Genomic DNA, 72,089 nt, shown 5'->3' on the forward strand with positions numbered 1-72,089 from the left:
CATATAACGAAGTGGAAAGCAAAAATCCCAGCGGAAGCGTACTTTTGGCAAAATATCAAAAACGTCCCGTCGAAAAACAGGGATTACGTGAAAAACTTCAGCAAACAAACAAACAAACGCGCAGTACTAAAACGTTAGCCATAAGGCAGCAATCAACAATCAACAATTTGGAAACGCATCGAAAAAAGTTGGTGAATAGGCGCCAACATTGCTAAGAAATTCACGCCGCGATAACAAAAGTTGTTTGTTGAAAATTGTGCGCCTGTTTACCGTGAGCCATTTTGGGTACAGTTGACAGCTAATAGGAGCTGCAAAGCGCTAAAACCAGCAACGAAAGACGAGTAAAATCGACGGTGCGGTGGGAGACAAGTGCATGCAAAATCGTCTCGCAAATAACATTACAACACAACACAAACTACTTTGAGACTGTTAGAGAATGAAGACTTTTGTGTGCAAGCGAATTGCTGCTTAGACTTAAGCGTGTGACCCGAGACCTAGTACCCAAAAGCCAAACAGCCAAACGCGTTAGTTGAAACCTGCTAGAGATCCCCGTAGGAATCGTTGAAACCCAATCAACCAATTAACCAAACCAAAAGAAAAACAAACAAAAAAAAGAAAAAACGATTTGGCACCACGAATCCAATACGTTTATCGAAAATTAGTTCTACCCCAGTCAAGTAGTTACGAAAAATCTCCAAACATAGCACGTCTACTTGAGCGTTTGCGTCGCATCAACAAAAAGAAAATGTTCTACTCGCTCGTGCAGACCATCGTGTGTGTGCTGCTCATACAGGGCGGCCTTTATGCGCTGCACTTGAATGGCCCCAGTGGCGGCAGCAGCAGCATCAGCAGCAGCGGCAATGGCGCGCGCGTTGCTAGTAGCATTGGTGGTGTTGGAGTGAATGCCCCAACGAACCTCGGCGGTAGCGGCGCCGCACAGCTCAATACCGCCGCGAATACCAATCAAATGCTCAATATACTATCCGCATCCCAGTACGCGCAACATCTACATGCCGGCGGCAGCGGCAGCGGTAGTGGCAGCGGTGGCGGAGGTGGTGGTGTTGGCCTTAGCGGCAGTGGCACTGGCAGTGGCAGTCTCTCGCATGCGTTCAGCAAATCCGCCGTCGCGCCTTTAGACAACGCTGGCCGTTTGACGCAGGAGTTGGCCGATATGGCGCAGCACGAGCGCGAGCGACTGATGTTGCTCGGTCTGGCGAAGCAGGGCGCAGAAGCCCATGCGGGCACTGGACATCACGGACGTCCTTTTATTACCGGACGCATACAAATGAGTCCCGTCGAGGATGTGGAGAGCGACTATCCGTCGCTGCTGTTGCAACAACCACGTGGCCCCATGTACGGCAGCGTCGTGAAGCAACCAGCGGTGGTCGAGGACGAGTATGCAGATGAAGAGGGTGCATATGAGAGCGACCGTTTGAATTATGACGCGCACGGACGTCCAGAGCATTATGAGTATGGGCGCATAGTGCAACCGTCCGATCGTGAAGAGTATGGGCAGTTGCAGCGCGCCGATGAGTTGGATGAGCTGGTCGAGGCTGAGCCAGAGATTGACGATATGCTTACCGATTTGGATAGCTACCAGTATTTGGATGAGTTGTTGCCGTTGGAGCATCGCAGGGTGTGGGGTGATGAGCCGCTAGCTTATGGCGTCGCCGGTGGCAACACCAGGCCACATCACTTGAACGATGGCTTCCCGCTGCTGTTGAACCCATACCGCACGCTTGAGGAGCTCGAGGAAAGTCCACCGCACACGCTACAGGAGCTATTCGAAAAGAAACAGCATAGTGGCGGTGCGAAAGAGCATCGCGCGCAAGTGCAGCTGCAGGCAAATGAACAGCAGCAGCACCAACAACATCATCAGACGCAACAGCAGCAGCAGCAGCAACAACACATATTCAACGGCGGCATTAAGCATCGCAATGGCGGGTATGGTGCTGCCGCTAGCGATAGCGCTGCTGGCTATAATACACATCTGCAGCAAAAGTGGCAGCGTAAACGCTCGCAACAACAACAACATCAGCGTCAATTGCAACAATGGCAACGCAACATTTTCGGTCAGCAGTTACACCATTTTGGCGCACAAAACCAACGCCCCATCAAACTATCGCTGGCCAATTCGGAAGCCACCGCCACAAAGCATATTCAACCAAATAGTAGCAACAACAACAAATTGCCAAGCGCTCTAATCGCAATGGCACCGCAGCAACAAAGTTCCTCCACATCACTGCTGTCCCTCAATGGTGCGGTAATTAAAAGTGAACAGCAGCAGCAGCAACAACAGCAAGAACACAAACAACAGTCAAAACAGCAGCAAGCCGCCACGCCAAATGCTGACGATGTTGCTAGTTCAACGGGCGCTTTGGCCAAAGCTGCTGCAAAATTGAAAGCACAGCAACAACACAAACAACTGCAGACGCCGCCACAGAAGCAAGAGTCTTTCTTGCATCCCAATCACAAGCGCTCCGGCAGTGGCAACAGCAAGTCCGCTACAGCTGCAGCGGCGGCGAATAACGGCTACTCGTCCATCGCGAGTCAGCTGATGCTGCGCACGGCGCGAGGGCAGCGGCAGTATGATGTGCCACAAATAGGTGAGTGGGAATTGATTATGCATTTGACGACCTTTTCTATATTACTGGAAAAATATAAATTTATTTACTCTATTCGCTATAGTAAGCCACCTGGAATGAACAATTTTTTTGGGGTTTTTCTTTTTTAAGCTGTCGTTGCAATGTCCACTTATAATAGCACTACAAATATCAAATAGGTATTTTTGATCCGTACTTAAATCTTTTTCACAACAACAATTGGTTTATAATTGACGAAAGAAAGCTTCTCACAATCCTTCAATTTTTTCTCTATTTCACCGTTAAAGCTTTCAGACGTAGAGCCATCAATGTATTCAAACAAATGTCTAAGCGGTAGTTCATTGGCGTGTAATTGGCAGATGAACCATTGTAAGGGTTTTTGAAGACAATCTCCTCCAAAGGTTCAGACTATATCACTGGTATATGTAGGTTCTCAACGAACGCACAAGCACTCGATAGGAAACGGAAATAAGCACCAAAATGTGGGCAGCGTTATTTCTGACTAGAAATTAGCAACCACAAGGAAATATATATAATATTTCCTACAAGTTTGCACCAACAACCAAGCGCTACATGGCAGGCAGTGCTATTTCTCACTGGAAATTAGGAACCACAAGGAAATATATATTTCTTACAAGTTTGCACCAACAAAGTAGCGCCACAAGGTACGCAGTGCTTTTTCTCACTAGAATATAGAAAAAGGGCAATGCGTCACTTCCGTCAGCGTACACTTCCGTCAGCGTACGCCAGTGATTCACACGATTTTACTACTCATATTTTTTTCATACCGTGGGCCTTATATATCGTTTCTTAAGGAGTAAACTCCAAAAATGATTAACTAAGTCAGGATTCATATTAATAAAATCCGGAATTTTTCGGGATCACGGGATTGACATCTCTACCCTAAGCTGTTTTGTTTTGAATCATTGATTGTTACATCTTAACGTACATGCAATGTTTTACTTGAGAAAAGTTAATACATTTTGTCGGTATTCATTTGCACTAATTTTCTGGTGTTTCGGGATCTCGGGATCGGTTGGCTCATCTCAACTCTAATTTAGTGTTCTATACAAAAAAAAAATTATAAATTTTAAAATTTTTTGGGATTAGGGTATTGACATCTCTACCCTTAGTTTTTTTAACTCCTTGTTTGTTTTATCTTAAGTCAAATTTTGTCTTTTGTTTGAGGAAAGTTAATAAATTATATTGGAATTCATATGTATAATTTTTTTTAAAGATGTTTCGGGATCTCAACAGCGATTGATTTACCTCAACTCTAATTTAGTGTTTCACATACAAAAGAAAAAAAAATTTAAATTAAGCCAGGATTCATAATAAAAAATTCCGGAATTTTCCTGGATCACGTGATTGCGGTATCTACCTTAAACTGCTTCTTTTGACTAAATGGCTTTTTTGACTCATTGTTTGTTTCATCTCAAGTCAAATTCAATGTTTTACTTGAAAGAATTTAAATAAATCTGGGATATCCCCACCCTGAGCTGCTGCTGGATGTTAATTCACCCGAGTAGAATCGTTTGATCTCAGCTCAAATTCCGCGTTGACAACTATAAAATCTCTACGTGTCAGTCACAAATAGTTTTTTGCTTACTCCCTCAAACATGATTCTGTGTCAATTTATCTCGTATGCCAAATATTATTATTTAACGTGCAATACAAAAATAGCTGACAGCAAAGCTGATAGGAAAACGCCAAAATTACAAGCGTGCGCCGCGCTTGTCCACTCCCAACCTACCCCAATCGTCAATCCCAATTCGTTTCATGAAAAGTTGTTGCTTTCAAAAAAAAAAAAAAAAAATACTAATAATAAACATTTTTTCTAGCGTCTGTCAATTATGCGCCAAAGTGGCACTGAAACTTTTTCGTATACCAAATTTCCAATTTTATTTACTGTCAACCAAAATCTGACCCTTTTTTTACAGTAGTATTGCGGATTATTGCTTTTCTCGTTGTCACGCAGCCACTGGTTGCTTGCGCGGGATGGGCGATGTTCGACTAAAAGGATAACATTTTTTTATTTTTACTGCTATTGATTTGGGGGCAGCAGCAATTTCATTGAGTTCACTTGAGGTTGCTAGCACTTTGCTGCATTGAGCACAAAATAATAAAAAAGAAAAAAACACACGATAAACAAACAAAAAAATAAAATTATATACAAACATTTTATGTGTATTGTGCGTTTGTGTGTATTGCAGTTGGTATTAAATTATTACTTTCATAGCACATTTCGGGCAAACACAATTTTCCTTCAGTGCATATTCTGTACTTTTTTTTATCCTTTGACATACTCCTTTACTCTCTGCGGACTGCTAATTTAGGTTTGTACTCGTTTGTCTTCATTTTCATTTCCAATTTTATTCATATGCAATTTTGGGGTTGATTGTATTTGACATTTCGGCACGCACGCACACATATACAAATTACTATAGGCATATTTTTATACTTGCGCTTGTGGAATTCAACATATACATACACATGCACTTATTGACACTTAATAAGAACAAGCACAACAACAATGTAGAAGTAACCACATGACATACCAGAAATTTATAAGTAGTAGTGGTTCATTCGAATCGAATGCAAGTGCTCAAATGGTTAAGTGCTTGAGTGCGTACGTGAACATGCTGTACGAGTATAGTACGCATGTATGTGTGTGTATTTGCCCGCACATAGTTGTTCAACACAGTTCACGACACTCTTACATGCGCCCCAAATCAATTCAATTAAATTGCTGGGAAATATTGATTTGCGCCCTTTGAGTATGGCTATGTAGTGTTAGTGTAGATGTATGTGGTTAGGTGTGGGTGGGGTAGGGAATGCGAAGGATCTTTAAAGTTTAACGAACGTCCCAATTTCCAATCGAAATTAGCTGCCGCACGTACACAGCAACAAATTATTGAGGTTTGCGACGAAAAGTGCTTACGAAGTTACGCAATCAAGCTACGTAGAAGAAATTTTGAAAATCTTTGTATAAATTATACTATGTATAAATTAAATTGTTATTAAATTGTTATGTAAATTGTAGTTGATAGTGTAGGAAAAAATGTTGAATATAAAAGGTGGTTAAGTTTCAAGGGCCGGTGTTGATTTTGAATAAAATACAATTTTTTTAGGAAACTATTCTCATTTCTCTTTACTATGATAATATTGGTGTGGAGCAATTACGTATGGAACAAAATATTGGCCAAATGGCCACCGCGGCCTCGGCGGCACACCTTCATCCAATGGTCCAAATTTTCGATGACCCAGAGGCATAATTGAGGTTCTATGCCGTTAATGTGCCGAATTATTTCATTCTTTAGCTTTTGAATTGTTGCTGGCTTATCGACGTACACCTTTTCTTTAAATAACCCTAAAGTAGTCCGGTGTCGTTGACGTTTAGGTGTGGTTCACATTCAACATCGGCCCTTGAAATTTAACCACCCTTTACAATTGCATAGGTGTTTTGTAAATACTCCGAATTACTGAAGAACCTCAACTGCCTAGATTCATAAAAATATTTGAGGAAAATATTTTAATAGTTGTTGTTGTAGCAGCATAAACATTCCCCATACTTACATACGGTGAATGCTGCTGGAGTGACAGTCCTTGGCCGGATATAAATCCGGGTCGTTTTGGTAACGTAGAACCGACTGTCGTGGAAACGGATATTTTAATAGTCTTAGTTGTTGCTTAGTCTAGTTGTTGGCAATGAGATAGCGGATGAGCTAGCAAGAAAAAGGTTCAATATTACATAGACATAGCAGAGGCAGTGGCAGTCTCCACCGCACTCAACAAAATAACAGCATCGATTGCTTCACACTATCATGCTTTAGCCGAACGAAGATGGAAGCAATTAACTACATGTACTACAACAAAAACACATGGCCGTCGTACAAAATCCAAAGGACGAATTACCTATTAAGATACTCTCGACCACACATTTCACGCCTCATTGCAACCCTTACAGGTCAATGGAAAGTAGAGGAGCTTGCAGCCAGACTCAACCTCCCCTTCAATCCCATCTGCAGAAGCTGTCAAGCGGAAGGGGCGAAGGAAAGTCTTTTCCACTATTTATGTGAAGGTCCAGGGCTAGCTAGGGCACGGTTTAGCCTTTTTTACATGCAAATTAATGAGATCTCAGACATCGAGACCTCACTAAATGGATCTGACTTAGAAGAAAAAAAGACATCATTACACGAGAACAGTGGTAGTAAAACGGTGCTAGTCACTAATTAGGATTATTTCAGTGGAAATACTCAACCACTTCAGCAACAACAACAACAATATTTTCGCTATCAACAAATTGGATCGAACAGTTTGAATTTTTCGGTCAAAAATAACAGCGTAAGCATGCCACAACCTACAGTGGACTTGGGTAATTGCGACTTCTTCTTGTTCTCAAAAGTGAAAAGACATATAAAAAGGAAAGATTTGCTCCATTTATGGAGTTCAGGTACATATCGTTGGTAGACCTAAGGCTATACGAAAGCACTTTTTGGTCAGTGGTGGTTCGAAGATTGGAAAAAGCGTTGTCACAAGTATACATATTATATATGGGGAGGATTACATTCAAGCGAAATAGATATTAAAATAGATATTGATGAATAATAAACAGTTATTGCAGAAAAAAATAGTCAAAGTTCAGAGCTTTTTTCTAATTAATAATCTTACTTAATAATCTTAGTGTTTGAGAGAAAGATTCTGCGTAAGATTTTTGGCTCGTTGGCAACGGCGAAATTCGCAGGCGATGGAACGATGAGCTGTATGAGCTTTACAACGACATAGATAAAGCGCAGCGAATAAAGATCCAGCGGCTACGTTGGCTGAGTCATGTCGTCGGAATGGATACAAACGCTCTTGCTCTGAAAGTATTCGATGCTGGTGTTAGCAGAGGAAAGGGAAGGCCTCCTTTGCGTTGGAAAGATCAGGTGGAGAAGGATTTGCCTTCACTTGGTGTGTCCAACTGGCGCCGGTTAGCACGAGAAAGAAACGACTGGTGCGCTTTGTTAAACTTAATTAAGAATAAGAAGAATCTTAGTTTGCAGCTGATTATTGGTGGCAAAACAAAGCTTATAATTTTTAGTTTAACGAAGAAGCAATTGCCAAATGTAGATAATATTTTTCATTCTTCGGATTGTAGAAGGGACTGCCTCAATAGGCACAATCGTCCTTTCAACAAGGTTACTTGCAGTCCCGACCACAAATGTTGTACAAATTGTTTTAATAATCAGATATAGAACATTTTTAGGTACCTTGGTATTCTAACTTTTAAGGACGTACGTCTACATAGAAATGCACCGTTTTTAACTTTGCCGTGGAATGTCATTAAGAAAATATTTAGGGCCAATCTATAAATTTTGGCTCACGTACCTGCCACTAAGAAAATACATTGCTGTAAATTCTATACTTTTGTATAATATTATATAAGTTATTCAGCAGGTTTAAAGGTTTTTGTACCATTCCCTAGTCAAAATGCGGAAGAAGACCATAAAATTGAAAATGTTTTCTCAGTGCAATTTCAAATGGATTTCCCGATTGCACGATTTACTTGAAAAGAGGTAAAACGCACAATTAGCAAAGAACTTAAAACAAAAAAAGTGCGGGAAAACGACTTCATAACGAGTAACGAGTACTTTCTCATTCAGTGGAAAGTTGCTGAAATTTACTGATACTTATTCCAAAGCCCGGGAAATCACCGAACGTTTTTACAACTATAGCCCAATAAGCCTGCTGCCTATTGTTTCTAAACTTTTTAAAAGGTTGCTTCTGAAAAGAGTTAACCCGATAATTGGGCAAAGAAAACTCATTCCAACACGCCAATTTGGATTCCGCAAACATCACTCCTCATAAAACAGGTTGACTGTGTGCACAAACTGACTAGAGAAGCACTCGAAAAAAAGGAAAACTGTGCTGCAGTTTTTTTAGATACTGCGCAAGTCTTTGATAAGGTATGGCACGAAAGCCTGCAATAAAAGCTTAAAATGAGCCTACCGCATAATTGCTGTATGCTGCTAAAATCTTACCTGAATAGTAGACATTTACTTGCTAAAATAAACGATGAAACTACCAATCTCCACGAAATTAAAGCAGATATGGAACAAGGAAGTGCCCAGGACCCGTTTTGTACATTTTGTTGACACTCGACCTACCCTTAACGAAGAGCACATATACAACCATTTATGCCTATAATACGGTTATAGTGTCCAAAAGTAGCCCTGGCTCAATTGCTTCTTATTATTTACAAGAAAATTCCAACAGTGTTAGCTCTAGGTTGAAAACTCGCTATAACTAGCTCAATTTTTACCTGATTAGACTGAAATTTCGGGAGGTTCTTGCAGAAGCGTTAGGCTTTCTAGACATGCAAAAGTTATAAAAATCGGTTGTAAGCCAACAAAGCTGTCAAATGCCGAGTGAATAGGAACACCTCCTAACTCGATGCTGCTTTGAGTTCACCATAACTTTTTAGTAAAACTGCTATAACTCGTTCCACTTTGACCAGATCAGTCTGAAATTTCGGAAGATTGTTGCAAAAGCATTAGGCTTTCTAGGCGTAAAAAAGTATGAAAATCGGATGTAAACAACAAACTTAATCTATGCAGATTACATACATGCTTTACTACGGCTCATGTCCTGTCGTATCTCTAAACATTGCTTTAATACCTCAAACAGATAATGCCAAATATTTAGGTATTCGGCTAGACGGACGTTTCGAATATATCTTGAAAGCGAAAACAACTTGCACTGAAACTCCATTCAGTGTACTGGTTACTTGGGTACAAATCAACATTGTCACTAGACAATAAAATGAAGGAATTGGCAGAATCAGTCAGCTTTACAGCAGTCGGCTTGCCACTCATTCAATTCCTCGAGCAGTTGACCTTTTTAATAACAACTTCACTTCGCGAAGATTAAAAAAATGTATGCATATTGAATTAATGCAAAGATTTATGAGAGATTTTATGTAATAAATGGAGTTTACAACAACAAAATTGAATAGTGTTCCTCCTAATATAACAACCATAAGATATCTGCTACAATTCCTTCAGCAAGAATGGAAGAATTTTTACTGGATTTTAGTCTTTTTACTCTTAAACCAGTCATTTAAAAAATTATTTGGTAACCCTATTGCTTGTCGAATTTATCTATAGGGTGGGCCATATAGCGTTTGCTTTTTGAACCACCTAGTTTTTTGCGAATGGTAACACAAATGACATGTCAAATGTGTTCATAATATAATTTACTTAAAGGTTTAACATTTACGAAATGGGACGCTATACGCTTGAACAAAATTGGGAAAATAGGCAGAAAATCGTTTGATCGAAGATGAGCATTTTTACCGAAAAATCATCTTTTCTGATGAAGCTCATTTTCACATCGGTGGCTACGTCAATAAGCAAAATTGTCGGATTTGGGGCTCAGAAAATCCACACGTTACTGTATAGAAGCAAATGCATCCACAACGAGTCACTGTTTGGTGCAGTTTTTGGTCTGGCGGCATCATCGGGCCATTTTTTTTCGAAAATGAGCGAGGAGCCGCGGTTACAGTACATGGCGAGCGTTACCGCGACATGCTCAACGAGTTGTTTTCAAAAATTGAAGAGGATGACATGGACGACATTTGGTTTTAACAGGACGGTGCAACTTGTCACACTGCCAAAGTTACACTCGAACTTTTGGCTACCGTTTTTGAAAACCGAATAATCAGTCGAAATTCCGATATCAATTGGCTGCTTTTTCTTTAAAACACGAAATCGAAGTTGCCATTCATGAAATTGGAGCCCAAACAATCGAAAATGTGCTTAAAAATTGGGTTGATCGAATGGCCTACTGTAAAGCCAGTCGTGGCAGTCATTTGAACGATATTATTTTTCATTCATAAATGGCAATTTTCAATCTTCAAAATAAAATAAAAAGTTTGAAAAAATATTGATTAGTTTTTTTTTATAGCCGATTCAAAAAGCAAATTTTACATGGCCCACCCTATATTTGGTTGAGCACTAATGATCTGTGATGGACTCATTCATAATTGCAAGTAATAATTGCATTTAAAACAAATGATAAGTTCATCAAATTACTCAAGTTTTTAATTATAAAATACCGACATAAATATATGCCTTTACTTTGTATAAAGAAAAACTACTTTAAATAAAAGAACAACAAAAAAATCAAGTTTTCAGCTCATGGCTGACCTTTTTTGTGATATAAATCCATATGCAATTTTTTTATTCTTCCCACTTTAAATTCAAAGTTCGTGCCCTAACAAAGACTCCTTGGGTACGACTATTACTGTAGAAACGCATATGAGTTGTGAAAATTAACACTTAAAACCAATAAAATCTTAGTGCGCGCATATTTTCTTGTGTTATAACTCAATTCAACTTAACTTAATCCCTTAAGAAATGCAACTACTAATTCTGCTTTACCACCAGATTCAACACTTCAAGTACTTGAAGTATTTTGCTTACATAATCACTGCAATGGAATTACTTTACGCCATCTAATGTCTTCCCCTTTCTCTTTCTTGCGCACTTTCCCAGCATCTAAGTCCTTTACGCCAGAGCATCAACGAGCGTGCAATTAGTGTGTGCACCACAGGATATATACAACTGTAACTTACACATACCCATACATGCACGCGCATACGCACATGAGTACTCCAAAGTAATCTACCGCCACAGCAGGCGATTAGCATTTGCTTGCAGTCACACACTTCGATTAAGTTGCCACTGGCTGTGGCAAGCGAGAAAAGTCTAAAGATATGCCAATGAGCAAATCCTGGTGAAAGTATGTCACTTACTAAAGTGTCAATGATACATACAAACATATGTGTGTGTACGTGTGTATATATGCGTACATGCACATGTGCGATTATAACACTAATTCATTCTTTTCTCAACACTTACTAACTTCTCGTCTTCGCTCGGCACTGAGCTGCTGCTGCTGTTGCTGCTGATTCTGGGAAAGTCACTGTGGGCGGGCATACGGAAGTCCACCTTTGAAGTTGCGACACTCTTCACTTTGTTTGTTTAATTTTTCTGGTTTTTGTCGTTTTTATTCTCATGTCACTGCTGGATTAGTAGCAAGGATATGTGTTATGTCCATGCACTTACATGTGTGCATGTGTATGCATATATTATCAGTATATTTGTTGGTGTGTGAGACCGTTGGCATAATGAGTGCTGCCTATAATTGCATCACTTTTGTTAACATTGGCGGCAATTAGTCTGGGTTTTCGGTGTGGCATAGAAAGAAGTTTTATGGCGTAAATTTTTCGGTTTTTAAGAAAATTGAGCGGGAGTCTTTTTCGCTGTTTTTTCTTTCAGTATTTGCTCAATCAGCGAATTTCAACTATGTGATTTTCGTATTTTTTTTAATTAGAAAAATAATTTGAATTTGCAAAATTGTGTTAATTTCTTATGAAAATGCGCACAAAAATATAGGGTAATGTTACAAAAAGTACTTAAACGGGTCCCAAAGGATAATTAATTGATGTATCTGGAAATGAAAGTGCTTGAAATTTTTGCGGCTTTAAATATTTTTGCTCACGTACAAACTAAAGAAAACCAAAATTTAGTACTATAAATAAATGTGTGTATAAATAACTTAAATGAAACGGTAAATACTTTAATGTCAGAATAAAATTCTTCAAACAAACAAAAACAAAAAAAAATTTAAGATATAGTAAAAGTGAACAAAAGACAAAAAAAAATTTAATATTTTCTATTAAAGCTTCTTCGTAATGGTACTTCAAATAAAATAATTGTAAAAAGTCTGGAACTATTTTTCAAAAAGTAAATAAAATATAAAAATTAAAAATATAGTAAAATTGAAAAAAAAGACAAAAAAGAGTTTAAAATATTTTCTATTAAGGCTGCTTCGTATCGGTACTTGAAATAAGAAAATACATAAAAAACCTGCAACTATTTTTCAACTCATTTGAATAGAATCTTAACATAAAAAAACGCTTAAAAAATGTCTATTAAAGCTGCCTTGTAATGGTACTTTAAATAAAAAAGATATACAAAATCCTGAACAATTTTTCAACTCATATAAATACTTAAATAGAGTCTTAAAATATTTATATTAAAAGCGCAAACGCCTAACAAATGCCTTTCATCTGCTGAAAAGATTATCAGCTTTACGAGTTTCTCTGCTGTTCAAAATGCAGTTTAGTTTAATTTGAAAAAAAAGAACGAATTCAAAAAAAAAATTAAATAAAATGAAAGCAGGTGATTTGAAACACAGGATTGTCAATTTCAAACCTTTTAAATGGTATTCCTTGGCATAAATAGAAAAAAAGAAAATCAAAACCCATTTCTGTGATTTCAAAATTTAATTAAATATAAATTGCTCTGATCGTAGTTTGGCAATTATTGAAGTTGAGTATTTACCCAAATGTTCGTTCTCGAAATGTTCTAACGCGGTTTACACGAAAGGCGAAGTTACAATATAAAGGACCTCAATAGAGAGGTTCAAAGGTGATACTACCATAATCCTTTGAACCAGCAGCATATGTGATGACACTCTTAAGTGTAGTGGAATTTGTATGTGAAAATTGTTATAAAAAAATTAGATCAAAGTACATTAGAGTGTCTTCCACCCAAAGGTAGGGTAGTAAAAACTGCTACACGTGTGTGATACGTTTCTAGTTCCGAAATCTCCCCACGCAATAAAATCACATTGCAAACTTGCTTTTTCATTTTAAGTTAAATTTAACTGCAACGACTAATACTCCAATTATTCCATTACCTTCTAGGAAATTGTACCATAAATATTCACTTTACATTTTCCAAGCTACCTAAGTAACTTCGTTACATTTCTGGTTTATTGGTTGACATCGAATATTTCATGAGTTAACTAGGCGTCTTGAAGTCTTGGGGCTTCTATAATTGTTTGTTTAGTCACATCTGGTTTTTATGCATTTGCGGCCATCAAGTCGAAATTTAGGCAACAAGTGAAATTCGATAGATAAATGAGGATGGCTCTTTCAAAAGTTTAGCCACGACTTGAGGAATTGTGCACAGAGAAGCAGCCCCGACCATATATTGTATCATTTATTGTAATGTTACAATTTCGGATAAATAATAATAGCAAATAGGCGTAGGTATCCTTTTTTAGAAGGCTTCTGTGCGATTCCATATGAAGTTCAAAAAGAAGTAAGCTGAGATATTAAACAAAAAATTTTAATAATTTCGGCATGGAGTTTTTAACTTGAAATATATTTGGCTCTTTATAACATTTTGACTTCTGTTTTTGTTGGATAAACTATCCTCTTTTTTGAAAAAAAATTAAATATTTTGTAAATTTTTTATTTGAAAAATTGAATTGGAAAAAAAATAAATTTTCTGTAATTTTTTTTTTTTGGAAAAAATTAAATTTTTTGTTAATATTTTTTTAAGAAAAAAATTAAAAATTTTGGTAAATTATAATTTTTTTGTAACAAATAAATTTTTTTAAAAAGTTTTCGGAAATAATGTCTTTTTTTAATTAAATAATTTGGGAGAAACACTTGAAAAAAATTAAATTTTTTTGAAAATTTTTTTTTTTATTAAAATTTTTGGTCAAATAAAAAAACTTTAAATCTATAGTAAAATCATAATTTTTTAAATTTTTTTGTAAAATATTAATTTTTGTAAAAAATGTTGTAAAAAAGTTTTGGGAAATGAAGTCTTTTTTTAATAAAATAATTTGGGAGAAACACTTGAAAAAAAATTAATTTTTTGTAAATTTTTTTTTTTTTTAATAAAATTTTTGGTAAAATATTTTTGGAAAAATTAAAATTTTTTAAATTTTTTGTAACGTATTAATTTTTGTAAAAAATGTTGTAAAAAAGTTTTCGGAAATGATGTCTTTGTTTTAATTAAATACAATCGTTTTTCAGATTTCTTACTTTCCTCATTAATAGCTGCTACTTTGCTCAGTAATCCATGAAAACCACATAGTGGAATTCTTAAAATTTTTCGGTTTATACTCAAATAGGCACAGCGAACCAGTAAACCAGCCTTGTGTCAAAAAGCATGTCTAATTATCTTTGTTAGCTACTTGTTTTAATTCATAGTTATTTTCATCAAAATAGATTTTTGTATATGAAATCGACTTGGCTTACCAAGACCGATAAAATAAAGTTCAATCGCAAAATAGATTAGGTTGCTTAAATTAAGCGGAGGATCAAAGGAAAAATTGCTAGGGTAAGGCAATATTTTGCTTTTTACATCGAATGGAGCACCAAAAGAAACTTGAAGATTTGCCACCCAGTAATCCAGTTAAAATATTTATAAAAACCAAGTATGCATAGTGAAAAAAAAAACGTTTACCTGAAATTAAAATAAAAACTAAAACAGAAAAAAAACAACAAACAACAAAAACCCTACCTCTACAAACGCTTATGAAATGAAAAGGCTGAGAAAATCAATTTAAATAAAAATAAATTTTTATTTGGTACGGAAAATCATTAAATAAAGTGCTTTAAAGCTAAATTTTAACCACGCCTTTTAGTAGTACTTCAACATCGAAAAAACAACAACAAAAAAATATAGAAAAATTATCCGATTTTAAATTGAATGCTCCAAAATTGCATATTTGTCAATATTTTGCACCAAAACACTTCAAACAATTTTTTAAATTTTATTTAAAAACTACCAAAAAAAAAGTAAAAAAAAATAAAAAAAAATAAAAATTAAAAAATATGCAAGTTACTTACTTGCACATTTTAGTAATACTTTGCATCAAAATAGTGAAAGTTAGTTCAACAAAAACAAAAAAAAAATATTTCTAGAAAAGAAAAAAAATCATTAAATTAAAAACAAGTGCTCCGAAACTGCATATTTGCCACTATTTTCCACCAAAAGAGTTGAAATTAATTTTTTTATGACATTTAATGTCAGTAAAAAATAAAAATTAAAAAAAATATTCAAACTACTTTACATCACCTTTTGGCAGTACTTTTCACAAAAATACTGAAAGTTACCATACTTCAATGAAAAAAAATAAAAAAAAAATGTTTCTAGAAAACAAAAAAATTTAAGCTTCAAATAAAATACTCCAAAATCACATTTGTTGTTGCTAGTTTGCAACAAAATATTTCAAAAACATTTTTTAATATAATTTTAAATTTAAATCTAACTTTTTTTCAATATTCAAATAATTTCTACCACCGATACTATACTCAGCAAAGTTTGGATCGTTCTAATGAGAAAAAACCTGTTAATTTTCAAAAAAAAAGTGATTTAAAACTACTCTACATATCCGCAGAAAAAATTTAAACAAAAAATATTAAAATATCCCGCCGTTCAATAATTTTGCGAAAACTCTTTCTATGTGCCAAGAAATTGCCAAAAGAAGAATTTTCAAATTACCATTTCGCTACACAAACTCGCTGCAAATACATCCCTCCAGGCTTTAGCAAATATGTTCACTTTTAACTCCGCCCCTCGTAGTGTCCTGCTGCTTTTGCTGCTGGTAATCACTGATGGCCACTATGCATTGCATCAAATGGGCGGACAGAATCCACAAGCGCCACCACAAGGCTTACACCAATCGGATCTATCAACGCATGACCTCTTGCCACCGTCAGATTATCCAACTGGTGAAGAAGAAATCGGCTCTGAGGAATGGAATTATCTGCAGACGGCAGATCTGCCATATGGTAGTTTAAGTGAAGCCTTCCGATTGGAGGCAGATTTGTTACGCTTACAAAAGTGGCGTCAAATCAAGCAACAAAAAAAGCAACGACAACAATTGTGGTTGGAGAATATGTTAGAACTGCTGGAAAAACAGCAGCATAACTTAGATGGCCAACAGCAGCAGCAAAAATCAGAACAAAATGCTAGAAATCAACACTTGCCAATGAAGAAGCAAATGGAACAAACGAAGCAGCAGCAACAGCAACAGCAGCAGCAACAGCAACAGCAGCAGCAGCAACAACAACAGCAGCAACAACAGCAACAACAACAGCAGCAGCTACAGAAACAGAAACAACAAAAACACCAGCAGCAGCAATCAGCACAACCGCAGATGTCCTCGACGCAGCAGGCCCAACCGCATCAGCAGCAGCCAAACCCTGACCTGACTGAGCATTACGAAGTGGATCAAGAAATGTTCGTTGGCAAGCCGGATACATTTTACACTATTCCACAAATCAGTGAGTTCATATTTCTTTTCGATATCGTTAGATTACTAACAGTGCGGGCAATGCGGTTGTCTAATTTGAGAGGGAACTAACTAATCGCTATTTGAGTTACTCCCTACCTAGGCGGTATGCTGCCAAACGGTATTTTAGTGCCAGCTTTTGACAAAATTTAACTTGAGGAGGGGACAAAGTAATCGATTGCTTAAGAGAGCATGCGATATTCTGTCAATCAAAAACGTACTAATAACGGTGCAAATGTGCGCTAATTAAAAACTGATTATCCTAATAAGTAAGAAATTTATTGTTAAAATTTATTAAATGTAAACTTTATAGTTAAATTATATTTATAAAAAAAATTTAAAATTAAATGGTATCAAAATTTGTCCTAAATGTCTTGGCTTGAAGTAGGGCTCCGGAATTTCTTCGTTTGATACACGAATAGTAAGCTTAACCTTTTACTCAAAATTAATAATAATTAAGCAAAATTAATCGACCCATCGGATGATTTATAATTTTTGCAAATGGTGTCGTACGTTAATCAAAATCAAAACTTTTCATCACTCAACAATGGGCGTCAAAGCCATTGAATACGGATTTGTGCTATGAATCGCAATTTGCTTCATGATAAGCCAGGAGTTGCCATTTCGGATTCGGTTCATCTTCGTCAGGTTACACGAGGCCTTCGAACTGCACATCTTACTTGTTGGAACGCGTTCCACCGTAACGAATGTTTAGCTACGTGGTACTTCTTTCGGAGTATGTCATTTCATTGTCATTGTCATTTCCTTTTCAGCACTTCACAGGCAATATCGATCTGATGGATTACTCTAAGCAACTCAGAGTTGCTTCTTTTTCTGGACCCAAAGATTCATAGTATGCATCAGAGGTAACGATTCGTGAAAGTTTGGAGGTGTTTTGTGATTATCCCTGTAACTTTCCAAGTGGTACACCCATACACATAGCAAGACAGATTTAACGCACACTTTGAATATTCTTAATTTGGTAGAATATCCTTAGAATACCGAATGCAGACTTCGCTTTGTATGCTTTTTGCTCAACATCTATATCGAGCCTCCTTTAGCGTCGACAATGCTTCATAGGTAGTGCGGCAGGCACGCAAACTACTGCCAGTCAACATCCAATGACTCCGAGGTGGTACTGTTGAATTGCGGGGTTTTTGTTTTAGCGGCATTGATTTTTAGTCCAATTGAATGAAGTTGCTGATGCGGGGTCGTTGTCATAGGCTTAAAGTGAGATAGTTTGGGTGATATCTCATGAGGTTTTAAAGTTTCCATTGAATGCCATGGCAATCTCCAACAGAAAAAGTGGGGTCATGATATCTTCGAAAAAGAAAAGTAAAACATATTAAAATTAATAGAACAAACCATGTTAAAACTACCAAAATGCAAATTAACGTAGATTTTTAGTTATAATCTGAAAGAAAAGCAGAAATATTAGTTTATATTTTACGTAGTTGACTAATTTCACTGTTTTCTCAAGAATTTTGTTTTCATACTAAAATTTATTTTAATCACTTTCCACATCATATCACTCCATTACATAAAATATTATTTAAACAAAATTTTGTTTCTGTTTTTCTATGATAAATCCGGGTGGTAAGGTTGCTTGAAGTTATCCCCATTTCAAAATGGTTGACTTGAGATATCAAGTTTGGAGGATCTGAAACGAAAACCAAAAGAATATTTTTTACTAAAGAGTAGACTTGTCGCTTTAACATGGAATCCGAAAAAAAATCAAAATGGCGAACTTGAAAATTTTGAAATTGAAAATTTTGCCTTAAATTGTGTAAAAAAGGATTAAATATTAATTAATAATTATGCTTGTTGTTGTTTAATCCGCCAAATGCGCATTCTGAGCGCTTGAGGCGCTTACATTGATTCGCGTTTTTCAATTTGTGCTCGATGTTTCTTTACCTTCTTCTTTATTTGCTATTCGTATTCGAATGTAAGAGATTACACAATTTAAAAATATGTATTATATTGTTAAAAATTTGGTTTTTGGCGTTTCAATATAAATTTTAAACTATTTTGAAAATAATTCGCGGTCTCCTGCTGGTGACTCACAAGTTGTGTACCGGATCACTGACTTCTGTTACTCAGCGAAGAAAAGTGGATACGCACGATACCTCTGCTTCCTTCGATCTTTCCCTGCTGTATGAGCTGTAGAAGCTCATACTTCGGATTTTGCGTAGTAATTGTCTGTCACTGTGAACTCTTCGCGGCACTTCTTCATACGAAATGTGTTCGATCCCGGGTACTTTAAGTAATCTGCGATGAAGTCGCATTTCAAATGCTTCCTTCCAGTCTGTTCATGTCTGAAAATTTTACGGTCTGGTCCGTATTTTTATGCCATATAACAGAACTGGCCATTCATAACATTTTATGAAGCTATTTTTATTGGCAGATTGAAGTCTTTATACAGGAGCATTGTTGACAGTTAAATAAATATTGTTGTATGCATCACTTTTTCGAAAATCCATTTTTTCCTAATGAAGAAATTTGAGTACTTGAAAAATTTTTGGCTTTATAAATATTTTCATCTTTTATTTATATTTCTGCAGTCCGAAAAGAATAGTCTTCAATTATTAATATCTAACTTATCGCTTGATAGCAGTATCTTCATGATGTTTTAGTTTTCGAGGCTTGTTCGTGTGACTTTAAATGGCCGCTGAATTGGTTCACTACGTTTTCTTCCGAGGAAATCAGTCATAAATGTTATTAAATAAGTGTCATATTATATTAATTAATTTGCCAAGTTTACTGACCTTCACATTTTTGCTGCTTATCAAATGCTGACCATCACCAGCAAGTCCTTTTGTTATGCTATGCTCCCACATCAAATAGAACCACTCATCGTTTAATTGCAAACACATGTTTAATATACATACGTATTTATCCTCTAAATACGTAACTGCATATCGGCAAGTATGTGTGTGTATACATATACGTATGGATGTGCCGATGGAGTTGTATGGTATGTGTGCCTGTACGAAGGTATGTAAGTGCGGCTGGCGTCCTTCCGGGAATCCGTTAAATACGCCCACACGCAGAGACAACAATCGCGGGCACATACGCACATACCAACGCCCAACTGCAGCCTTGCTGGGCTCGGTAGTTGACTTAGGCTGCGTTGAGTATTTTTAGCACTTACGACAGGATACGCTACAGACAACTGAGAGTAAGCGAGCACAAGTGGTTGTGACAAACAAACAAACAAATAAGCAAATTGACAGGAAACTTGACAATACTTATGTATGTATGTATGTATGCATTGTTATACGTATGTGTGGTTATGTACGACTAGGGATGAGTCAAATTGTGGGAATTTTCCGTGAGTCCTGTCTTTCGTGCTTTGAAATTTTTCCGCTGATCGCCATTCGGCACAAAGGCACACACGCCGCTCACAATGAATGGGGATTTCCTTTGAAGTGTGAAATTATTAGAATTGAAAAATATGTGCATGTGTGTGTGTGTGCTTTGGCACTGCACTGTATTCTTTTGCTAGTTTTGGTTGGCGCTTCCGGGCGTTCTCATAGCCGGTTATTCATTGCTTTGTAAAATTAGCTATGCGGTTCATTTCAAGCTGATTTGGGGTTTAATTAGAGTTTACAGTTATTAGTTTAATTTGAAGCAAAAGTGTAATAATTTCCTACTTGATTTTTATGAATTTTATTTTTATGGGGAAACACATAGGTACAATTTTTTTGTTTTGGATTTTTGAGCTGCTTTCAAACTACTTTGGTTGCAATTTGTGTTCAGCAAATTATATTTTGACTGAAGAGTGGCCAAATGACCCAATGGAAAATGGAGTAAAACTGGAACATCGAATCTTCCTTCACTAATATCGCAAGGTACGAGCTATAAAAACATATGTGGCAGCCATCGCGGCAAATAAATTGAATTGGAGGGAAACCATTAAGATACTTAAGGGGTAACACCACTGTAGAAATTTCAAAAAATTGATTTTTTTTTTATAAGCTTAAAAAATTCTTTGAACCTTTTAAAATACAGAACAAAAAGTTTTATACGTTACCGAAGTCTATTTCATAAATATTTTAAGCTTTTAACCAAGCGTTAGTTACTGCTACCTAACGACTTCTCCAAATTTCCAAACTTTAAACGCCTTTTTCTCAAATCACGTTTTCTAAAATTGGCACGCAGCATAACTCAAACACTTTTAAATATTTTTAATCAGGTTTTTCACTACGTCTGTATAATAACCTTCTTAAGAGAAGAGCGTAGGGGATTTTCGATAGATTAATTTAAACGATTGTTATAATTATTTAAGTGCCGTTTTTTAGTCCAAAATAGAGTTTTTTCCTTCAAATGCTTGCTAATTCCACAAAAATAAATATTTTTTAAATCCCCTACGTGTTTCTCTAGCTATTCTTATCTAGATTAAGAAAAAAAATGTTTCTTTGTTACAGATTAAAATTTGCACCCTCTGTGCTGCGTGCCGCGGAGCTCCTTCAAGAGAAACCACATTACAAAAATGTTTCCAATGCCGCCATTTTGTAAAATTTTTCGATCAAACTTTGTAGTTTTGTATTTTAGTATATAAGTAATAACTTCCCAAATCAGAGTGATTGTTTCCCCTTTCCTTCTATACAAAAAAATTCTTTAAAAATCGTGTTTATTTTACGCGTGTACAGTGGTGTTACCCCTTAAGTAAGCTGTAAAGGCTGTCTTGCGTTATCGTAACATTTGATACGGCAATCTGTTTGGCAGTGTCTGTCAAAGTGCTTTTGAAACTAACACCTCCACACTTTAGAATTCCTAAATTGTACAACTACGTTTTCCTGCTTTCATCTGAAGTTAGGTAACTTGGAGCTATACTGACCTCAAAACTGCACTGAAAATCGGCTAAAGAAGGCCAGTATAGCTTTCTACTTCTGAAAATCTATGTCATCAAATGAACTTTGTTATCTAAAACAGGTGGAGAGGCAGGTCTATATGTATCTGCAGCGACAGCAAAGCTGTGCTCATGGCCTTAGACATCCCCCAACCACTTCAAGGGTAGTTGAATCCTGTAAATCCAGGTTGAATTATGTCGGTAGACATAACCTGATGCTAGCATGGGTCCTGGGACACATGGAGCTCTGAGGCCAACTTCTCTGGCCCGGTTAGCAAACCTGATACTTCAACCCACAAGCGAGCTTGGCAGGTTCAGAGAGACTGCAGATCCTCCTGCCATTAAGCAGAATGGACTGTAGGGAGCTGGTTGAGCTATGGACAAAGCACATGGACAAGGAAGGCATCTCAGACAGTGCACTCTGACCAGCATGGGGTGATGAGGATGAGATGGCGGATCACTCTTTATGCATTTGCCCGGACTTCGCTCAAATCAGGCTTGAGGTCCTTGGCACTGATGTGTTCAGAAGCGACTGCCTTGGCACCTTGGCACCACAAGATCTACTCGGATTTCTTCGGAGGTCGGGTAGATTTAAAGAAAATTAAAGGAAACCCGAGTGCAGCGGAATAGCTTTGATGTTGCCTGACTGCTGTTCTTGCTAGTTGTCCCGACAAAAACAAAAAACGGTCGACGGCAGATACAGCTATGAAGCGGCCATATTTTGAGGTAATCGAAAGTCGGATATCACTGAAATATTTGGTGAAAGTATTTTTTTGATTTACTAAAAAGAAAACAGCATTAAAAGGAATATTTGCTGATATAAGAACCTTAATGTCGTTAGAGGTTAGCAACAGAAATCCCACCTTTATTTATTAAATGGACTCTGGAGTGTTTCACTAAAATGTCTTTTAATATCAAAAAAAGGCATACTTAATAAATAGCGGTAACACCCATAACAGCTTTCCCTTTTAATAGGTATCCACCCACACACACCCGCACACCCGCACACACACCAAGGGCGACTAAATAAAATACGTATGCGTTTGTATTCCCACTGCACATTCGGCGGAACATTCTCAGCTCTCGCTAACCAACGCCTACCTACAAAAACCCAACTCTTACCTTTTCTTGCTGACGCTACGAGTAGATAACTGACGCACTTACCATTTGTTTAATCGTTTCAATTTACACATTTCACTCAACACTTTCGGTATTATTAATAATATTACTGACGTTCGTTGTTGTTGCTGTGCTTATAATGGCTATTGCTGTTGGTAATAAAATTCACTTGACACTCTCTTGACACTGTTGTTATTGTTGTCATTATTCCTAAGTGTGTGTGTGTGTATGGCTGCGCGTGTTAATTTGCTTGTAATAAGAGTCAAGTGCTGTCACTAAAGCGGCGAATGTGCTGACGAACTGCGAAGGTGCGGGTGTAATCACACGAATATTGCGCCTGCGCACACACATAACTACTATGAAACCCTGCAGGTAAATTTATTGCCTTTGAACAGCAGAATGTAAAGTAAGAATCAAAATCAACTTATTTATTATGATATTTCTCCATAAAATTATATCTTACGGAATAACAGAAACCATATAAACAAGAGTTTCCAACTTTATAAAAAATTAGAAAAATTCTAACAACTTTTCCGGCAAAGTTTCCAGCTTTATAAAAAAATTACAAAAATTATTGTATTTCAAATTTTTCATCGCAACTTCATGAGATTTAATTAGAACTTGACGAAAACTTTTTGGTATGCAGTTGTATGGTTTATTGAATTTTAGTATAATAAAGTGCCGGAGCCGAATGTTTGGTGCGTGACTACCATTCGGGAGTGCGTATGCTTGCATCCCTGTGCATGAACGTAAAATAATAGAACAAGCTTTTTCTAATGGCTGTCGCCTCTCGACAGGCAATGGCAAAGCTCCAAGTGGATTTCTACCATGAAAAAGCTCCTCATAAAATAAAATATCCGTCGCTCGTAGTCAGCTAAAATCTGTAGGTCCCTCCATTTGTGCAACAACATGAAGACGCACACCACAAGTAGGAAGAGGAGCTTGGCGAAACACCTAACAGAAGTGTAAACGCCAATTATTTATTTTATTTAATAATAAAGTGCAAGTCTGAAGTTGCTGAAAAATCCAGTTGATTATTTATAATTTTATTTTCCTTGACGGTATTTCATGATGGCATTGTAATGCAACCATCGGTTCCTCGCGACTCAGTTACCGTTTATTTCAATACCGGCAAAATAATTAATATAAGTAATTGCTTCCTGAAAAAGCAGAATAGGGTGGTCCCGGAACATTCTAATAATACTCATAGATATCCCCTAAAACTAAATATGAGAATATTATTGGAAAATGAATGCAAAGCACTTTTTTGATTATTCTTCTTCTTTTGATTCATAAGCCCTAATAAGAGAACCCACTTAAACGATAAATAAAATTCTTCTAAATGGGGGACGCTCTGAGATATATAGAAAATAGTTCAGATATGTTCAGAATATCTCAACAGATTTTATAAGATTAATTAACAGATTACTTAAGGAGTTACAAAGTTGGAAGATGAGTTAAAGTGGTATACCATATAGTCCCACTCTTTCCGTTTTCCTATCGTAGCTCCCAAGTACACTGATAATTTATGCCTAATCGCTTATGATTTGCCATTCTACTCAAATTCATCCATCCACTTACAAATGATATAGTTCAAATAATTCAAAAATAACACAAAATCAATAATTTTGTCGTGCTTGTGGAATATCATAATATCTTCCGTTGAAATCTAACTAAATGTGAATCGAGAAATATTACAAAAAAATCGGAAACTAAAATATTTTTCATAAACCTAACAAAGAGGATATAAACCATCTAACATTCGGAAGTAGCATAAAATTGTAGGCCTCTCCATTTGTGGGAGAACATCAAGACGCTCGTCACAAATAGAAGGAGAAGCACGGCCAAACACCCAACGAATGGTGTAAGTGCCAATTATTATTAACAAATGAGGAAGTTATACTCGTATCAATTATTTTTACTTTTCTTTCGTGCCTATAACTAAGGGAAAATTTGATAATTTTAATTAATACGTAAGTTCTTCCAAAAAGTTTTTGTTCCAAAATTTTTCCCATACGTCAACTTGAAAAAGTGGGTAAATTATGTCGGGACACATTTTAAAAAATCCCGGGATTTTCGGATGCTATCTACTGCTTAAAATAAGCTTGTGTGAGCTTTTTTCGCAACTAGCTTATTTCAGACTAGTTGGAAACTAGTTACACTGAAATTTATTTCTTGGGATTTCGGTACTTAAATACATCAGGATTGACATTCCCACTTTGTATATGTGTTCTACTGCTTAACACGTTCGCGGACGTGAATGCTATAGCATTCATTTTTGTAGTGATGCAAAATAACGTGAATGCTACAGCATTCAAATTTTAAAGCCAAGTTTGTTCACTTAATTTCATGTAACTTTAAGTTTTTGTAATTAATATACATTTCAAAGTAATGAACAACTGATTCATAAAGTACTTTCATATAACAGTTATAATACGATCTTCTGACTACTCTTATAGTATATGTATGATCAGATTTTGCATATAACAACTACTCGTAGTTTCAAAAATAATTGCCTGTCTATTTTTGCAGCTCCCTGAAATGTTTAGTGTCCGCGAACGTGTTAAAATAACCTTATATAAAAATTATTTCGAACCAGTTTTTTGGACTAGTTGAAAACTAGTTCCATTGAAAGTCATTTCTGGGCAAATTAAAATTAAAAAATTTCTTTTGAACTAGTTGATTTCGGTCTAGTTGAAAACTAGTTCGATTCAAACTTATTTCTAGGGATTTTGGTACTTAAGTACATCAGGATTGGCATTCCCACCTTACACATGTGTTCCAAGGCGCATGGAATATCTAAGGTGGTGCCAAAGCTGATGGCCTAGCCGCTAATGAAAACAGTTACTTTATTTTTCGCGATTTTGACAAGTCCGACGTCAGCTCACAAACAAAAGGCGGAGAAATTAAATGCTTTTAAAAATTCAGTGTATGGCTTGGTAATATTGTAATTTGCGAGATATAAACTAATGAAACTAAAGAAAACGAAATGCTGTGTGTTAAATTGTGAAAGCACAATTTAGTTTAAAGCTTCCAAATGCAGTTTGATTGCATTTTTATGCAGAAGACGCCGAGGCTAGATAAGAATGTGTGTGTGGGTTTAATTCCGTGTGTTTGGTTCTTTCCATTGCATTCGCCTACTCTTCTTCACAAACAAGTAATTCGCCTTCTTTTTGTTTGTTTATTGGCGGACTGTTATGCCACAGCGAATTCGGAAGGCAAGAATGCGCCTGTATTGCGCGTTCTCTATCTTGTATTCTTCTACTGCTTTCAATAAGTTTATATAAATTTTATTTCGAACTATTTTATTTTGGCCTAGTTGGCAACTAGTTACATTGAAAGTTATTTCGAGGTCATAAGTAATTGAGAGGTAAAGTATTAAAATTAAATCTGAAAATTTATAAAAACTTATCCTTATTGGGTATTAGCCACTTAAGTATTTCTCGTTTTCGAACTCAGCGGTTTCCAATTTACAATTTTAATAATCACTTTTGGAATACCAAATATGAACGAGACGGTATCAATAAAACGGTCCGCGGATGACATATGGCAAAAATAAATTTTTTGTTTTTTGGTAGGACTGTTATAAGCTTATTGTAATTTCACGTATAGAAATTGTACATTCTAACCATATTTAAATATTTGTAACACTCGCTAACTGTAAAAGTTTAAAATTGTGAGTGCAATAACAAATTGATTATGCTTATCCTAAACTAATCTAACTTAGACCATGTAGTATCTTGAATCTTGAATAAGTATAAATAAAAAGACTCTTTTAAATTATGTTAAGGCATGATACTTTAAAACATGATATTAAAAAGTTTTCCAGAAGCGATCCTCACATATTTCATTTTTTTTTCTCTCGGGTTTCTAGTTCTATAGCCCATTTCCCATAAGTACCAAAATCCGGTGTTCACAAAATATTTACCAAACATTTTTATATATTTATTTATAACGAGGAAAAACAATAAATTACTTAACACGAAATGAGGAGTAGTGGCTGCCAGGGCCATCGGCTTTACCAAACACTTATTTTGGTCTAGTTTTCTAGTTGACTGTACATTTTTAAGTAAAAAACCAAATAAAATCGCAATTAAGTTTTTCTTGGTCCTACAGACCTCTTCACGAGCTGAAACGAAAGTTCGCAAATACATTTAGTATGTGTACGAGGGTCAGTGAGTATTTGTTTGAGTGTATTTGTTGCCATGCTCATATCAGTTACAGCTATTCATCAGTGGGAGTTGATTGAAGAGCGACGGTTGCGTAAAAATATGGCTACGTAGACATTCATTTTATGCTTGTATGCTTGCGATTATACTCGTAGTATGTACGAGTATGTATCTGCCAGGCTTTTGACCGAAACATATGAATATATAAATGTAATAAATATACATTTATATATTGCGTGAAGATATGAGCTTTGAACATTTATATATGAAGAATATATTTTTTAACTTTTTTAAATTTTATTATTCATTACTTATTGAGGCTGTCGGTGTAGCAAAGTAGGTACAGACATGATTTACAATCAGCTGGTTTCATTGTTCATTGCGAACATAAAACAAAAAATTATTTTTTCTAGAGTAGCTAACTGCCAAATTTATTTATGTAGGCGCTTTAATTGTACATCCTCAAGGTGAATATCCTGAATTGGAGGAAAACCTTGGTCTAGACTCCGTTCATAGAAGTGCTTGGCAATACTTTTGTACATATTTTTGTATTGCATTGAAGTTTATTTATCGGTTTTATGCCAGAGCAGGGAAAATATGGCATGTATCAGCAAGGAAGGTATCCGTGCGCTTTAGCTCTTCAAAACGAACCAAGTGTCTTAAAATTATAAGAACCGCATAATAGAGAATCATTGGTTAAGGTCCCATCAATTCATTTACGATTTCAACAAAAATCTTCTCAAAATCTGTTTAAAGCAAATGTAATAAGAAAGCTTTTGGGTGGCAGTTTAATTAAAGTATAGGTGCGATATGCCGCTCTTAAAACGAGTTAATTTTCTAACACAGAGTTTCCTTGAAGTGATTAGGAAAGTTTCTCTCAGTCTATTCCTACATATTCTTCAAATATTCCGATATTTTCCAATCAGATCGAATCTTTTCAATTCATCCCCAATCAGTGGATACTAGGGATACTCAGGGATACTATTCTTCCACTACTCTGATCCGAAGAAATAGCTTCTCAGACGGAAATCTGAAGCACATTTTTGAAGTATCTATTTAGTTTTCTTACAGGAAGTAGTTCAAGGCTTCTGTCTCTATTCCAACTCTAAGCCTGAGAAACCTTTATGTAGCGCTCCGAAATAGCGGTAGTGTGAAATGGCACCTTAACAGGGAGCATACAATTTTAATTGTTTGATTGATAATTTGCAAGATATCGATCACTAGAGCCAGCTACCGAGAAAATAATGGACCTATTTTTCCCTAAACGAATATAATAAGAGCAAAATATAACTTCTTCTTCTCAACGACACAGCTCTTAGTGAAACACATTCACAACCTTGCGCCGTCTGTCTTCAGCTAAGGCTACCTCCTTTCACTGACGCACGTTTAGCTTTTCAAGGTCAACTTCCAATAGTGCGCAATTCAACTACCTTCCATGTTGTTCTCTCTTGGGTTTTTGAAACATCAGCTCGAGCCATCGTATTCTCTGAGATTTTATGAATCTTATCACAGTTTCGTGTTTCGCATCAAACTCTCGTCGTGCAGTTACATTTTCTACCATAACTTTGAATCTATGGGGAATTTTTACAATCGACTTCCACAGAAATACGACTAAAACTATAGAAAATAATAAACTGTAAAAAAAAGAAATCAATTTTCTTAAAATTCTAGACGTATGTAACCCCTTAAGTACGGCATAGTCTGCTAATTCCAGCAAAAAAATTTGCAAATGTCCAGCAACTTCCGCCAAATTCATATAAATAATTTTAGATGAGCAATTTTATAAGATATTTTTCTGTGAATCTTTTATTTGATTTTGTTTTTTTAATTTATTTTTATTTTTCTTCTCAAATTATTTTAATGCACATCCGCTTCCCACAAACAAAACTCGTGCTCAGTCTTGTTAAGCTCAAACGCCAATTCTTTATTTATTGCCAGCCCGCTCCATTGCTTGTGTTATTTTGATTTTCAAGAAATATCCCTTTTCCCATTTCTTTCTTCATTGCCAACTGCCCCCTCCGTTGCCTTATTTTGGGTTTTCAGAAAATTCTCTTTTCCTTTATCTTTCAATTACAATGTGGCTTGATTAGCATTAAAGTGCAATTACATGTTCGCAGTAAGTCCCATGAAATAAATTTTACAGGAATACACAGACAAGCAATGCACAAAGCTGCTAAGCTTGGATATACTCATATACGAGTATACTATGTACATATTATATATAAGTATTTTTGTCTACCATATAATTTAGTAACATATTCAAGTACTTATTAGCTTTAGGTTTACATTGAACCTCCAAAATACAAAATTTTTGACATCTGCCAATGCGTACCTACGTATACGCGTACTCATGCTTGTGTATGTGGGTGAATGTATAGGTATATGTAGGTAGAATTAATTTGATTTTTATATTACAAACATATCTAGATAAAGTATGGTTTCTCGTAGGTATGCTCTTTTGATTAGTAATTGGAATTTAGGGAAAAAATCTTCTTGCTATGATTTCGCTATACCATTCTAAGGATTAAATAAAGGTGAGTTAAGATAAATTGTACTGATAATAAAACATTAGTACCAATTATGCCTCCAATGTTTCGATCCCTAGAAATTTGAGAGAATTTAATTCGCTTTGAAATCAATTTGGCCCAGATTTTTATTCAACAAAGAACCACTTCAAAATGTTACTAAATGAATTGTTGAACTAAATTATTCGTATTATCGAATAGTCTTTCTCTGCAAATGATAAGAAATGTTATCTTTTCCTTCATTCATTACAATGAAACTAGTAAATTATGAATTTAATTCATTTTGGATTAAATTATTTAGCATTAAACTGTTTTTCATAGTCTGTTAGAAATACTGGATTTTATTGACTAGACTTAGACTATTAAAATCCTGCCGAAATATTCATTTCTATAGATACTTTTTAGGTGTTTTTTTGTGAAAATAAAATGCGAACATTTTGATTTTATAGCATGTTATTATTGACATCAAGTAGTATACAAACACATTTTTTTTTAAATATTTGTTTTAGTTGTGTGGCACCAAAAAAAGCGTCTTAAAAAAAAGATAGGTGGCTTATTAACAGGATTTTGGCTCTTCAGGACATCCGAAACGAAAAATTTAAACTGATTATTATTCTGTAGACTTGTCTTTTTGGCAAGTGCTATTTGCGTTTTGGTTTAGCCCTAACTTTCCATATTAGAGTCTGATTTCCACCCGAAAACATACCCTTTTTTCAAAAGTTCGCCATTTTGTTATTTTTCAAAAAAATTTCACATTGTAATACCTTGTTTTAAGACGCTTACTTTGGTGCTACAAAAAAATACGTCAAAACAAAAAAAAATTGTTTTTGTATACTCTTTGATGTCAATAATAACATACTATAAAATCAAAACGATCGCATTTTGTTTTCAATAAAAAAAAATTCCTAAAAAATATCTATAAAAAATGGGTATTTGACCAGACTACTACCTTAAAGGAATAAATAAACAAATAATCACTAAATAAATATATAAGTAATAAATAAAAAATCTTAACATCACTGAAACTAGATTAGAATAAAAGTATGTATTAGGACCATTTCGTAAAACTCTGAAAACTTTTTGCATTCTCACGTGAATTTTTTTATGTACCTGCGCGCTTTTCAAAAAAGTGTAAAATCTAATTAAAATACTTATCTGAGGGAAACCTTTGCTTCGAGATGCATAGTAGAATTTAATGAAGAATATTTTCGTAGAATATATTAACCCATTAGCTCCCTCAAAATAGGGTCGTTTTGACTATTTTCAGAGAATTTCGAAAAAAAGAGCATTTACCAGGTCGCTAGAGGAATAAAATGTTCTAAAAAATTATTCTTTGAAAAATTTTAATATAGGTTTTCTCAGAAAATAGCTGCATAAAAAGAACGTGAAATGGAAAAAGCTACTAAAATAGCAAATATATATAATAATTCACCAATCCTCCTTAAGATATGCAACAATTTTTATTTCTTCTTTTATAGACGTTTACGTTACGAGCACTGCTAACAGTGTCAGTCTGGGAGGCTTACTCATTACTATTAAATCGTTATTGTCTTTTTAATTTAACATACGGTTAAAGTTAACTTCTGATTAACTCATCACTGTGTATGATATTTATTTATCTTGTTCAATAGCATATTTTACATGACGTATTTCGATATTTGTTGTTCATGAACATTCACAAAAACCTCTTTATATTCCTCACCTTTCAAGAGCATGAGAAAGTAATGCCACGTACAGCATAAAATGTATCAAATCAATTCTTAGATCCAATTTTACATACGTCTTTTTTAAAGTTAAACTAAATAAAAATCCTTAGTTACCCATAGGAACATCCCTAACGACCGCTTGCCTCCAAATGTTCAGCCATCGCACCAATTTAAATTTAAGCTTAACAAAATGAAAACTGTCGATTGCATGCTGACGGGAATAAAATAAAAGGTCCAACCCAGTATAAGCAATCGTACTTGTAAAGCAAATTCTGCGTACCAACGTACTTTTATATGCTCGTATATTTTTTATACCTTTGCATGTATGCACGTACACCTGCAGACTTATGTAATGTCATAGATTTCTATGAAAGCTTATTTTAAATTCTAATAAATTTATATGTTTACAGACATACAAAGATACTCAGACCCATTATGTAATTGGCCCAATTTGTCTTGGCGCACACAAACAAGAGTTGACGCAGAAAAATACACAACTAAAGCAAGAGAAAATTATTCTAAAAAACTGAACTAAATAGAAACCTTAATTGGAGTGATTAAATTGTTTCTGAAGACTGCTATGACATACGTAAATCTAGTAGAGTTAAATGCCAATTTAAATTGAAGTAAAATTTAGAGACATTTTTTGTAAAGCGATTATTTTTCTCTTTTTTGAATTGCGTAAAATTAAAACAAAAAATTGTTGCATGGAAGGGGAAGTCTTTAGCTAAATCAAATCCTTTTGGGTATTTCTATGCCAAATCGGAAACACATTTTGTTTGTTCGCGGGAATATTAAAATGGCCTGTCAAAAACAAACAAAACAAAAATGGTTTCGCCAGAGCAAAACTGAGCCTACATAGCTTTCTCGTATATAAGTATATGCATTTGATCCTATTATGTAGACATATAGGACGTTGTATATAACATAGGACGTTTTTGTTGACGCTTACACCCCTTTTGGGTATTTAGCCGAACTTCTCCTGTTTGTGGCGTGCGTCTTCATATTGTTCCCCAAATGCGTTAAATAAGTGCAGAACTGTGACTTGTTGACAAATTTTGGCAGTTTATTTATTTCTTATTTGATTTAAATAATTTTTAATGAAAATATAGTATTCGCTCTCCCACAAAAACCATATCAAAACAAAGGGTAAAAAAAAAATATTTTCATCAAAATTCCATACCTCTTGTACCACACTTGTTCTGAAAAAATTCCAAGGAAATTTTTGACAATTTTCATTTGCTGGCGGGCTTGTGCATTTTCTGACCGTCTTTTAATTGGAAAAAAAGACCCAGCAGCGTCACCGAAAAACAATGTCAAAATCTCCCCGATTTTAGCTTGCAGCTTGTATTTTGTTATTTCAAAATTTATTAGACTATAAAACTGCACACCCTTTTTTAAAATATCGGGGTTTTTTTTGTATTTGTACAAAATTTGATTTTCACAAAGGTTTATGTGGTTTTATTGGGGAGTGAACTATATTTTCATAAAAAAGATGTTAAAATTAAGTGATAAATAAATAAGTTCTCAAAAATTGCTAATAAGTCCCTGTGTTGTAGTTATTTAAAGCAGTGAATGTATATAACTTTGAAGAAAATGATTAAAAAATTATGTGGTTTAATATCAGCGGTAAAAGGAAGTGTACACCACATAACGAATGCTTTTTTATTTGGAGAAAAAGACTCAACACCGTCAACAGAAAAAATTGTCATAATTATTCTTAATTTTTGAGTCACCTGATGCTTGCACTTTGTTAAACCGGAATTTAATGACATATCACGCTGAAATTTGCCATGTAAGCTTATTATAGTCTTACCAAAAAACAAAAAAATTTATTTTTGCCATATGTCATCCGCGGACCGTTTTATTAATACCGTCTCGTTCATATTTGAGCAGAAGTTATATCGGACTATTTTCAGAATTTTGATTATTTTATTTTCCTGCAAAAAAATTTCCCTAGATTTGCTGCCATTTTCAAACTATCCTCGCTGTCACAGTATAACAAGCCCTTAAGTACCCATTGGGCTAAATATCTCTCAATCAATCTTGTTTAATGTGGTTAGCCTAAAAATTCATTCTGATGGACCCCATCGTTATCTCCTTTACGCAGTAGTTGATGATGAGTCGCTGTTGGCATATTTGGCGGGTATCAGAACTATGATTTGCATATAGGCATATCTTTTCACTTATGAATTATACTATTGATTTGAAGGCTTTTTATGCCAAATGATACGTCGTATTTGTTTTGAGATTGCCTTTTTTGTAGTTGCCGCAGAATATTGAAATTACAGGTTACAAATTGATTGTGAGCTATAAATCAGATTAGCTTTGTCAAAGCCTTAGCCAGGATTTAAGAAAGTGCAGGTATTTGCGGACAACTTGAGAGTACAACTAATTAGCTTTTACTTTGAGCAAATTTTAATAAAACTTCATCAATTTTTTACACAACAATAACTTAATATATTAATACATTGTAATATATAATATTTATAAAATCAATCAATAAAGTTTGCGTAAGCTGCAATAAACCCCTGGATTCGTGCCCGGAAACGATTGCATGCCCGAATCAAATGTTCCTCATTCATATTGACCGTGACGGTATCAATGGCAGCTTTCAGCGAAGAAACGGAATTAAAATGATGCTAATTATTGGTTTCACGCTCAACTATGTGCCACACGTAGTAACCCAGGCTATTAAGGTCTGGGGAATTAGTCGGTCATAAGTTCGGTGTTATGTGGGCATGGAAATTTGAAACCATACAATCTTGTGTCGCCATCGCTTTGTGCGAAGGAACAGGGGCTTGCTGAAAGATGTGTGGGTTGTCATCGCTTTTATAGCGCATGCGAGTGTTTCTATACTGTTTTTCAAAGATTGTTAGAAATACTGGAATAAAGGAATAAATAAATAAATAAATAATAAATAAAAAAATTTTACGTCACTGAAACTAGTTTAGAATAAAAGTATTAGCACCATTTGGTAAAACTCTGAAAGCTTTTTGCATTCTCAGGTGAATTTTTTTTATGTACGGGCAGCTTTTCGGAAAAGTGTAAAAACTAATTCAAATGCTTATCTGAGGGAAACCACTTGTTTGGATATGCGTTGTAGAATTTCACCAAGAATATTTTTTTAGAATACAGTAGACCATTAGCTCGCTCAAAATAGGGACGCTTTGACCATTTTTTAGAAAACTTTGTAAAAAAGAGCATTTACGAGGTCGCTAGATAAACTAAATGTTCTACAAAATTATTCTTTGAAAAATTTTAATATAGGTCTTCTCAGAAAATACTTACATAAAAAGAACGTAAAATGTGAACAAATACTGAAATAGCAAATATAACAGTTCATCAATGCTCCTTAAGATATGCAACAATTTTTATTGGTTCTTTCATAGGCGTTTACGCTACGAGTACTGCTAACTGTGTTAGTGTATTAAATCGTTATTGTTTTTTTTTTAATTTAACCAACGGTTACTCTGTAGGAGTGAAATGCAGCCATCTGCCACTTCTGTGATTGATAATATTCATAATTCATCTCAGTGATTCTGGTCATTTCTGCGGTTTGTCTGAAAAAACCAATACCATCTCAGGCCCCTCAGAGTGTTTACTTTAATTTATAAGGCGTTTTGGTGAGATAACCCGCTGTTTTGGTGCTTGCTTCGACATAAACTATTTTCTGCAAAGGATTTATATAGGTTGTCTTCATGTACAACTCGGTAGTTAAGATGCTGAGAAACAGCTCCTTAACTGATTTTGAAGAGCCCTCTCGTCAATGACCACTTGCACTTGTTGAATGAATTTCGCAGATCGGACAAATCATGCCAGAATGTATGGAGTGTTTTTTAATTTTTACAACAGGCTCTGCATCACCGCCCGATGCTTCCAATTCACGTCGAATCTTATGAACGAATGAACGGGCGCATTTAAGAAAATAGGGATTTCTAAATCGCTGCACGACGATAGCTGTATGTCTCTGTATATCTTGATTTAAGTTGGCTAAAGAATTAAAAAAAACTGTGTTATAAATATAATAGTTGAAGTAAAATTACGGACTGTAATACTTAGACTTTGAGCTTCTTCTAATGGATATTATTTATTATGTCAGCTTGCACTTTTGCATAAAGGTACGAGTATTGTAATTTCCGTGGTTTTATTTTGTGAGCTCAGGTATGGATTAACAATAAAACGGGAAACTAAATTATTGCTTTTATTTATTTGTTAAATTTATTTGGCGATATTTCGACCAAAATTAGAAGTCTTACTGAAGGAGCGCTTGGCTTTGCCTGAACGACTCATCCCAGGTCGAAGGTATTATAATTTATTTAGGTATGAATGAGAGCTCATAAGTATATTAAGAGCCTATATAGAATAAAAGCCCATACATACGTAGTAATGCCCAAGTAATTCGACCAATAGGATAATAAGTTAAGAAGTGCGCTTGTAGAGGCTGAAAAATCTTAGTACTGGGGCATTCCAAGCATTGAAAAAACGTTTGTATTTCTGCATAGACCCTTCTAATTATCATTTGCAGACACATTGATTTCTCACAAAGTGCTCGCTTTAGTAGGTTTATTGCACCCATAATCTCGTCACGCTCTTCCTAACCTTCTGCACCTTGGACCCTAGCATAAAGTTGCTGTTTCTCGAAACAATTCAAAGAAAATTATAAAATTAAATATGATGAAATGATCAAAAAATTATGCATGGCGCAGAATGACTGGCCGACATGCGATAAATGCTTGAATGCTTAACAAACCAGTCTACATAATTACGTGAGTTTAAGAATGATTTGCGATTTAATTGTTTCTATTTCTAATTAAATTAGTATATGGCTAACAAAGGCTAAATATGGGTGCAAAGGAGTCTTTTAGTAAAAATTCGTAAAATTCATTTACAATGAAATGTAATGATAACTGGGCGGAACGGACATGAATGAGTGGCAAGTCGAAAGCGATGACAGGCAAAAATTGCGCAACATTACAATTAGAGAAAACAAAAAAACATGAAACGGGTGCTCGCCAACATACGAATATGTACATAACCTCAATAATAATTATTTTCAATACACACTTTCACATTATTTGAGTGGATGTGTTTGAATTTGTGTACACACGCACACATACATACATACATTGAATATGGAACATGTGTTATCCATCACTCAACGCATTCGACACGCCTGTTGGTCAGCAACGTAAGGACACCGGCTGCTGGTATGGAGAAGCAATGGCAAAAGAGATAACAAAAATATAAAATATTCGCTGTCTACATAAGTACGTGGACGAACATATATACACACACACTTGCGTGCGCAATAAGAGCAGCGCAATAAATTGAAAGGTTTTGAACAGTTATTTATTTTTATTTAATTAATTTAAAAAATATGGTTTATAATACAACAAAACCATACAACTTAAAGTTTCTGTTTTGATGTAATTTTTTTTTAGTTTTCGTTTTTTTTTTTCAAAAAATATGGTTTATAGTATATTATAAAGAAATCAAACAACTAAAAGTTTCAAAAGTTATTTAATTAAACATTTTTTTTTTTATAAAAATACAGTTTATAGTATAACAAAACCATACAAAAGCTTCAAAGTTTGTACAAAAGTTTAAAATATTCAATTTTATTTAAAATTCTTTCAAGTTTTTAAACAGAATTAAAAAGAAAATCCGAGTATACAGTTTCATAGTTCATTAAATTCTAATGTAACAAAGTGCAAGTTTGAGGTGCTTCAAAAATTGCCCTGATTTTTGACAATTTTTTTTCTGGCGGTCTAGTGCATTCTCTCCATTCAAAAAAAAAATTTCGTTATACGGATGGAAATGCATAATACCATCAACAAAAAAACAAAAAAAAAAATTATCAAAAATCAACGCGAACCTTGAGTCACTATAAACTAGTACAATGCTACTGGGCGGCGCAAAATTAATCGCTCTCATGGAAGATTTATGTCTTTTTGCCATTTTATTTGAAAATTTTATATGTAAAATATCGTGGTAAAAAAGAGGTAGAGGGTTAAAACATTCTGCAAATATACCTGTAGTCCTTGGAAAATCTCACTATGGGCGAATTTTTTTTTTCACAATTTTATATACATACATATCGCACCCTAAATACAAAAGGGTCACAACTCAAAATTTTCCACACTCGAGCTTGACTTGTTTACAGTAGCACAGAAAACAAACTATGTGACATATCACACTGAAATTTGCCATGTAAGCTTATAACAGTCCTACCAAAAAACAAAAAATTTATTTTTGCCATATGTCATCCGCGGATATTTATTGATAACGTCTCATTCATATTTGAGCAGAAGTACATTTTGAGTTGTGACCCTTTTGTATTTAGGGTGCGATATGTGAATAGCTATGGAAGTACGTAGAGCATTTTTAATATAGGAATTATGTTTTAATATGATTTAAATCTTTTTTTTGTTATTTTACAGAAATTTACAATTTTTTAGAAAAAAAAACTCGCGAAAATTTTTTATAAAAAAAGGAAAGTATCAAAAAAAATCTAACGTATTTCCATGCAGAATGTAATTGAGTAAAATTAATCACTCTCACGAAAGATTTATAATTTTAGCAAATGGCGAACTGCAGTATACAGCAGACAAGCAATGGAGCGCGTAATGGTCAAAATAAAGGTTTTAATCACTCACAATATTTTACTTTTTATTTAGTAAAAAAATTAAACCCAAAGCAAATTGGTTGATTATAAAGTCAAGTAAGGCAGTACAAGTTTCTTAAAGGGTGGTTAAGTTTCAAGGGCCGGTGTTGATTTTGAATAACTACAACTCTTTTCAGAAATTATTGCCATTTCTCCTTACTATGCTAATATTAGTACGGCTCAATTACGTACAAAATAAAATATTGGCCAAATGACCGCCGTGGCATCGGCGACACACCTCCATCCGATGGTCCAAATTTTCGATGACGCTGAGGCATAATTGAGGTTCTATGCCGTTAATGTGCCGAATTATCTCATCCTTTAGCTCTTGAATTGTTTGTGGCTTATCGACGTACACCTTTTCTTTCAAATAGCTCCAAAAAAAGAGGTCCAACGGTGTCAAATCACATGATCTTGGCGGCCAATTGACATCGGCGCGACCTGAGATTATTCGGCCATCAAATTTTTCGCGCAAAAGAGCCATAGTTTCGTTAGCTGTGTGACAAGTGGATCCGTCCTGTTGAAACCACATATCGTCTACGTCCATATCTTCCAATTCAGGCTATAAAAACTTCGTTATCATTTCACGATAGCGAACATTATTCACAGTAACTGCCTCACCGGCCTCATTGAAAAAAATACGGCCCAATGATGCCGCCGGCCCATAAACCGCACCTTTGTTGGTGCATTGGTTTTTCGACAATCACTCCTGGATTATCATTCGCCCAAATGTGGCAATTCTGCTTATTGACGAATCCACTGAGGTAAAAATGTGCCTCATCACTGAAGATGATTTTCTTCACGAAGTGCGCGATATGCATTTTGATTTGAACGCCCGTTTTCATAATAAGCCTGAATAACTTTAACGCGTTGCTCGATTGTGTATCTTTCCATGATTCAAATTGAGTCTGAAATTGAAAAATATGAAATGGAATGTAGAAGAACACTTGACTTTTAAGTATGGTTTACATTCAGTATCGGCCTTTGAAATTTAACTACCCTTTATATTGATTTTTTTATTAAAACGAAAGCAAAAACAAACACGTTCAAGCATATCCATATTTGCTAAAAGATATAAAGTCGTTATGGTTTCTATTGCTATTATAATAAATTTTTCTGTTTCCATTTCTAAATGTTTCCATTTCCTTTGTTGCCGAAGAAATTAAAAATCACAAAAATCTAGGGATTGCTTGGAAATGATCTCGGAATTTTTAGGGACTTAAAAATGTTCGGAATTACGGGGTTCCTTGATTAACATCCATGTTCCAAATTTTCTTCCGATAATATTTCGATATGTTGAAATCTTTTTAAAAAGACGAGTGCGCAACGCGTAAATTGTGTATGAAACTAACAAACTCAGTAAAAAAGTACTTATCCAGATTGTGATAGGAACTATAAAAAAAATCTTAGGGGAGACTAAGTTAGCAAATCGGGTAGAAAACATTTAAAAATAAGAAAGATTTATTGAGGAAGAAATTAAAGAACTACATTACAAATCCACTCCAAACAGGGTGCATTGCTTGCCTTGCGACTATAAAGAAAATAAAGATTCTTACTATTCAAAATAATTTTTTTTGGTTAGTGAAAAAGTTATTAAAAAAAATTGGAGGATTAATTTTGTGCCACCTTGTAGGTATATCAGAATTGACTGGGCTAAAAAACTGCATATAAAATTTTTTCGAAAAATTCTGACTAAGTTTTTTTAATTTGCTACAACTTTGTACATGTGTATACTTATGAAAAGAGACTTTTTTTCAATTTCAAACGTTTATTAACGAATTTTATCTTCAAAATAATAGCCATCGCTAGCGACACATTTTTCCAATCTCTCAGGCAATTTGTTGATGCCGCGCCAAAAAAATTGGCCGCTTTTGGCCGCAAACCAATTATCGAGCCATTTTTCGACTTCTTCGGGAGAATTGCGCGCTGCTCGGAAAGTGCGTGGCCCATCCATGCAAACAAATGATAATCGGAAGGCGCCAAGTCTGGGGAGTAAGCCGCATGCCCAAGCGGTTCCCAATCGCACGTCTCCACCAATTCCCGGGTCGCTCTTATTCGATGTGGCGGTGCATTTTCATCATGCCGATCGGCATATTCTGGGCGTTTTCGCTGTATTGCGCTGCTCAAATCGGCCAATTGTCGTTGGTAGCGTGTACCGTCAACTGTTTCACCTGGTTTTAATAGCTCGTACCAAATCATACCACGCTGATTCCAGAAAACACACAGCATTGCCTTGCGGCCGAAGCGATTTGGTTTGGCCGTTGTTTTTGGCTTGTGGCCGGGCGGACCATACGATCGTTTACGCTTAGGATTGGAGAAATACACCCATTTTCCATCATCCGTAACGATTCGATGCAAAACAGACTTCCTTTTGAACCGGGAGGTCAGCATTTCACAAGTGGTTTTTCGGTTCTCTTAATGCCTTTCAGTCAGTTCATGCGGCACCCAGCTTCCAACCTTTGAAATCATGCCCATGTCTTTCGAACGTGTGCAAATGGTTTTGTGGGTCACTCCCAACTGCTCTGCCATCATTTCTTCCGTTTGACCATCATATTCATCCAACAATGCTTACAATTCGGCGTCCTCAAACTTTTTCGGTGGCGGCCACGGTCCTCGTTCTCCATGCTAAAATCACCACTTCGAAATTTTTCAAACCAGCTGAAGCACTGTGCTCTACTTAGAGCATGTCCACCATAAGCTTCTATCAGCATTTGATGAGCTTGACAAGCGTTTTTCTTCAATTGATAACAGAAAATCAACGATATCCGCAAATCGTAGTTTGAAGGCACGAAATTGGACATTTTTAAGAGTGACAAAAATGCATTGTTGTATGACGCGTAACAAACAATGAATTGAATATTGTTGACAGATGGCAGACAAAAAAAAACAAGACATTTGGGAAGGTTTAAAAATACTCCTAGCGACATCTATGGACTACTAGCTAGGTAAAATTGAGTTAAATAGTTTTCATTGAAATTTGATAGTTTATAACAATTTAAAAAAAAATAAATAAATAAAAAACTGAATAAAATACAAAAAATAGCGCAAACTGTGCAGTATTTTGCACTGCTTTCATTATGACCACAAGTGTATCTGCACTCAATTGTCCTGACGTTGTTGCTTTTTTGCCTTGTGCACTCATTTTTCACTGCTCCTTGTTTAACTGCTCCTTATTTGCTTTACGAATTCTTGGTCTTTTTTGTTTTTGAATTTATTTAAATGTCGCCTCACTTTTCCGCTCCCTGTGCGCGCATAACACGCCTCCCATTTAAAAAGCGTGGACGAATTTGAACCGAATGACTCTCCCTCACATTTATTGCACGCTTGAGGGCGCTAATTGACGTGGGTTCACTTTCAGCCATTTAAAGTGTCAAATGTGCTCGAAAAAATGCGCAATTACAATACCGCGGATAAGCTGGAGGAGTGTATGGAAGAAGGAAATATACACAATTTAGTTGGCAGAGAAAGTCAAGTGGTGGGAGCAGTGGTTTATGATTCCTGGAAGGCAGCTGGTTACTAGCGCGCAAATTATTAGTTGTATTTCTAGAAGCGATGACTTTATTTGGGGCATTGTCACCCTTTTAGACTGAATGCGTACAGGTTTGTTAGACATTTTCGGTTACGAAATTAGTCAAAAATAAAGTAGGTTACTCAATACTCGAAAAAAATTCGCTTTCTATTCTCATCGCTGAAGCTGATTTAAGAAGTCACTGTAGGGGCGAATAAAGCAGGCTTATGATGGGAGTGTTTTTCATCAGAAAAATTAAATGTTTCAAAATTCTGAGGTCGGTGCGTTATTGCACAAAATGTAAATAAAAAAACCTGAGGTAGTTGGCTTAGTTTCTTTTTGAGTATGACTTGATTTTACCCAAAAACTGGATGGAGAGTTTCCATGGAAAGATTTTCCATAGCAAAGATTTGCCATTACCTGAAAAGGATTGATTGCTATTACATTTATTTATATTCTTTAATTTTTTCTTCCAAATGCGAGCCCGAAGCCACTGAATGGTAGTCCCGTACAAATCAGTTCTGTAGTCACGCATACAATTTTTAAAGTAATTAAAATGAAATGGCGTATGAACTGCTTATCTTCGATAAAGTTTTTTTGGAAAGGGTGCGCACCCATTTTTAATTCACGATGGAAAAAAAATTAATTTTCCTATTTCACTATACCACATAATTTTTGGGGATACAAAATTCGTTCGCATAACGACGACGTCTGATGCATTCATCAAAACCCTCCAAGTGTTTGATCTATGAAGGTCGTCAAATTACGCTTCCATATTTGTGACTAAAGTTGTTTCGAAAAACTCCAGATAACGTTTAAAGTATCAATCAGAACTAAAACCAATGGTGAGGCATATAAAAAAAAATAGGGGCATTTTTTTATCAACTATTTAAATGCATTATATAATGGGCCTTTTTGTCACTTTGTTTGTCAAGCACGTAAAATATGCTGTAAAAAACAGGTGGATGATTAAAAAATTCCACATATATTCTCTGGAAAATTTCATTATGGGTCTGCTTGAAAAAAAAAAAAAAAAATCATGCGAAGTTAACCTTCTGCGAAGGAATTTCCAACCGCCCATACCTTGGCTTTAAATTTTTTGGCCTTGAATTTTTAGGGGCGAATCTCGGTGAAACACCAAAATTAAGAAAAACATTTTTTCTAATAGCGGTCGCCCCTCGGCAGGCAATGGCAAACCTCCGATTGTATTTCTGCCATGAAAAAGCTCCTCATAAAAAAAAATATCTACCTTTCGGAGTCGGTTTGAAACTGTGGGTCCCTCCATTTGTGGAACAACAACAAGACGCGCACCACATTGGAGGAGGAGCTCGGCCAAACACCCAAAAAGGGTGTACGCGCCAGTTATATATATATATATATAGTAGGCCGGGTCGATTTGTGGGGTGGCAAAAAAATCGCCCATTGCTCTGTGAAATTCATATTCTAGGGATCAAAATAAGAAACTTTGCCGAAGGAACCATACCTCTAAAACGAATTCTGATGTCCACCAATTTGGGTCGAACTTTTTAGTTTCTTTTCTCATGTAAAGGCCAAAAATGGTGATATTTTGAAATGATTGTATGGGGAATCCCCCAGGGGAGTTCCAGGGGGTGTGCCACTGCCATGGGTGGATCGGACGTCGAAAGTTAGTGGGGGTCGGTCATACATTTGGACTCGATTGGAGCACTCTAAATGGGTCAAAGTGGGATTTTTCGTTCGACCCAAATTGGGGGACATCAGAATTCGTTTTAGAGGCAAGATTCCTACGGCAAAGTTTTTATTTTGATCCCTAGAATATGATTTTCACAGAGCAATGGGCGATTTTTAAATCGACCCGCCCTAATATATATGTAGCTATGGAAGTACTTAGAACATTTTTGAAATAAAAATAACTTTTTAAATTTTTTAAAGAAATTTGAGATTTTCTAAAAAACAAAAATCCCGGAAAATTTGTTTATCAAAAACTGTAATGCATCAAAAAAATCTAACATATTTCCATGCAGAATGTAATTGTGAGCACACACAGTGGCGCAAAATTAATCACTCTATCGGAAGATTTATAATTTTTTTTTAAATGACGTCGTATGTCAGTCATATCTGACACTTGTGAGTTAGACAGCTGCAGTATACAAACAGACAAGCAATGGAGTACGTAAAGGTGAAAATAAAGATTTCCTTCACTTAAGATATTTTTTTTTTAGTAGAAAAGTTGCTTAAAATCATAAATGAATGACTAATTTGCGCCACCGTGTAGGTATTTGAAATTCCAAGTAAAGTAAAAAGGAAAATTAAAATAAAAATATTTTTGAAAAACTATTGCACAAAGGCAAGAAAAACATAAAATATAATAAAAAATTGAAACAATTTATAAAAAAAATATTCAAACGCTAAAATCCATTCAAATTTCTACTTAAGATTTATTCGACTTATAAAAAATATTCAAACGCAAAAATGCATTAAAATTTCTACTTTAGATTTATTCAACTTGAATTTATTCGCTACTGAGCACATTGACTGAAAGCTTCTGTGCCAAAATTCAAAATGGAAGCATTTAATTATTTTTCTCACCTTAATCCCTTCATTATGTAACTTTTAAGTTGTTAGGAAATCTTCTAAATAAAGCAAAGAATATAAATTTTTTGAAAATTTTCCAATTCTCTAATTTATTAAAAATACACAAAATTTGTCAAAATGCTCTTTGACAATACAAATATCATTTATAAACAACAATAATAGCTTTGGTTCAAAGTGGCTGCTGCGCGAAGCTACTAAAGAAACATCGATACGTCGCCTGCGCTTCTGACTTATGGTTACTTCACAGGAAAGGAGAGAGATAACACATTCTCCTGTCATTGTAGTTTTAGTTCAAAGTCACACTTATGAAATCATTTTCTTCATACCCAATTTGTTTGTAAGAATTCAACCTGGCTCGAATAATTCTAAACAGAAAACGACCATACACTGAAATTAGCTTTTGTCTTTTTGAAATACTCTGCCAATTACTTTGCTCACACGAAAATATGCTTAAAGATTTTTCTTCAGGCAGTTAAAACCAATTAAATAATTCTGTTGTCCCTTTGCACTTGCCACCTTTGTCAGCAGATTTTGCTAAGTACAAATGCATGTACCTAAGCGCAAACATCTACTCCCTAATGCAATAAAAGTGGCCACAGTAAAGTGAATTGAGAAATATAAACGCAGAAATCGTGTAGAAAATGTCAAAAAAGAGAGCATAAAAATTTCAAAAAAAAACTCTGAGTTCTTTATGTTGAAGAATGTAATGAATGTTGGCAAGCAAAATTTTTCCCTTAACGTCGGCAGTCACAGGTCGCACATTTGCCAAACGTGATTTGAAGCATATTTCAGGGGTGGCTTTTTTTGCTTTACATATATACCTTAAAAATGTTAGTGTTGTGGGAAAAATGTAGACAGTTAGAATGAATTAACGATGCTAATAAAATTTGAATATTAAAATATGAAATGTATATCTTAAAAAAAATAAAAAATAAAAACATAAAATAAAGAAAAATTATAATAATAAACAAATTTGGTGGCCGGAAGAACTTTTCTTATTTGAAGGCAAGGCAATGAAATGGAATCTAAGTGGAAAATCTTGTAAAAATATGTGTTTACCTGATATGAATTTCAAATGTACAAGTGATTAAAAAAATGAAAAAATAATAAAATTCATTGAATTTTGAGCACAATTTTAAACAAAATTTGCGGTTTGGTTTTTGAAAAAATCCTGATTGAAGTTTGAAATTTTGTGGAAATTTACTTTGAAAACTAAGTTCATGGAGTTGAATTGAAAATAAAAAAATATGAAAATAAAAAATTTATGAAACTCATTGAATTTTGAGCAAAATTTAAAACTTTGCAGATTGGTTTTTGAAAAAACTCTGACTAAAGTTTGAAATTTTGTGGAAATTTAATTTGAAAACTAAGTTCATGGAGTTGAATTGAAAATCAAAAAATTATGAAAATAAAAAATTAGGAAACTTATTGAATTTTGAGTAAAATTTTAAACAAAATTTGCAGATTTTTTGAAAAAATCATGATTGAAGTTTGAAATTTTGTGGAAAATTACTTTGAAAACTAAGTTCATGGAGTTGAATTGAAAAGAAAAAAAATGATGAAACTCAATGAATTTTGAGCAAAATTTAAAACTTTGCATATTGGTTTTTGAAAAAATTACGATTGAAGTTTCAAATTTTGGGAAAATTTACTTTGAAAACTAAGGTCATGGACTTGAAGTGCTGAAGAGAACGCCCAAATGTCGATTCTTTCTCGTTCTCAACTTGTTGGGCTTTGTCCTTCGACTAAGTGGAAAATTTTATGTAACGGTCATGGCTTGCGTGCCTATAAAATACGGCTCGTGCAAGAATTGAAGCCAAATGACCATCATTTGCGTTGCATTTTTGCTGTTTGAGCTCATTCAGATTTATTAGGAAAAGTAGTGAGCAATTCGACCAATCGAATGGGTCATGTAACTCAGGTCGCGGCGGACACAAGTCGGATATCTTATTCAAATAAATGCCATGAGCTTATAATAAAAAAGCAATTCACCCCAACAATATTTCTGTTTTGTGTAACGGTATAAAATAGGTATGTGGTAATGTTTGGAAAAAAAATATTTTTTAATATTATTGTAAAGGGTGGTTAAATTTCAAGGGCCAATGTTGAATGTGAACCACACCTAAATGTCAACGACACCGTTGGACCTCTTTCTTTGGAGTTATTTGAAAAAAAAGGTGTACGTTGATAAGCCAGCAACAATTCAAGAGCTAAAGGATGAGATAATTCGGCACATTAACGGCATAGTACCTCAATTATGCCTCAGCGTCATCGAAAATTTGGACCATCGGATGGAGGTGTACCGCCGAGGCCGCAGCAGCCATTTGACCGTAATTGAGTTATAACAGTATTGTCATAATAAAGACAAATTACAATAATTTCATAAAAATATTGTATTTTGTTAAAAATCAACACCGGCCCTTGAAACTTAACCACCCTTTATATTTTAGTATTTTTTTATATTAATCCTTCTGTGAGAGATAGTGCCGCATCACATATTAACCGCTGCGTGTACTACTAAGCTTTGCATGACCCTTTGCTTCTAAGAGCAAAAACTTTACGGAAGTCTCTCGAGCCACATGGTTCAATAAATTTGAGATGTAGTACGTTGATATGCACTAGCAGTCCCTATGAGCTATAATGCTCAAATGTTTAAAAAAAAATGGAAAAAAGACTAGCTCACCTCGAAACTCAGATAATCCTACAGCTCTCACCACATCTGCTGCCAACCATTGTCCATATGCTGGTCAGCAATCTTTCAGCAAAAATAGCAAACATTTTAAGCTTTAGCTATTGCGGTATTTGACTGACACTAATGCGGCCTAACTGGTACAAAAGTATGAACAAAAATATGGCGCATTCTAAATAAATTTAAAATTCGATTGGCAAAACCAATTTTTTTTTTTTGCGAAATTTGACCTGGAACATATCTGTATGTATTACATAACTATGTAGGTTTTCATATATAAATACATCCGCTTGTAGGCAACTACTATAGAGTTTACGTAATAACTGAAAATCAACATTTGCAATCGTGTGAGTATTCATATATTCATAGAACTTTTTGTTTTATTGGGCATAGCAGATTTTGTCAATCGGCCGTTAGAGTTAGTCAAAGTGTATTTGTATGACCCAAAATGTGTATAACAAAAAAAAGTGTTGATTTTCGTCTGATATCTCTCTCAATCCTATTAATAGAATAAGGGTTTTTGCGTAAGCAGCTTTTCTTACTTATAATACATACATGAATGATGCCTAAAAATCTACTAGAAATGCTGAGATTACTGCAAAGCAAACTTATTTCATTCATAAAAATTTTCACTCACGAATATACTTACAAATTTGTCTTTGTTTTTTTGTATTTTTGTCTTTTTTTACATATTTTTCTTTCATCTTACAGTGACACTTAAGTTATTGTTATTCATTTTCCACACCAGCTATGGAGGCGCACATTTTCTTAACATTAAACCGCTTACCAGCCAGCCCAGAACTATGCTTGGCAAAAGCGGTCTTCATTTTACCTACAACTAACCATTTAATTGAATAAACCATACACGAAGCATGTGTGTGCGTATTAGTAAAGTGGGTATGTGTTAGTACTGCAAATACTTATACATAAACGATCACACACATACACACACACACATAATGCAGCCATACTTATCTTGTGTATGGTAAATGTATGTGGCTCTTTGTTTTTTTTTTCTTCTACTCTGTGCTGTGCCGTCATCTTAAGTGGCCTTCAGTGAAACGCTTCATTGACTATATTTCCACACACAGTGGCGTCTGTAACTGAGAGTACTAATACACACACATATATTCAACCTACTCTATGCAGATATGGTAAATAAACAACACCACAACTTGTCACACTTTAATCATAATATTAGTCATTGTGGCGCTCAAATTCATAGGTGTAGTAGCAAATATGGGAGAAATATCCCAGCAAGGCAGAAACAATTTTTATATTTGAAATATTCTGTTACAGTGTACGAATATCATATACTTATATCTGTATGTGTGTGCCATTCAATATTGAGTTGCTCAATGTACTACACTCCCCACTGTATGCGCTCTTACTAGAATTGATTTCATAATCAATGAATGAACTTTTTCGGGCTTCATGAAACAGTTGCCATGAACGGTAGCAGCTACAGAAAGAAGAGAGGTGTTTAATGCAGCAGTTTTAAGCATACACAATCACACGTACAAATAATTTTGTATATAGCCTTGTGAATGTGAATGTATGTATTGGAGAGTAGAGAGTGAAACGTTATGAGAATTGGATATTTTGTTTGTTTGTATATAAATTGGATTGCATGAGTGTGAGCTGATGAGCGCTAAGGGCAAGTGGAGAAAAATTAAAGTTCTATAAAATTTGGAAAGCACAAAATGAATGCGAGTGACATACATTTTTGTGCACGTATAAGTACAGTAGAAAAAATGCAACTACAAATAAGTGTGCAGGCACATATTGACCGTAGTATATTATATACATACATATGCATACTTAGCTTTGTATGCGGTCGTTAGTTGATCAATAGGAGAGTTGTCAATAGGACAGCAATTATGGTAGCTCGTGTTTTTCTATGTATTTATAGGAAATGAGCACTGAAAGGATATTCGCGGTTGAATGAGGTACTGTACACTTTTAGATATGAATGGATATGCTCAACAAGTTCAATATAGTTCGTAATTTATTATTATATGATTAGGTTGTATATATGAATTAACTTTTAAGTGGAATTATTATAGCAGCAAATCTAATAAAAGTAGTTTAGCGGTATTAGCCGTCGCGTCAGAATATGAGCTTTGTCATTTACTACGAACTCACACCAGCGCGTGGAGCAAAATAAACAAGTAAAAAGATACCAGCGCATATGACTAAGCCTAATGCTATTTAGTTTTTGGAGCGAGCTTAAGCTGTATTGTGATGGGTGGTGAACAACTCAAAGCCTAAGTCGCAACTAGGTGACCTTTTGATATGAGAGGCCCCAATAACTCTGTTAAAAGCTGCGTATAAACCTATAACAAAAGGCTGGATATGGAATAGGCAAGTCTGAGACAAGCAGTGCAATGCATGACATTGTTGCAATACCGTTAGAGCATCTTAAATCGTTACCTCCTGAGCAGGTGGGTTTTCGAGAGAAATGAAAAAAAAAAAAAAACATTTAAATCATTTTAAGGGCTTAATTTGCACTTCAAAAATGTTTGCCATACAATTTGGAAATATATCATCATTAAGTGTTCCTCCGGTGTCTCACTAAAGGTGTTCAACTATATCTAATTTTTATCCCTCCAACTTCTGCAATAATCATGCAGGTAATAAAAAGATAAAGTGGGTAAGAGTATGAACTGAAACCAGTGAGGAGAAAACGAAACAAGAAGAAAATGTCGAAGATACGGAAGGGTTAGGGAAATAAAGGAAAGTGAAAGAAAATAAGGAAAAATGGGAGCATAGGTTAACGAAGCAGAAACGAAAGGATGGTATGACTGAATGGTAAGGAGTTATAGCGGTGAAATAGAAGGAAATATGATACTTAGTAATAAATTAGGTAAGGAGATAAAAAAATATAGAAAAGTGTGGAAAAAATGGGAAGTACAAATAGATAAATAGAAATAAATGGAAATGAGTGGGGAAATATGAAGAGATGTGGAAGCAAGAAGATAAAGAAAAGAAAGAAGATTAAAGAGGGAAGCGGCGATAATGACGAAAAAGAAAAGCAAGAGCAACAAGAGGAAGAAAGGGAAAACAGTTAGCAAAAAATACAAAAAATTAAGGGAAAGGCAAATAATAAAATTAAAATTAAATTAAATTAAAAAAAGTAATAATTCAAATAGATAATCAAAACTAATAAAACAAAATTTAGAAAAAATAAATAATTAATAAACTAAATATGTACATAAAAATATCATCAAAATATTATGAAATCAAGTCAAAATAAACTACATTAAATTAAAATAAAATAAAAATTAAAGTAAAATAAACCAAATAAGGTAAAATAAATTAAAGTTCAGATTTAAAGTAGAATTAAAATTACATTTTCAATCACAATCAAAACATATCGTTAAAGAAAAAAATTAAAAAAAAACCCGTGAAATATATAACATAAAAAAACTTAAAATAAAATATAAAACGAAAGCAAAATAGTTCAATTAAAATTTAATAAATGATATAAAATAAATTGAAATAAAATAAAAAAGTAAAGCTTAAAATTAAATTTGCCACTAAAATCAAAATATATCGTTAAAGAAAAAAACAATAACAAAAACAAAAAACTTGTACGTAAAAAAATTCTTTTTAAGTTTAAAATAAAATATAAAACGAAAGTAAAATGAATTTAGCTAAAATATAATAAACGAAATAAAATAAATTGAATTAAAATAATAAAAAGGAAGGTGAATAAAAGAAACTGAAGTAATAACAACACAAAATAAATTTAAATAAATTAAATTAGAATAAAAAAAGATCAAAGTGAAATAAACCAAATAAGGTCAAATAAATTAAAGTTGAGCTTAAAACTAGAATTAAAAATGAATTTATAATTCAAATTTAAATTTAATTGAAACACAAAATAATGAAAAAACAAAAACTAAAAAATAATTAGAATAGTACTTAAAAAAAGAGAAAAATAAAATAAAGCCAACTAAAATATAGTCAAAAAATTGTACTATACTACTAAATATATAAAATAATATAATTCTATTATACTACTATATGAACTTAATTTTAAATATATATAAATTTTAAGTCAAAAAAATTTAACTAAAACATAATAAATGACATAAAATAAATTAAAAAAAAAACGAAATTAAATAAACAAAATTAGCTAAAATATATTAAAGTTGAGATTATAACACAAATCAAAATTTATTTTATAATTAAAATTTAAATTAAGTTGAAAGACCAAATATTTTAAAAACAAAAACAAAAAACTTAAAAAATATATTAAAAAATATTAAAATGAAATATAAAAAATTCAATAAATTAAACCAAACTAAAATATAATCATTAAATAATTAAATAGATAAATAAAATAAAAATTGAAATTAAAACTATAAGTAAAATTAAATTTAGAGTTAAAAATTTATTTAAAATTAAAGTTTAATTATATACTTAAAATACAAAATAAGAAAAAAAAATTTATAAATTATAAAAAATTAAGTAAAGCAGATTAAAATAAAATAAAATAAAATAAATAATCGTGGAATATTCCAAGGGGATGCCTTAAGCCCCCTATGGTTCTGCATTGGCCTCAACCCATTTAGCAGGCTTCTTACACATAAGCAAAACGGCTTTACACTCAAAACAGATATAAGAGAGCACGCATTCAACCATCTTCTATTTGTTGATGACTTGGAACTTTACGCAAACAAAAAGCATAAGCTTCATGAGCTGACAGCAAAGCAATTAATAAATGGGCCATACCCCTTATGACTTACTCGTTTGGAGTAATAAAATCGTCTCAGACAGACGTTATAAGAAATGCATCATTGGGAATATTCTGCGCATGAAGAAGCTCTTTTACCTAATCTGTTAAGCAATTTTTGATTAAAACAGATTCTTTTGACAAAAAATTAGCATACCTCTGGAATCTCTACGGTATGAAACATTCTTCAAATAAAGCTAAGGTTATCCAAACACTTTCATGTATTATAATTTCCAGCACCATTTGTGCAAGCAAGTAACGTTTTCTCTCCTTACCGATCTTATGCACCAGAGCCGAGGTTTCTTTTGAACGCACAAGATTTAAAATTTTTTTTTTAAATAAAAATGAAATATTAAAATTTAATGTAAATTCATCTAAAATAAAATAAATGAGAAAAAGTTAAAATAAAAATAAAACATCTAAAATAATTAGGCAATAAAAAGCGCATAAGCGCCGAATACTGCCATAAATTGAATGGCAGAATTACAATAAGTAAACAACGTGAAAGTAGCAATAAGCACGACACACAAGCTACACCAACAACAATACATTGATGTTATGCCAGCCCAAGAGCGTGTCGTCAAATTGGCTGACTACCTAAGTATGGCTATGAAAGCCTACAGCTCAGCTTCCACAATCGCCTTACTTAGCTTTTACCACTACATAGATTGATGGTGTGTGTGTGTCAGTTGAATAGAGCTACGTAGGCTGTGATATATGGCGCTGCGCTTGGCTAAAGTGGCTGACAATGCTGTTGTTGTGTTACTGCTGCTGCTGCTGCTGCTACTGTTGCTGTTGCCGTTACTGATGGTGATGCTGATGCTGATGCCAGTGGTATTATTGCCAGTGGCGTAGCCTCAATCAACTATAAAGGGTAAACACAATGCGCTAGATTTATATGTAGAAGCTGATGGTGGAAGGAGCTTGAAGGAAGTGGAACAATAAATGGGAAAGCGAGCGGATGTAAGAGACAAGTTTTGAATGGGTCGCCGCTTCGTTGTGATATGCCTGTGCTGTCGTCATTGAGTGTTGCGCACATCAACAGCCTATGGACGTTAAAGTGCATGAGTGTGTGTTTGAATATCTATTGGTATGTGTGTGCATGCTTGTGATAGCTTTTTGCAATGAATGGATTTTTCTCACGCTTCTGCCGCCTGCTGGCTGCCCGCATTGCTGCTCAACTACATTGTTTAAGAGGAAAGCTAGAGCATGGGGCTATTGGCAGACGCGCTGTCTCGGCAGTGATGGCTTTCAATGGTTCAGCGTAAGCTGAAAAAAACAAACCCCACGCACTGGGGCTGTGCTCAATCGCTCTCTCTCGCTTGGGTTTGCTTATAAATACTAGAGTTTATGTGTGTGTGCATACATACATACATATATACATCCACACATCCATACTTACATACATACACAGCATTTATAGTTGCGCGAGTAGGGTCGATTTTGCTATTGTTGCTAACTTCAACGCTTATTTTAAGCTGGCCCGTTGTTGTTGCCTTAAAATTAACTCTCTGCAACCGTTGTTGTTGTTGTTACTATTATTATTTTTACGGCTACTGATGATCTAATGGTTATTCATATATACACGTATGTAGAATGGCAAGGTTTTTTAGCTCTTCGAAGGCGTCTGCCCCTTACTTGTGGCCATAGTGGCTGGCTTTATTGCAGAGCTGTTATTGTTGTGATGCTGCCAAGTCGTTGTTTTTGCTTTCGTTTTCTGTCACTTCACTACTGTTGGCGTTGGTGCGCGATGATGTCATTGTTTATTGATTCTAAAGCGGAAGTATGTGAAAATAAAAATAATATCGTACGGTATGACGAAATCGAGGAGCAAACTGTGAATGAATGTGATTTCAATAGGCGATGGTGGCACACACACATACACATGCATGTGGTGGGTTGTTATGTAAGTACGTGTGTGCTTGTCTCCTGGAACATTCTTGCTACCTTTTGGTTATTTTCTTGCAGATAATTTGAAATAAACACAACCAACTAAAGGCGCGAAAGTAAATGCTCGAAGAACTGCTCTTGATATACCTAAGCGGCTTCTTACCTTTGCTTGGCAAATTTTACATCTCACGGCATCATTTTTAACACTTGTGCCGTACTTAACATTCGAAAGTTAATTGTATGATGTTTGTGTTACACAAAAATGTAAGCGAATGTAAAGTTAATAAAAACTGTCAAAAGCAAAAACAAAATATAAATACGGTAAAATCCATCGAAAATAATAACAGCATAAAATAATAACTGTAATAAAATAATAAAGGTAAATAAAATGCCTGCTCCAGCCCAATCTATACGCATGCATACACATACATATGCACATTTGCACATATAACTGCTAAGCAACGCAAACGAAAATTTGTGGGCGTACGCCACAAGTTTTTAATGAGTTTGGAAATAAAATCTGTTGTGTACTATTTTGGGAAAGCTGGTTTCAAAGTCAGCCCACATCAATATTTTTAGCTATAAAAGAAGGCTCTGAATATTAAACAAAAAGCTTTTCATTCAAAAAATAAAAAAAAGGTGTTTCATTCACCCATCGCAAAGTACGCATCCTTTCTCTTCTTGTTCCTTCCTTCCTCTTTCGGCTTATAATTTTTTTCTTTTCTAGCCTTTCAGCAAAGACAGCTTGCGGAAATGATGCTAGAGACACTCCTAGCAACTACAGGTAGATATGGGCCGTGCATAAGCATACATACGTACATACATGTAAATATCTATGTATGTGTGCACTCAAAGGCTACGATTTATGGCAGCGCATGAGAATGCTTTGAGGTGTGAATATGCATGCGTGTGTGTAGGCACAGATGGGGGCAAGTGGAATTCTACTGCATTTTGCTGGTAAAAGAGAAAAAAATACTGGCATGAAATGCTTACAAAGTTATAGTTAGGCAACAAAAAGTTTAAATTCATAATAAAAGGTCGGTGCGCCAACAAGTTGCAAGGTTTCTGTAAACTCAGTCGATTCAAGTCTATTAATTTGTACGCCTAGCATATTTTTAGTTGCATTGATGAAATGTTGCATATGTTCAGGCGCCTTTATATTTTTTTTATTTATTTATAGCTTGTAAGTACGCGCCCGGTTTTGTTTTACTGAATATGAAAGCCTTAAAAAGTTCATTATCTATTTTTAGGCGTATATGATTATATCGAATAACTGTTTATATTTGTATTGCGCACTTTTACTTGTTTAAGCAGTTGCCAAGTGGTTGCGGCTTCAGCAAATGATGTCGAAAACAATTTTGCTTGACTCATTTTGTAGAAATAGTTAACAAAATTATTATTATAGTAAATAAAATGATGCTTAATTTTGGGCGCATATAATGCGTTGTGCCGTCTTACATTACGTGCTAAAGGGTTTGTTAAAAAATTACTACTATTCCACTATAGTAGCATATCTGTAGGCGCACTCAAATTTTGAAGCATAAACTGAGGCGCGCGTTTAAATTGAAAATATGCGCTCGGAAATTGCAAAAGTTTGGATTACTTTCTTTTTAAGTGCCCTTCCAAAACACTATAAACAAAACCTTTTGAAGAACTTTACAATTTACGCCGTGCTTCCATAATTTTAATTTAATGCACTGAAGGGTTCTTAGAAATCGCTCAACCAAAAGACATTACTCTGTTAAGTTAGTCGGGCTATCGCCCAATTGTCAGAAAAAAAAAATTGTAATTATTTTCTGGCATATAAGCAGGCGACCAAGCTTAATTATATCAAAAACATAGCCTACTTTTCGGATAAGTTGGATTGTTTTCTCAGTCTAAAAAAAATATTGTAATTATTTACTACATATACACAGACTACGGCTTAATTATGTAAAAATCATTGCCTACTTTTCGGATTAGATGGGGTAGCTTTCTCAGTAAAATACAAATTGTAAATTCTTACTGCATATCCTCAGACCACCAAGTTTAATTATATAAAAAGATATCCTACTTTCCAGATTAGCCTGAATTATTTTCTCAGTAAAAAAAAATATAATTTTTGACCGCATATCCTCAGGTTACCAAGCTTAATTATATCAAAAACATAGCCTATTTTTCGTATTAGCTTGGACTGTTTTCTCGTCTAAAAAAAAAAAAAATATTGTAATTTTTTACTACATATCCTCAGGCTCGCCAAGCTTAATTATGTTAAAAACATAGCGTACTTTTCGACTTAACTGGGCCTGTATCTCAGAAAAAAAAATTTTTTTACTGCATATCCTTAAGCTACGAAGCTTAATTATGTAAAAATCATTGCCTACTTTTCGGACTAGATGGGGTTGTTTTCTCAGTAAAATAAAAATTGTAAATTTTTACTGCATCTCCTCAGGCTACCAAGTTTAATTATATAAAAAGATATCCTACTTTCCAGATTAGCCTGAATTATTTCCTCAGTAAAAAAAAAAAAATATAAGTATTGACCGCATATCCTCAGGTTACCAAGCTTAATTATATAGAAAACATAGCCTACTTTTCGGATTAGCTTGGATTCTTTTCTGTGTCACAAAACAAAAACTACTTTTGCTCCATATCTCTATGCTAACCAAGCTTATTTATATACAAAATATTGCCTACTTTTCGGATTAGCTTGGATTGTTTTCTAAGTAAAAAAAAAAAAATGTCTCTGGCTATCCAAGCTTAATTATATAAAAAAAATAGCCTACTTTTCTGATTAACCTCGATTGTTTTTTCAGTGAAAAAAATATAATATTTTGTACTCCATATTCCTAGGCTAACCAAGCTTAATTATGTAAAAATCATTACCTAGGTTTCGGATTAACTTTGATTGCTTTCTTCAACTCTTTCAGCGGCAGAGATTTCAAGAATTAATTACTACATTGGTTACTCAATTTTTTGATTTGATACTTTATAATGTTTTCGATTATTAGATTTGGTTCAAATATCGAAAAAAAGAAGAAAATATACCCAATAATTAAATTAAAATAATGGTACCCTACGACTACCCTACCCTAGCGAGGTATGGTGCAAAAGGAGATTTAATGCTTGGAAAATGTGCCAAATATGTCGTAATGAGCATTAAAAATATGTGACGGTGATTATTTTGGAGGCTGAAAGGATCGTTGCAGCAATCTTTATGTAACGAATTCATTGATCATTGTTAAACCTTAGTGAATATCATTTTTTTAACCTTATCTCAAAAATTATTTGATCTTTAAAAACGTTTTCGTTTCCTAGATTGTCATCGATTAGATGCTCATAAGAAAGTTGCCGAAACTTTTAACAGGCAGCTCACGCATAAATTACTATTTCTCGTCACACGGCGGCAACTGTTTTGCTCTCGAAACATCAAAGAGATAATATTAGGAATTTCAGTAAGAGCGCTTCAACTTTTGAACTTTTTTGAATAAAAAACAAACGGTTTGACTTTTTTAACTAATTTTTTTTTTATTATCGAGTTTGAACATATACATTTAAGTATGAAATTCGATTTCTTTTGCATGACCACCGCGTGCACGTTTTACGAAGTCCAATCGTTGAACCCAATTTTCGACCACTCTTTTGCATAAATCGGCCGAAATTCCAGCAATTTCACTTTCAATATTGGCTCTGAGCTCACAAATCGTCGCCGGCTTGTTACTGTAGACCAATGACTTCACATAACCCCAAAACGGGACGGCTTGTTAAATGGACCGTAAAATGGCCGTAATGCTCTTAAAGTAGCAGCAACAGAACGATTATTTTCATAAAAAATTTGCACGATTTGCAATCGCTGCTCAAGTGTGTAGCGTTCCATGATGAAATGTATACTAATGAAGTTTACAAATGACAAGCGAAAAATAAAAAATATTGCGTCGTTCGCCCTCCCTATCGGAAAAAAGTTGAAGCGCACCTATTGAATAACCCTATAGATAAGATTACATTTCTTGTAGCAGGAATTGAAATACACAAAAGAGTTGTAATGGAATTCCTTCAGGCTTTCCAAATAAAGTCTATCTCGTTTCTATGAGAGGAAGTTTTATTTTTATTTTGAAGAGAACTGAATTTTATAGATTTCTTTTGATAGATTAAGGCCGCGGTAGCCGCATGGGTTGGTGCGTGATTACCATTCGGAAGTTCGGATCTCCGCGCACGAAACATCCAATGACAGAAGAAGCCTTTCCTAATAGCGGTCAGCACTCGGCAGGCAATGGGAAGTTTCCGAGTGTATTTCTGCCATGAAAAAGCTCCTCCTAAAACCCAAACACCAGCCAATCGGAGGTGGCATAGAACTGTAGGTCACTCCATTTGTGGAACAACAACAAGACGTACGTAACAAATAGGAGGATTAGCTTAATTATGTCACACGCAATAACGAGTGTAAGCACCGATTTCCAGGTTTTAGAATCTGCAGTTATTTTATCACAAACCGAAATTTTGGTGAGGCCTCATACGAAGAAGTGCTGCTACTGGCGCGCGCAGCATTTATCATATTTGAAATCAATCGGCGCTTATTTTATGACCAAATTTCAACCAATTGGTTTTCAGATGTCGTGCGTGGCTTTTAGGCAGTAATTCCAGCTTCTCATTTTATGCGCAGCTCACTTCATTAAGTGACCTCACATTAAATGAATAATTGCTTTCAATATATTTACTTTAGGCGATTTCTGAGAAATTTGCCATTGAAACTGCTTTCGAGTGCAATTTGCATAATTTTTAAGCGAAAATTGAAACTCGTTCACCCTGCATGCTTTGGCAACATTATCCATTTTATTCTATTGCCTTCCGAAATATTTTACAAATTCACATAAATTGAATGCTGCCAAATTAAATAGATAAATATTTATTTCCACACAAAACATGGTTTCAGCATTCGGTTATTAATATTCACATATTTATCTGTACAAAAATCAAATTCACATTTGCGATTATTAGCTGAACGTACTTGTGTTTTGCACTCATCCCCTGGCGAGGAGTGCCTTTTTGAGCAAAAATAAATGTAAATTATTTGACGTTGATTGCTTTGAAATTACTTCATGAGTGTATGGATACATACACACCACATGCATAAATATGTACGTATGAAGGTTAAATACCAAGGTTAATGCATGAAAAATACTTGGATGTATTTGACTGGAAATGGCGTTGATATGTACATACGAGTATTTGGGCGCACACGCGCATAACTAAGCACTTGATTTAATGACGTTTTAATGATATATCTCTTCGCATTATAAAATATTTATTCGAGTGCATTACATTGCGTTATCTGTGTAATTTATAGCCTCTAGCAGTTTAAAATTAGAATGCGCTCTCCAAAATATCCGATGCTTTGAAGTGTTATTGAGCCATAATGCAGTAACCCAGAAAAAATATGACAAGTTTCCACACTGTCTTCACTTTGGTTTACTAGCAAAAAGGTATCATAAAGTAGCGCGTAAAATAATTTATATTTTGTGTTGTCGCCCATCTTCTGCGCATCCCACTGACTTAACAACTGATCATCAAATATAGTAATGCGAAAAAATTATGATTGATTGAGGAGTGTCAACTGAAATTGCTCCACTTCCTTCTAACGATAGCAATCACTCACATCATAGTAGATGTCGTTTTTTTCACGTTTTCCAACTATCTCTACTATCTTCATGCCGGCACAGCCAGGAACGTCTTGCGCTTTTTCTTTTTGTCTTCTTCTTTTCTTCGCAGGCGACTTAACTCAAAATTTTGTCATAACAAAAGTTTTTCATTATTTTGTGTTTCTTGCTTGACGATGATTAATGAAGCCCATTTGATAGTCATGATATGCATGTTTTCAGGCGTTTTCCCAAAAATAGCGGAAAGTGTGTTTACAAGTTGAAAAGTTCTCTTATTAACAACCCACGTGTTTTGCGCTGGATTTTCTTTTACCTATGACCTATGCAAATTTGCCCTGGGAGTTTTGTGTTTTTTTTTGCTTTTTTTCTTGTGAAGTACAATTTCGTGTATGCCCACAAAAATATGCATGAAACTTTTAAATTATATATGCGCGAATTAATTTTTACCATAAAAGCAAAAGGAGAGAAGTTTTAGCGAAGAAAGGAAGTATATGTCAATATTTTAATGTAAATATAGGATCGAGCGACGTGTGAGTTTTAATATGCGCCTAATGAATGTCTACGGAGACCTTAGCAAAAGGAGCTTCACTAATTGCGGTGGGGAATGGAAGCCATGCAGTCATTTATTATTTGTCTTGCGTTCTCTTAATCGCTTCACAACAAAACTATACATTTTGGAATTGCGTCTATGTGTACGCCATGTGAAACCTTAGAAGAAGCTTCTAAATTAAAATTCAAAAAAAGTGCGTGCAACCAGATTTGTTGCGTAAATTATGTTTAGTGTAATGAAAAGATAAAATAATCATAACAAAAAAAATTAAAAAGCCAGAATATTAACTCAAAAATAAAAACAACAATTAAAAAGAAATGAGATAAATAAAAAAAAAATTAATTAAACCAAAAAATGTATGCGAAAACACAAAAAAAGGAAAAATAAAATAAAAAATTGAAACACTAAAGGATAGTATAAACTGAAAAAAAAAAATAAACAAAAAAGCTATAAAAAAAGAGGATGTCTGTAAAGTCGGTTTACTGACGATAGTTTAACGTGACAACGTCATAAGAAAATACTGATGTAAGGGTTGCAATTTTCAAAACAAAATTTTAATTTTTTTTGTTTGATAGATATTTTGTATGGATATAGAGGAGGGGGTAAATGGAATTGCAATGGAATAGGTCTAGTTACATTTACACAAACGTGAAAAATTACGAAACATTTATCAAATTCATGAAAGATATGTTCAATTTCGATTGTGCATCAGACGTTAATAAGTCAACAACACTAAGAGGCACCATCATCGATTTGCCTTTTTCAAGACACTTTACACTCGAAACACTCCCTTTCATTTCCTACTTTTTCTATCATCGTCCTATTCTCAACAGAGAAATGGTTCATTACCATGCACACAGGAAGAAGGCATATGCAAATATAAGTATGTGAATTTATAAGATAACGCCTAATAAGCAAGGTAACGACACATTTTTTCGTGCGTGCAGCCGGCTAAATCGAATTATAAGACGTTATCACGTCAAAAAGTATAATGTATATTAATAAAAATTTTAAAAGTAAATTAAAACAATTAAACATAAAATGAATGCAATTTGAAAACAAAAACAATAAAAAGATATACAAATAAAACATAAAGATGAATATAAAAAAATTTACTTAAAAAAAAAAAAGAAAAAAAAATTGGAATAAAACAATTGAAAAAATATTAGAATAAAACCAAAACAAAAACAATTGAAAAAATGTAAGAGATAAAAAAAAACATGTAAACAAATTAAAAAGAGTTAAACAAAAAAATTAGAAAAAACAACTTTTATAAAAATAAGTAAAATGAAAAAGAGATATTATAATAAAAATATGGAGTAAACAGAAAATAATAAATAAATAAGTTGCATTTGAAAAATAAAAAAAAATAAAAAAGGTAAGAATATGAAAAAAATTTAAATTAATTGAGAATTAAATGAAAAAGAATTAAAAGAAATTATGCAAATGTGACATAAGAAAGAAATATTGAATAAAAATTAATTTAAATTAAAAAAATAATAATACAATAAAAAAAATTGACAAAAAATTATAATTAACAAAAAACAATTGAAAAGGGTGGCATATTAAAAAAAATTTAAAAAACAATAAAAACATTATTTTTTAATCAAAAACATTTTTTTAATTAACAAAGAGATATTATAACAATATGAATCAAGTTAAAATAAAAAAAATAACTACAATATATAAATATAATATAAATAAGTTACATAAAAAAAAATCAAAAAAATTACAAGAATATGAAACAAATTTAAATGAATTAAAAAACTTAAAAATAAAATGTAAACGAATTAAAAAAAAATATACAAATAAAAGATAAGAAATAAATATAAAAATATTGTACAAAGTACAGTGAAAAGCTACCTAAAAAAGTGTAAGAATATAGAAAAATAAAAAAATTATAAGAAAAAAAAAAATTATAATTCAAAAAAAAAAAAAAATTAAACAATCGAAAAACTGTAAGGAACTAAAAAAAAGCTCAAACAATTTAAAAAGAACTAAAAGAACTATTACAATTTTTTTTTTAATTAACAAGTAAAATTAAAAAGAGATATTATATTATGAAAAACAATTACTTACATTTAAAAAAGAAAAAAATGAAAAAAATTAGGAACATTTGGAAAAAAAATTGGAAGAAATTATAAGAATATGAAAAAAATATAATTAAAAAAAGGAAAAGGACTAAAAAATGATGCAAATAAATACATTTAAAAAAGAAAAAATTAAAAAAAAAGTTATAAGAATATGAACAAAATAAAAATAAATTTAGAAAACTAAAAGTAAAATGAAAAAGAATTAAAAAGTTATGGAAATAAATATATAAAAAAAATTAAAATAAATAAAAGATGATGAAAATATAAAAATAAATTTAAAAACTTAAAAATAAAATTTAAAAAATATGCAAATAAAAAATAGAAACATTTACAAAAATTAATTTAAAAGGAAACAAAAAAATAGATAAAAAAATAAAAAAAAATTATAATTGAAAAAGAAATTACAAATTACAATTTTTTTTTTAAATAAATAAGTAAAATAAAACTGTGATATAAGAATATGAAAAATATTAAAATTAAATTAAATAAAACATGCATATTCTGCAAATAAAAATTAAATTATTTTTAAACTTTCAAGCCACGAACTAAGCATTAATTTCGTTGCTGGGTATGTGGAGAAACATCACACGAATTTCTTTATTAGCAGAGTGCTTTTAAGAGTCATCTTTTTAGTCTAGTCTGAAATCAACTCCTCTGCTGTTTTAACTAAATATCCAATCAGTGCAAAGCTTAGTATACAATTTGATGAGCAGAAAACTCGTGATGCTTGATATGTAGCTATTTCCAATATAATTATGCATGCTTTTTAGCATATTCAATTAGGAAACCAAGGCAGGGTATTACCTAAATCGGCATTGCACAGCTTACGATCATCTTTTACCCACATAGTTAGGCAATTCATAAGAAAAACTAATCACACCTATTAAATGCACGCCGGATGCCAAATTCTCCGTTGTGATGTTTGATAGATAGTTAGCATTTTTGGAAATTTTCTGAATCCAACTCGACCAAATATACGAAGTTTCAGCAATTTCGCGAATTGATTTGAATTCGACACTAGACAGCTTGCCTGGCATTGCTTGAAATGAGTGTAATGGAGAAGAAACAAAATTCTGGAGAATATGGTGAATGAGTTTGTGCATACCAATTTAGTTCGGCCCACTAGATTTTCAAAATTCTTGTGATACGCTGTTTAGCTTTGCAAAGCTCGCACTGCATAATTTTTCTAATGAAAAATTCTCAACTCTGCCATATCAGAAATGTCTGTATATATTTGTAGTATCATTTTCGCCTGCAACTACTAAAGATGCATTTCATTCAGGTACACGTACCATATACGATGTTCTATAAATAAAGTGGCACAATTACATCTCCACATATGCACTTACTTTATGCGCCAAACAGAGATGCAGGTGCTGGTGCATTGTATGCCCTGTGTCTTCTTCCTTGTATACTTGAAAGTTTTTGGCTAATATTTTATGCATGCAAGGAGAGCAAGTGTAGCAATAATCACTTTAGAGGCACTATACTCGCCTAGCAATTTGCAAAATTTATGCAGACCTGCGGTGGAAGAAATTTATGCTCAGGTCAGATGGTGTGTGTAGATGAGTTTTAGTATGCGTCTAATGTTATACTTATGCAAAAATATGAGTGAGCGCAGCTGCATGATTCGCATGGACGCTTAGTGAATTAGAATTACAAAGTAGAGAAGCTCTGATTTCCAGAATTATCTGATCCTGTTTTTTTACTGCCTGCAGGATCAATATCAGAATTGATATGAGTATGGTAATGCGAGTATGAGGACGAGTAAAAGTATAAGTATAAGTATAAGTATAAGTATAAGTATAAGTATAAGTATAAGTATAAGTATAAGTATAAGTATAAGTATAAGTATAAGTATAAGTATAAGTATAAGTATAAGTATAAGTATAAGTATAAGTATAAGTATAAGTATAAGTATAAGTATAAGTATAAGTATAAGTATAAGTATAAGTATAAGTATAAGTATAAGTATAAGTATAAGTATAAGTATAAGTATAAGTATAAGTATAAGTATAAGTATAAGTATAAGTATAAGTATAAGTATAAGTATAAGTATAAGTATAAGTATAAGTATAAGTATAAGTATAAGTATAAGTATAAGTATAAGTATAATTATAAGTATAATTATAAGTATAAGTATAAGTATAAGTATAAGTATAAGTATAAGTATAAGTATAAGTATAAGTATAAGTATAAGTATAAGTATAAGTATAAGTATAAGTATAAGTATAAGTATAAGTATAAGTATAAGTATAAGTATAAGTATAAGTATAAGTATAAGTATAAGTATAAGTATAAGTATAAGTATAAGTATAAGTATAAGTATAAGTATAAGTATAAGTATAAGTATAAGTATAAGTATAAGTATAAGTATAAGTATAAGTATAAGTATAAGTATAAGTATAAGTATAAGTATAAGTATAAGTATAAGTATAAGTATAAGTATAAGTATAAGTATAAGTATAAGTATAAGTATAAGTATAAGTATAAGTATAAGTATAAGTATAAGTATAAGTATAAGTATAAGTATAAGTATAAGTATAAGTATAAGTATAAGTATAAGTATAAGTATAAGTATAAGTATAAGTATAAGTATAAGTATAAGTATAAGTATAAGTATAAGTATAAGTATAAGTATAAGTATAAGTATAAGTATAAGTATAAGTATAAGTATAAGTATAAGTATAAGTATAAGTATAAGTATAAGTATAAGTATAAGTATAAGTATCATTATGAGTTTGATTCTTTTAATTAATTTCGGGCCTCTACTCTAACCACCCAATATGTTTGCTTCTGGTGATTGTATTAGTTTGATTTCACGCACTCGCACATTATTAGGCTTTTCCGATCCATGACCGCATGAGTAATGGCTGTACGAAACGAATGAAAAATAGTTTACAAAAACTTCTTCTTTTTCGTTGTCATAACTTCATGAATTTGGTACACAATTTTCTCTGCATTGCGTGAAAGAATATATGTAACTGTACAAATGTAGAATAACAATGTTTTTGGAACGCTACAACCACACACTTTCTATGGTTACAATGGCTTGTGAAGCTTAATATAAAAGCGATGGGCACTCTCATGATTAAGTATATGTCCATATATTTTATTTTTTTATTTTGCATACACACACATAGTTACTTATATAAGAAAATGCGTAATGATTAATACACGACGTTCATACCAACGTTCAAGGACATTCTGCTTTATTCTCTTTACATATTCGTTCATATTCGGTCATATTTGGTATGTATACGACATGGCAATATTTTTGGAATATATTTACATTTGCACACATGTACATATAAAAATAGAGAGTTTCTGAGATTATCTACTTATGCATATACGAGTGCGTGTATGTATGACGAGATATCATGTAAGTCAAGGCTATATTACTTGGCTTTTGATCTATTTGTAGTCATATCAGAGAGCGCGACTGCCATTTATGCGTGTATAGAAATTACTTTGTGGTGTCAAAAATTATTTATACATTTCTATACTTAAAGTGTATTACGCGTTAGGGAATATAATAATGAGTTAAGTTAAGGGTTGCTTTAGTTAAAAAGTCTTCTCACGGATTTTTCAAAATTTTGTAGTCCGTCAATTACTTAGCCAAAAATACTTAAATAAATAATTTTTGGTAATTTCATAGCATTGATAGCAATGCATATTTGCATATGCGGTCACCATTTTAAAGTGAAACTATAGTTTCATTATATAGTTTTAGTACTCAGCAAACGCTTCCTTTGTGCAAAGAGCCCAGGAGCGGATATTTCTTGCAGCCGAACTAATGCGTGCACAATTTTTTGGTATGCTTTTGATACAAATTACCCAGAACTGGATACAGCGCGAAAAAAGCATTAGAATCAGGAATGTCTATTTATAAAGGGAGGTTAAGTTTCGAGGGCCGGTGTGGATTTTGAATAAAATACAATTTTTTTAAGAAATTCTTGTCATTTCTCTTTATTATGATAATATTTCTTTTAAATAACCCCAAAGAAAGAAGTCCAACAGTGTCGTTGACGTTTAGGTGTGGTTCACATTCGACATCGGCCCTTGAAATTTAATCACCCTTTAGAAGCGTCTACTGCATATTGAATTAAGATATGTTGAAATAGTTTAGTAGATTAAGTTTAGCGTAGCGCCCTTCTTTATTTCAACTGAAGATTTACGAGTATCATGCGAGCTTCTGAGTATGCAGTTTTATAGCGCAATTTTAAGTAGTAAAATATTTGTATTTATTTATTTCCTGATATAAAGTTAGCTTCATACATGTTTACTTTCTTAAGTGTACATAAATTGTATTTCAAATCCTATGATTAAAATCCTCCTGTGTGGTTCCTAATCGTGTTCGAAGGCGTGCGTTCAAGATCTGTTGACGTATGCCGCAGAGGCGTACAATGGCATCTGCCTATTCAAGCAGTAGCTCTAGGGTTATGAATTCTAGCATTCAAAACGCCAATAACTTCGCATACCTTGGAAGTGTAATTTCTGCGGACGGAGGTGGAGCAGACGGCATAAAAATCAGAATCTCAAAAGCTTGTAGCGCGTTTGACCAGCTCAACAAGATATGGAATTCTTCATTGATTTCCACGCATACCTGTACAAAACTGTGTATTTTCAACTCAAATGTAAAATCGGTCCTTTTTTATAACTGTGAGACCTGGTTCATGACAGACTTGCTCGCAAATAAGCTACAAGTTTTTGTCAATAAATGTTTAAGGCATTTATTGCGGATTTGGTGGCCCAGAACAATCAACAAGGAGCTTTCTCTTTGGCGGATTTTAAGCAGTTACCCATCAGGACTGACATAAATCACAGGAAGTGGAGGCGGATTGGCCATACTTTTCGAAAGGATCTCACAGGAAGTGAACTCAGAAACAGGAAAAGAACTTAAGACTGCATGGAAATCTTTTAAAGAAGTCAAAGTCATTGCGAAGGTTCGTGACCGTTGGAAGCATTTTGTAGAGGCTCTATTGGAGTTGTGTTATTCATAAGATGGCCGTGTCTTATTTTCGTGTGTCCTAATCGAAGTTGCAGATATGATGTGCGAGAGAAGTAAGAGAGTAAAGAAAAGCGAAAAATTAGGTAAAGTTAAGGCAAGGATTGTCTTTCGGTGCGTAATGGTGCAGCGAAGTATTTCTACCTTCAAAAAAATATTTTTTCAATTGCGCACGCTTGGAATCGGCGTGAAGGTATAGCTCGCTCCCATTGTAAGTTATCGAGACGCCTGTCACAAATCGGAAACATCTAGTGAAAGTTTATGAAGTATGTATTTGGAAAAAATTCCAAAGAGCTTTAAAGCTCTAAATAAAAAGCTTATTTTCAGAGTTCAGCAAAAGTTCTGCTCAACTCTATAAAAAGTTCTTACGAACCTTGAAAAGGGTTTCACATGTTTAGTTTGGATCCTAATCATAGTGAAAACTTTAGAACAGGTATGCACAGACTTTGAGCTCGTAGTTGGAACCAAATGTTGTAGAGATCACGGGCTTCATTTTGCGGCATCAAGAAGTGGTTTGTGATGGCGCGTTCTCCATTCTCCATATATTGGCGCTAGCCTCATCTTTGAGAAAGTATGGGCCGATGATTCCTGGAGCCCATAAGCTGCTTCAAATAGTTGTGTTCCATAGATTTTTTTCCATTTTCTGCATTTATTGGCCGGATAGGCCTAGTTCCCAGTCTCCCTTAAAACTCTTGTTGTTAGTCACAACGAGTATGTGCGATTTGTTTTGTTTTATGTGATAGGGTTGGATAGAGGGAGCCGGAAGAGCCCAGTGTTCAGTCTCCCTTCAAACTGCGTGTATCTCTCATGACGATGAGACCGTACTGGAAACTGGAATGGCCTAGATTCAGTTACCTTCGTGTACGGACCCTCGTATGCGATGAGATACTTAAATTACATCAATGCATATAATGGCTGTTCTTGAGTATATATTTAGTTTGACAGTAGTCACGCGTGATCTGTCAAAAAAAACCCCTTTTGCAAGAAGTACCTCCAATCTGATCACCCTCTTCAGAGTAAACACGATTACTAAACTAGATAAACTAATGATTTCTTAATGACAATTGTAAAATTATTTTTGCAGAAGTAAAAGACGAAGTATCAAACTTTTTCGCATACGCAAAACATTCGTAAGAATTGCATACATTGAGGTTGGGCATAGTTGCTTTAAAACTACGCTGAGATATCTGGCGTTTAGCGTAATGGAAAAAAAAGAAAACAGAACTTACTTAAATTTAAAAGCTTACATGAATTTCTGAAATCATGCAGGGGTCAGCCATCCATTTTAAAGAGAAAATTTTATTATTTTAAATGAAATTTTATAGTTTTTAAAGAGAAAAAATTTAATTATTTTTGAAGTATTTCTTTCAGTTCTAATTTATAAATTAATTATATTAATAAAATTAAAATATTTTCTCAAAAATATTTAAATGAGCTTTTAAGTTCTACAGTTATCTGGCATCTAAATCTAGTACTATTAAATGAAAAAATGAGTATATTTAATCCTTTACTATTCCAGAAAAAAAAAACTTTTAATAAAAGCTCACAAAAATTATAAAGTTGCCGGTTTTTTTCCAAAGCTTCAAAAGATCGTTTGCTAATGTTTCACACGCTCAACTTAGACATTCTTCTTCTTGATTGGCGTGATAACCGCTTTCGTGATTCTGGCCGAGACTTAGACAATAGTTGGAGCAAAATTCCCGGTTAGCATAAGGTTAGAGAGCTCCATCAAATGATAGCAGAGAGTTAAAAAATGTATACAAGAATTTAAAGCTTGTTTTAAAAGTGAGGTGGTTTTTGAAAAATTGTACTTGCTACATTTTATAAGTAATCCAGGAGAACAACAATTGGGGCAAATTGAACCAAAATCTAAGCTACGAATTTCTGGAGCTTTTTGATGCACTGAATCCGAATTCGAGCTCTTCTTCTTGTTGTTGTTGTAGCAGTTAATTTTGGCCTGTCACCGGTCATCTTCGTCCAGCTCATCTAACGGTAGACCCAAGAAACTTGCTTTTTCGACAGGTTGGGTCCAGAGGGAGCGGGGTGTTAGATGAGTGGATGTGATTAGGCATGTGAAAAGCTGGTTAGTGTCGTGCGGGGTGGTTGTAGTGATACCTCCAATTTTCAAAACAATATAACCTAAAAGTGAAAAAAATTGCCAAGCTTGGCTATATTTGAGGTTATGTAACTTGATGAGATTTTTTTTTTTTTAATATCGTATTTTGAATACCACATTCAGATGCAGAAATTTAGTAAAATTGTACATAGTCTAGTTCTTGACTCTGAAAATCAATCACACTTTATCGTCTTGAGTAATTGAACTACAGCGTGACAGATCTGGAGTCACAACGAATACAAAGAGAAAACGAAAAGAAATGCAGGCTTTTATTTCGCTAGATTAATAGCCTTCTCCGAAAAACGTTCTACACTCTTTTGCTTCGCACGCGGCTTCCACGGTCAAGACCAATGCTGGGTAACAGATAAACGATTGCAGTAAGTAAGAATGGGAAGTCAAATATTTCATTATTTGCGCACAACCCAAAGACATAAATCGACTATACGCACATACCGCAATTGCTTATGTGGTGGAGAATGACGGATTTGCTGTACCTCATTTGCTGTAGAGAAAACTGAAATATGTATAAGAAAAGTTTTCTATGCGCAAAAAATAAATATAAGAACATAAATATTTGCGGTTGGGCACCTTTTATGCATAAATCTAATTTAATTGCAAGCAAACTGTCGTATTATGTCTATATCGCGTTGTCCAAATTTGTATATTTCATATACGAATATAACTTTTACATTCACTTGTTTTTCTGTCTACTTTTATTCTATTTGTACTTACACATTCAGTGGCTGCACCTTTGACATTCAAAAAAGGTGTATTGACATATGCTTTGTCCACATCAAAAAATTTATAAATTTGTGTCTTAAAAGCGGAGGTAAAAAAATTCACGGAATAACGAGAAAGGGACGTAGCCGAATGGGTTGGTGCGTGATCACCATTCGGAATTCACTGAGAGGTCGTTGGTTCGAATCTCGGTGGAAGCAAAATTAATAAAAAAACATTTTTCTAATAGCGGTCGCCCCTCGGCAGGCAATGGCAAACCTCCGAGTGTATTTCTGCCATGAAAAAGTTCCTCATAAAAATATCTGCCGTTCGGAGTCGGCTTGAAACTGTAGGTCCCTCCATTTGTGGAACAACACCAAGACGCACACCACAAATAGGAGGAGGAGCTCGGCCAAACACCTAACAGAAGTGTACGCGCCAATTATTTATTTTATATTTTTTTTTTAACGAGAAAGGGAATTGGAGTTAAATATGAGTATATTTTTCTTTTTCAACATATTCTCCTTTAAGCCCAAAATCTTTAAAATTTTTCAAAAAGTTTGTGTTTGATTTGCGCGTACATCTTTTATCAAGTGTTTGGTTGGGGTGCTCCTCCAATTTGTGGTTTGCGTATTGATGTTGGATTGGCCAACGGTTTTTATGGGAAGCCTTTCAGAGGCAGATAAGCAATGCGATGTTTGTCACTGTTTGTCGATAAATAAGCGCTGTTAAAAAGCCATTTACTATAATTGTTATAGGTTTCAAGTCGGAGCTAATCGAATGACAACCACGAACAAATGCTCTCGGCTACTGCGGCCACTTTTATATACTTACCTATATATAATCGAAAAAAGGTTTCAAATATATCTTTGAGATAGCCAGAATCAGCCGATTATTTCAAGTTTTTTCCTCGATACTTCCATCCTGGTTTTAGAAATAAATATTGATCTTGAGAAGCTAATCTGTACTTTTGGAAGTGCTGTGAAGTGTCTTGAATCTACACTCATGCAGGGTAGCTACCCAAAAGTTATTCTGGTGAACGAATGCATCGCCTTGCAAAAGTGGCAGAATTCCCGTCCATTTTATCACACATTTTCTTTAATAGCTTCTTTCAGTTGCCTTATAAGTCTAGCGCACAGCTCTGCTATAATTTATAAGCCACCAAATAGTTACCTTTTGAGTCCTATAAAACAGTAGCCACCATCTTTACAGTCTATTGAATTCTTTTTTCTACTACTTCTTTTTCGTGACTATTTCGAAAGCAGTGATGCAGTGATGCCTTGCTTAGATCGGAAAGGGTTTGTGTTCATCCTGTAACACTTCCATACAAAAATGTATTTCTGCTTTTGCTACACATGTTTCTGCTGCCCATTCTAGTATCATTCATTGGAGATATGATTTTAGTTTTGGAATTTACATTGATAAACTTCTTAAGATTTTCATTTATTTATGATCTGATGCAAAATATTTGATTGTCGGTTTTTCAGTGCAGTAACAAAGCGCAGTTGAAGTATGCCCTATGCTCAGAGTGGAATTGAAAACCTAATTTAAGTGAACTAAACTAAGCTGAATTCAAATTATGAAAAGTTAAATTTTACTGCGCTCAAAAATACGCAACATGAGATTTACTTATGAACTTATGAAACTTTTTGGAAAAACCAATTATATAAGTGACAGCTTTCACCTCAGCATTTATTGCTGCATTTTAAATTAATACCATAAAAGTATTTATTTAAAATTTCTTTTATTTTTCATCTTCTTGAAAGTAAGCATTAAAAATGCATTCTATTTGGGTCTGATGATTTTTAGGCTGCGTGCTTGTGTTGATATGCCAGACAATACTTAATAGCTTTGATATTAGCAACAGGTTGCTATGCAAATATTCACCCGTATTATTTTCGACTCAATGTATGTATGTATGCGTACAAACATGTATAGATTTAGAATGTTTCTTCGGCTGCCTCGGAAAGGTGATCATCCTGACATTGCTTGCCATACGAGCGAAAATAAACTCACCAACGGCTGGAAACAGCGAGCAGCTGGCAGTTGATGGGTAGAAAAGATATATTGACAGAAAAATTAAGAGCTGATTGAAAGCTGGTTGATAGTGATGTTCATGCACATGTAACCATAAACATATATATATAATATATATATATTTTTTTTTTAATACTAAGATATTAATCTATAGGTGTAGTTAGGGAGAGAATATGTGCGCGTAACAGGATTCGAAGAAAAGAAGAAAAAAGTAATAGTAAAAATAAATAAAAAAGAAAGTAAAGGAATAAATAAAAATAATAACAAATTAAATTACAATGAAATAAAGGAGTAAAAAAAAGTAATAAATTAAATTAAAATTAAGTAAAATAAAACAGAAAAAAAAATTTATTTGATTTTAAAATTTATTAAATTAAAAATGAAAAAAAAAAATAACACCGAAAAAGAAAGTAAAATAAAATAAAGCAAAATTTGATAACAGAAAAAAAATCAGTAAAAAAAATAAATATAAATAAAATAAAACAGAATAAAAAAAATTAAATAAAGTTTAATAAAACGGAAAAATAAACCAAAAACAAAAAATAAGATAAAATCAAATCACAAAAAAAATATATATATATAGAAAAAATAGAGCACAATTAAGCAAAATTAAATTAAACTAAATCGCAAATTAAAATAAGGTAAATTAAGTAAAAACAAAATTAAAATAAAATGAAAGGAATAAAATAAAATAAAACTAATAAAATAAATATGGTCTGATGAAATAGAATGCAAACGAAATTG

General features: G+C 33.8%; 1 protein-coding gene across 1 annotated transcript; it reads left to right on the top strand.

The window, feature by feature from the left end:
* The first annotated feature begins 690 nt into the window (after positions 1–690).
* On the top strand, positions 691–47,281 carry LOC129244267 (transcriptional regulator ovo). Its single transcript, XM_054881884.1, has 4 exons — positions 691–2,606; positions 9,273–9,376; positions 15,999–16,495; positions 47,272–47,281. Exons 1-4 carry the CDS (start codon positions 746–748, stop codon positions 47,279–47,281), a joined length of 2,472 nt encoding a protein of 823 aa, XP_054737859.1. The 5' UTR covers positions 691–745.
* Positions 47,282–72,089: the final 24,808 nt, after the last annotated feature.

Source organism: Anastrepha obliqua, chromosome 4 (assembly GCF_027943255.1).
Source record: "Anastrepha obliqua isolate idAnaObli1 chromosome 4, idAnaObli1_1.0, whole genome shotgun sequence".
Lineage (NCBI taxonomy): Eukaryota > Metazoa > Arthropoda > Insecta > Diptera > Tephritidae > Anastrepha > Anastrepha obliqua.

What these genes read in the sequence shown, in the direction of transcription:
- LOC129244267 (XM_054881884.1), top strand. Translation starts at nt 746, where the DNA reads ATGTTCTACTCGCTCGTGCAGACCATCGTGTGTGTGCTGCTCATACAG. An exon ending in GTATGATGTGCCACAAATAG is followed by an intron (nt 2,607 to 9,272) that starts GTGAGTGGGAAT and finishes TACCTCAAACAG; the next exon opens with ATAATGCCAAATATTTAGGT. An exon ending in TCAGTGTACTGGTTACTTGG is followed by an intron (nt 9,377 to 15,998) that starts GTACAAATCAAC and finishes ACATCCCTCCAG; the next exon opens with GCTTTAGCAAATATGTTCAC.